A 68,595-nucleotide genomic window follows, 5' to 3' on the forward strand; every position below is an offset into this window, starting at 1 on the left:
AAATCACACCATTTAGCATAAGAAAAAAAACAAGGCGAAGTGTCCTGATCGTCTGCGTCTCCATATGGAGTGGCTTCAGCCAGATGTTGTGGAGCAGGTTGTGTTTGCTTGTCTTGCTCACTGTTTCCATCTCTGGTTTCTCCTGGTGTCCAAAACGTGGATTTTACTGTGGCTTAATGTGTCGAGTTTGACCCCGTTTTTCTTTTTTTTTTTTTTTTTTCTTCCTTCACCCTGTTTATGTTCACCTACTTACACTCACCCCTCTCTCTCTCTCTCTCCCTTTCTTGTTTACAGGGAATTTAAAGAATGTGGTTTAAGGAGTCGGCAGCCTCGGCCTCCTCCGCTCACACACACACACTCTCAACACACACACACACACACACACACACACACACACAAGGCATGTGTCCAAACCAGGTCGACTCTCGCCGGCTGTAATGAAGACAATATGCAGCGGACCCCTTCGGCCCAGAGGCATGGAGCGAATGAGGGAGGGGAAAAAAGAGAAGAAGAGAGGGGTTTGGAAAACATTAGCCGAGTGTTTCCAGGGGAAAACAGTTTAATAAGTGGAGGGGAGGGAAAGAAAGGGGGGTGGCTGATGTGGTTTGCTCTACAATGTTCACTGTTTTTAATTCTTTCTGGAAAAGGTATGCGTGTTTACGTGAGCGGGAGAGTTGACGGTATGTTCAGCGCGGTTATGTAAAAAAAAAAAAAAAAAAAAGTGTTTCGCTGTCGAGGGATGCGTGTTAAAGCCGAATGGAAAAAGCAGATTTTTCTGGAGTCCGGTTTCACCGTCACCCCCCCCCACCCCGAGGACAGATAAGCACTAAAACAGACAGGCGTCCCTCAAAGGGCGCTGCTGAGACCTTGAGTTTTTCTGGACATGTCCGGAGAGTCGTGAAAAGTATGTCGAAAGTTTGGGAAATAAGCCGGTTACACCATTTTTTTTAAATCCCTGTTTTCGGGCCCTGGGCAAAGTCCGCAAATTAAACATCTGGACGGAGTTTGGAAATGCAAATGGAAAATATGCCGGGAGAAGTTTCAAAAGGTTTTTTTATTTTTTCTGTAGAGAGACAATAACGGCGATTACATGACTTTTAAGGGAGATTGGAATAGAAACAGCAGGTCTGAACTGGTTTGGAGGAGCTGAAGAGTTCAGAAAAATACGTTTGAAGCACCTAAAACTCAAACACAGAACGTTTGGCCTGCATGTGTCGTCACGTTTAACCTCAGTCTCCACCCATGTTTGACTACTTTATGTATATCTTGATGTGTTTTTTTTTAACGTGTGTTTTTTTTTTTTATATTAAACATTTAAAAGATTTGATTTCTCTTGTGAAAAACTGAAAATAAAGTTTTATTGTCATTCATAGCGGGAAATGTTAATGTCATGTTTCACTCATAACTTGACTTGATTTTTTTTGTGGCACCGACCTGACTTTATCTTACGGCAAGAAAAACTTGGTAGAATGCAGAAACGTTGGTCCAACCTGACTAACAATCACATTTCATTCCTCTGAAAATGGACAAGTTGAATAAACGCTTATTTTTATTGGGATTAAAATAGAAAAAGTGGCATTTTCCAACCATTTTTAAATAGTTTTCACACTAATGTCATCCATTAATAGTTCTGTCCTATGTTAAATGGTTATTTTTGGATATTTCCCTCCTGGAAACACTTCCTCCTGCAGTTTAATGACAACTGGAAAAGTGATTTTACTGAATAATTACATGAGTGTTGGCATTTTGCATTACTGTTTCCATAATCCATCCACATACGTGTGTCTACGCTGTGTTCCCATGTATTTGCTGTATTACTGTGATCACCTGACTAAGGGTATTGTTAAAAAAAGTTCTAAAAATACAGAAAAAAAGAACATCGTTTGCTGAAATCTGGTTTAATCCCTGCGGCTGTGGTGTCTGCGATGTGACCGTTCCGCTGTGCACAGCTTTAACCGCCGCTGCGTGACAGAAATCCTCAAATCCTCCTAATGAAGCAGAGGATTTTCACGGCGGAAAAACACGCCGCGGCTCGGTTTGGAGACGAATAGACGTCCCATTAAGAAATTAGGCCCTCGACCGGTTCATTCACAGAAACGTTTCCGGCAGTTTCAAACCGTGTAAAGAAAACTGACGCTTAGATGAGGATCCATTCATGAATTTTGTTGATTATCAAACTTTTTGACCTTCTTATTGACCTGATGAGAACTGTTGTAAAGCCATCCAGCGCTCCACTAACCAGGAGTTAACTAACCACATCACCACTGGACTAATAAGAACCGACCACAGCCACCCAGTTACAAAGTCGTTACATTTTTAGTATTCCAAACCCCCCAAAAAAAACATTTCTGAGCATCAACCCATGTCAAAACATTCAAAATTAACTCTTAAAATAGTTTTTTTCTGGACCACACAAATTGTATTTTTCCAAACGAGCTCCAGATGGAGGTTTGAAGACTTTTTTAGGATCCGTCTTCTCAAGAAACCCTCATCACCCTTGAATACACGTTAGCAAATCCATCCATTTTGGGCTTTTTTTAAACACTTTTAAAAGGTGAAGTAATCTTTTATAGCTCTCATTTAATTAAGAATTGCAAATATAAATCCAACATTTCTTTCCACGCAGTCTTTTTTATTTATTTTTATTTTTTTCTCATTAAAGCTGTGTACAAACACGCCACAGCAGGCGTTTGCGTGGTGTTGTTGTCGTGCGTCCCGCTCGCCGGTTCCAGGCGGTGATTTACGCAGTGCGTGCTGCTTAATAGAGGCTTTAATGGAGGGCGTTTGAAAGAGGAACCACAAACGTCGGGCAGTTTCCTTTAGAAGTGATCTTCCCCCCCCCTAAATTAATGACCTGGAAATTCACACCAAATGTAAGGAGTCACCAGCCAGAGAGGCGGGCATGTGCTGAGCAGAAGTGAAGCCCTGAATAATGTGTGTGTGTGTATGTGTGTGTGTGTTTTTGAGAGGATTCCCTGTGATCTTTATGAACACTGCTGCGGTCACCGCGGTGGTTTGAGCCCCACGTAGCCGAAGCAAATGAAACTCATTACACCGTTTACGAGTTCGGAAAAGGAGAGACGATTGAAATTCTATCTCATAAACTGGGAGGGGGGAGTTGGGGGGGCCGGGGGGTTTGGGGGGGGCAATGGGGTTTACACGGTACCGGGCTGGGCCTGTAAACATGACAGACATGAGAGGTTTGTGTGTGTGTGTGTGTGTTTTGGTGCTCCACAGAGTCAAATTAGAAAAAGTCTGGGGCCCTCGGGAGGATTCGTTTCACCGCTGGAATTCCTGGATTTCATTTTAGGCAAAAAAAAAAAAAAAAACATAGTTTAGGTTCTTATTTTAGAAAACAAAAATAAAAGGGGGACATTTTTGGGATGTTTACGACTGTAAACGTGGCCAAGCACAACTAAAACACAACACCCAAGCGAGAATCCTCTTGGGTCCAAGTGTTGTGTGTGTCCTACAAAAACAAAAACTTTCCCATGTCGTCAGTGTCGCCACGGATTTAAAAACCCAAGATTCTGGCCTTGGGCGCTCTCTGACTTAATAGTTAAGCTTGTGCTTCTAACTGCTGTAAAAAGTGAACAAGGAGCTGAAAGTCCAGGAGGATTGTCCATCCCTGAGCAGACACAAACACACACACACACACACCCCGGACTCACCTGCATCCAGACGAGACGCACTGACGCTGAGCGAATGCCGTCAAGCTCTCCCAGGAGGTCACAGAAGCAAATCGCTGTTTGATTCATTTGCAGATTTCTCTGCTGGTTTCCCACAAATCTGTTTAACATGCAAATGATCAAATACGCCAACTCCTTTGGAAAACATCATTTTTCTTCTTTTTGCTTCATGAGGTGATTGCTGTCAGATTCCGGCATGTCTCCTGACCACTAAAAGCCCGATGCAGTCCATGAATGGAATAGCTGGAATTGTTGGATTGTCATTTTCCTACCCGCCCTCTTCAATGTTGACTTTGGAAAGGTGGTTTTAGACAATCTGACAGGTGTTTCTTGAGCAAAATATTCACTGAAACAAATAGAAAGTTCAGTCCGATTACCTTTTTCATACATCTCTGTTGTCATTCATGAGTTGATTGCTGTCAAATTAATCTTTCGTGCCACAGAAATGTGACTGTTCACACTGACTGGTATTTCTTCTCACCGCAAAAAGAAAACTCAGTCGGTGCAGTAAACGTTGCATAACCTTCCTCCGCTTGAAGCTCGAAACTTAAATTACCTCAGCCCTCGACCGTGGAGATCGTCATTTTCTAAATCCCACATAATCAGGCCGTGTGATGCAACATCTCCAAGTGAAGGAAGTTTTTCTCCGCCAGTATTCATTCCTAATTCAGCTCTGGCTCCGAAAGGTTTCCCCTGGACGTACGTGGATTTATTTTTTCCGATATGAAAGTGGAAGGAATAAAGTGAGTAAGGCTTTTTGGACGGAGTCCCGTCCCATCTGAAGGTGGCGGAGTTTCAGTCTCTGCCTGAAGAAAAGGTCACGGCTTCAGCCGAACAGGTGATCTCAATGATCTCGGTTACGAGATTTTTTTTTCCTTTTTTTTTTTTTCCTGCTCTGGTTTGCATTGAACGCACCTCGAACACAACACTTTCCCAACGACTTGCATGCAAATCAGAGCCGGGGCCCCGCCGCAGCCCGGCCAGCGCTTTGAATAGAGTATCATTTAACACGAGTGGAAAGTGTAGATAAAACCGAAGGCCTGTCCTTCCTCTTCTTCAGTTTCTCTGCGGCTTCTGTTGGTTTCAAGGTTTGCCAGTTGTGTTCAACATTTGCATGAACCCTGCGAATCCCAACTGTTTATTTTCTTTTTTTACCTTTTAAAGTCTTTGGAGGTCAGTGACGGTGTTTGATGGTGAAATTTTGGACTGAAAAGCTTCGTAGACTTCCGTTAAACCTGGGATGGAAGTCCACTGAGACTCTTAACTGAAATCTATCACCCTTGGCTGCATGAATCCAGAACCCGCTCTGGCAGTTTGACCAACACGCTTTAATTGTTTGTCTGCTAAAAGAAGGAAATCACAAACGGTTTGTTTGATTTGCATAACGTCTCCTCCCCCGGCGGGGACAAAGCGGCGGCGCAGGGCCTCTGTCTGTAAGTCCTCCCTCCTTCTCATCAACATGTGAAGTGTCCGCGGTCAATGGCGGAGGGGATTTACCCGCACAATAAAGACAGATGCCACCTTTTATCTGCTTAACGGAAGAGGGGGCCGAGCGCGTGGCACTTGACCGCGCTGACTGCACGCCGCCGCCGCCGCTACCGCCGCGTAATGACGTCCTCCCGCCACAAATCCATTGAGATGAATGGAGGTGAATGGTGAATGCGGACTGGACTTGTGCTTTTTTTTTTTTTTTTTTAGCAAGGCGTGGGGGAGGGACGGAGGGTTTCTTTATGTTTTTTTTGGGGGGGGACCAAGGAGGTTTTCCCAAGACACTTTCAGTGATTTTTCGTCTCCACCTTTGTTGTCTCTTATGAATAAAAAAAAAAAAAGGGGGGGGGGTGAAGAAAATCTGTGGTGATCTGGAGTTTTTCTCCCAGCTGTAAAGCTTTAAACAGCGTAGCCGAAGTTCACCGTGACCCAAGACGATCGGCTGTAACGTCATCAGTATATTTTATTCAGAATGCTCCTACAGCTGTGGAGCATCATGAACCAATCAATCACTAAAAAAAAAACATTAAAACCAAAAACCACAAGGGTGTTAAAATTACATTTGCACATGTCGAAAGAAAGATATATATCAGTTCAGTTTCAGTCTTTAAGGCCTTTGTGTTTTTGTGGGGATGAGTGTGTCTGCCAGAATCTGATTTACCAGACAAACACAAAGACACAAGTTACGTGAATGTGACTGGCTTTTGGAGCTGCAGCTTAAAAATGAGTGGAAAATGTACTCGGTATTGGATTTTTTAATGCTTTTCATAGTCTTTACCTTGATTTGCTGCTGAAAAAGTGAATTATTAATGCAAAAATGCATTTCACTAAAGAGTTTCCTGGAAAAATGGCAAAAAATAAAGATGCAGTTTTTGTGTCATGGTGCTTCCTGCCTCAGATATTGCCGTGGAATGATGTAAAAAAGGAAAAAAACTGCTTTGTTTTGATTAGAAAAAGGGAAAATGCTCTGCAAACATTAAGCGTTTGATTTTTAAAAGCTTCTCTGTGTTTTCCCTGCACATCCGCCGCACTCCTCAAAGTTGTTCTTTATAGTGTGTTGTGTATGTTTTATGACACAATAAAGCCAAACTTATATGGCCAAAATTTCCCTCCAATATAAAAAAAACGACAGTAAAACGACGTCGCTCAGCATTTCCCAGATGCCACTTCCTATTTAAAAGCTGCTAAATTTACCAGTAACGAGAAAATCTTCAAAGCCGCGCAAAAAAAAAACTGTTGAATCTCATCAAATATGGCAAATGTTTCTCCTCCCTGCTGCACCAGCCCGCCTCAGACCATTTGGCACTTATTCATCAGTGTCTCTAATCACAGGAGGACATCTCCAGAGAGAACATGTAGTTATGCAAATGAGCCACAGACCACCAAGGTCTCCCCCCCCTCCAGCCCTCTCTCCCTCTCTTTCTCTCTCTCTCTCTCTCTCTCTCTTTGGATGAGTGATATGGACAAAGACTGAGGGGTCCTGAAATGGTCCATTTTCCTCCTGATGGGGTTCAGAATGAGCAACATCTGCCCTGCAGAGAGGCAGATCCCAAAACCCGGATGACGGATCACAGCAGATACGGAGCCGGACTGAATTCTTGCTTCCTTTCTTTTTTTTTTTTCAACTTTGGAAAATGTAGATATTATTAATCACTTGGTTGCATCATCAGATCAAGACATTTCGAATGGAAATGCATATTTTTTTGCATATTTATTTCAGAATAGTTTAACAGTTACACGACGATGAACTTTCGGTGGTTCTGAGCATCATTGTCTGCAACGAAAAATTTTCTGTTGTCGCTTGAAAAGTTTGGTGTTAACGGGGACTCATTGTCACCAATAAGTCCACACGCCTGTTTTAGATTGTAGAAGGAGGAAAACCGTGCACAAAAACTCACAAATCACCAATTAATCAATTAATTAATTTGTAGAGTGCTGACCACCACCACCACCACCACCAATAATCATAATAAAAAGAAGAAGAAGAAGAAGAAGAAAATATACTATAAATAAATGTACTAATAAATGTATTTAGAAGAAAAATGTGAATGTATTAGGAAAACATGCATGTCATGTGATACACTGACTTGAAAACATTTCCAATGTTTTTGGGTAAATCCGGATCCAGAGGTGATCCAGTCCCTGGTTTGTGGACCGCAGCAGGTCCGGACCCCCAGACGCTGAGGACAGAGAGAGAGAGAGAGAGAAAGAGAGAGAGAGAGAGAGAGAGAGCTCAAAATGCATTTTTACCCGGTAACGAGCTCATTGAGGAGCTGACAGACCCTCCGGATCCTCAGCAGACCATCAGCCAGTGCGCCACTTTCCTCCCTCTCCTGAAATAACCACCGGCTGCACTTCTCTGGACGCTCCGGCCGCACAAATCTGACTTTATTCCACTTTTTTTTTTTTTTTTTTTCCTTTTTGTTTATTTGTTTTTTACTCCTGCGGCTCCAGGCTGCGCCGGACTTTTCTCACAGGTCAGTCAACTTTCCTCGCTGCGTGTGCGCGTTGTGTTTAGCGCGCGATGACAGCAGCTGTCAGTGCGTGTTTTGTCACGCAAACCTTCACGTCTGCTGAGAATATTTCTTTTCTTTAACGAGATCTTTCTCTCCTTCGAATGTTTACATAACATTTTAAAGGAGGTCAGAGACAGGAGAGAGCAGCCAAGTTCATTATATTTCAAAATAATGGCGACCACGAGTTTTTTTTTTTATTTAAGAAATCTTAATTTGGTGTGTTTTTAACTTTTATTGAGAAAAAAGTCAATATTAAAGAATGCATATGATACTTATTTTGAGTTTCCTTCAATTTAATAAAAGAAAAATGCACGTGCTTATCTTTAACTTGACATTTTCCTCAATCGTCCAGTTACAGCACGCGGTGAATGCATTTTCTCGGGCAGCATATGGCGCGTGTGAGAGAGTGAAAGAGGCGCGCGCACTGACGTTTCAATTTGCTCGTCAGGCTTTAATTGTGTAATTGAAACCCCTGGTGTTGCTGCTGCTGCTGCTGTCTTGGTGCGTGCGTGCGTGCGTGCGTGAATGCGTGCGTGCGCGCGCTTATTCACACGCTGCCAGCACAAATCACAACACTGACACAGTTTTCTCACTGCGTGTCATTTCACTTGACATTCCAGGCATATTCAGGTTTTCTTTTTTTTCTGATCGTCTGTTAATAACCTCACCTGCAGCTGTTCCAAATGCCAAGAATCGTGAAGATTTACAACTGAATTTAAAGCATTTTTTTGTGTTAAAGCAAGCCTTTGTTTGTCTGCAAGTGAGTCTTATTAAGTGAAATGTTGATTTTTACTTCTAATTAATTTTAAAAAATGAATTCTGTGAAGTTCACCTAAACTTAAAAATTTGTTTTGGTAATTAATGAAGCGAAAACTTGTAGAAATTCTGTTTTTCTTTCAGCATTTGGGGTGATTTATTGGCCTCAGGTTCTAATGATCAATCTTCATTGTTTATGGCCATTTTAAAGTTTCAGGCCCTCATCCTCTGCGACTAATCCGGCCGGCAGAGCAGACTTTCATAGCCCGTAATTAAAACAAATGCAGACCAGTCCGCAGCCAAGACAGCAGCCTAGACTGCTAATGAAATAATTTACAGGAGGGGGGTGGTGGGGGGGGTGAGTCGGGGCCTATTTCACAATCTCATAAAAGTGTTGGAAGAACACAATGAGCCGGGGTCAGCTGTGAACAGGAAAAAACACTGGCGCTCCTCCAGCAGTTTTTCTCACAGCATCCTTCCTAAACTCCGCTGAGCTGTCCTCCTCTCTGCCCAGCAGGAGGAGGAGGAGGAGGAGGAACTCTGCCTCGTCCTCGCCTCACACAAAAACAGTCGGCCTAGGGTTATTATGAGTTCCAGCGACACTTGAGCCTCAGTCTCATTTCTCCCCCGTGCTCAAATAAACGGTTATGTAAAGGCCGCCATTCACAACTGGAACACTTGGACAAGCAAATAAAACTGCGGGGATTAAACCGCAGAGAGATGTGTGATAATGAAAGTTTCCAGTATGTGCTGTTGGGAACTTAAAATCTCCAATCACATCCACTCAACAACAACAAAAATAGCAGCTTCTCTTCTTTTTCTATTGTTTTTTTTTCTCCTCCGTTGCACACAGTGGCCTCCAGTAGGCAGCAGCCTAAATACCCATAATTCCTAATGTGTGACATCAGTAAACCCTGAGGTCTGCTTATGGTTTAAACCAAAGGAGACTCTTAAGGAAACAGTTTGGATTCCACTAATAAAGAAGCTTTAAACCGAAATCAAATACTCAAAGTTAAACTTGCTCTCATGGTCTAACAGGAGTTATGGCTTAAATGATTTATGGGGAAAAAAGCAATGTATTTTTTTATATTAATATTTCTTCGAGCAATGTTTATATTTATTTATTGGACACATGTAGCGATTGTAGCTCAGATTGAGCATCTGTAATGCATCTACTCTCAGCTGAGTTACTTGTTTAGTTGTTCATTACCGACTAATTAAGAATTAAATAAATGAAGAGCCCACGATCTTATGTTGAGCTGCTTTTGGCTGTAACTCTCAAACATCGATTGCAGCTTGTCACTAGCAGATCCGAGTGTGTTGCTGGAGTAATTCGGTCCCTGACGTGTCAACAGCCTCGACCATGTGGAGGAGAAATCCAGCGAGTGGCTGCAGTGGTATAAAGTCGTCGGTGCAGACTTAAAGTGCGCGGCGAGAGGTGTGAAGTGGCTGTAAGTGTACGGAATTAACTCAACTTGGTGGCAAATAAATGCTTATTGCACCTGTTGTCATAAAATATTACCACCCAGCTGAAAAGTCCAAGAAATTTGCCCTGAATCCAGCATTTTCCTTAAACATTGAGGATATTGAATTACAAATAAATAATCCAGATGCATTAATGATATCGCTCAGCAGCTGCACTTGATACTGCAGTTAAGAAACTGTTCAGCAGCATGGATACATGGCGTTCTGCTCTTCATATCTATAGAACAGCTGTGGAAATCTCTGACCTCGTTTCCTTCGGACTGAAAGCAATTTTTTTTTCCCAAATATGGCTCAGCATGTAACCTCTTGATATGTTCTCCACCGTTGAGATCCGCTGACGCGAGTCGCCGCCTTTCATCATGGGCTCTGAAACAGTAAAAAAAAAAAAAAAAAAAAAAAAGTAGCTTGACTCACAAATAACTGACCCCAGACTGTGGAGGACATTATCCTTGAAGATCTGATTGCTAATCAATCGGAAAAAAAGAGGAGAGTTGCACAGCAGAGATGTTCTCATGGACCGTTTCCTTACATTTCCTTGATTTTTTCCAAACTGATGACAAGCCTGCTGGAGATACCCAGACTGCCTTGTGCCAGCTGGACCTTGGCTAACCTTTGCTAGCCCTTCACTGTCTGGATGCTTAAACTGGCTGCATCTAGTTTGAAGGCATGGAAGTTTTGTGATTAATCCTGATGTCTCCTCTGTAAACAGCACAAAGACGGCCTTGCTGCAGCTTGATCCTGCTGCAGATCTGGGCCCGAGTTGGTGTGCTGTTTTTCTTCTTCTTCTTCTTCTTCTTCTTCTTCTTTCTTTCTTTTCTTTTTTGTTTTTGCATCTCCTGGACTCATGTTGTGGAAAGCTGTTGAACAGAGACACCATGTGCAGCCTGGCCCTGACAGTAATCAGTCAATGAATAATGAACGTGCGCGCACACACACACACACACAGACAGCCCTGCCATTGACAGCTGTTTGGTATCTTTGTGTGTGTTAACTCTATCAGTCGAGTGCAGCTGCATGCCTGCCTGTAGCAATTATGTTCTCCCTAAATAAGAACTAGTGCTGGGAAGAGGAGGAGGAGGAGGAGGAGGAGGAGGGAGTATGTGTGCATGCATGTGCAAATCAGCACATATATACTATTAGGCGATTAACTTACTCAAAGGATAGCTGCGTCGTGTGTGTTTGTAGATCAGACACACATGCTGTTTGAACTGTGTGTGTAATATAAACCAGCTCGGAGGCTTCAACATGAGCCTCGCGGAGTCCTTCTGCACACACACATGCTGCGTTTCACTTGCCCCTTTTACCTCTGTGCAACGCGGTGACACTTTCTTGGTTCTCACACACACACACACATACACACACACACACACACAGACTCAGACATATGGTCTGTTCTCAGGGTCCACATGTATTTATCCTCCCATGTGACCCAATCACTCTTTGAGATCCTCAAAGGCTCTGTTGTATTGCGTTCTCTCTCTACACACACACACACACGCACACACACACATATGCACAGACCCTATAAACACCCACTAACCCCGTTGGCACCCACGGGCCTTCTCCCCACAGGCTTTTCATGGTTAATTTGCTGCTCAATAGGTCAGGAGGAAAAGCAGACATCAAGCGAGCTCACACACACAAAATCGGCTTCAAACGCAGCGAGTCATGCGGCCGTTCAGGCACCGGGGTCTCCCCGTTGTGCCTTTTTTTCTTTTTTTCTTTCCCAGACACATCTGACTTTCAGAGACTCGCCGGGTCATAAGAACATGAGTAAAGCTGCTGTTAAGTCAACAACGCCCGTGTTGTTGCGGCTTGAAGCAGCCGCGTGTTTTTCAGGAAACGCTAATGAATGACCGCTTGAGAGATTTGTCTTCCCTTCTCTCAGTCATCAGATGTTTCACTCATGCCAACAAGTGGTCTAGTTTTTGTTTCTGAAAAAGTTGCGTGGTAACATGTGCACATGTGGGGGTTTGGCTGTAGTTTTTGAAACTTTCAAACACAAAAAAAGAGGCCGTTTTGGGGTTAATTAGCTGCCTGCTTGCTTCCAGTTTGATTTGATTATGTGTGAGAGATCATTTCTTCTCTAAGAAATATTCTCTCTTCGTGTGTGACTGCAAAATACTGTAAATAAAGTTCATTTGTTGAAAAGTTAAGCGTTAACTGGAGTATAAACACAACCGAGCCGTAAAAACCATGTTTATGGCACGCTGTTGACGGAGGAGTCGGTCATCTCATTTGTCTTTTTAAAACACGCAAAAAGGCTCAAAAAACAAGAAGTGGGAACTTGACAGACACATTTTTTACCTTGGAGATTAAAGATTGACTCTGTTTAACCCGTGCAGCTTGTTTTAGGTATTTAGCCTATTAAAGAAACAGTGATGCTGATGTTTTTAAAGATAAGCATCTGATTTTAGCCAGTAGTCACATGCAGTGAATGAAGGAAAGTCCCTGCCACCAGAAAACAAACAGAAAACAGACACTTTGCCATCCTACTCCTTTCTCTAATGTGATAAATGAGTTTTCAGAAGACAGTCGAGCAGAAGAGATACATGCGCAAGCAAGAAAGTAAAAAGGGCAAGCATTGATTCACACCTGTGTGTGAGTGATTCTCTCTGGAGCCGCTCTTCACCAGATGAAAGGACAACTGAGGACCAAGAGGCTCTTAAAACCAACACTAAAATTTAACGGCCGGCACCAAATAAAGAGGAAATACAGCTTAAATACGCCACACAGATAGAGCTGCTGTTTCAGCCATGCACACGGGGAGCGGGTTTTTGGGGTATTTTGTATGGAACGCACTCAAAACACCAAATTAAAGCAGCGTCTTATCATTTATGAACAAATGACTCCAAGTCTCAGAGATGTTAACCTCGTCAGAAGTGTTTCATCCGCTAATTCGATCGTTATCATGACACTCTGTCAGATATTCACGGGTTCTTCTGATACTGTTCAACACTGTTTCACAGCAGTGGTTTGAGCGGATCATGTACGAACTTCAAACACTTGAATGAAATAGTAGCATTGTGGGTTCTGGGACCAGATGACTTCAGTGGCGATTGATGCCTGCCTGGAAAAGTTGTTCAAAGTTGGCTCAAAAACTTGGAACGTTTGGTAGAAATGACCTTCCAAGGGCTTCTTTTTTTCTTGACGTTTTGTAATTTCAGTTTGTGTACTTTTCGATTATAAAGGTAGTAACAGTAGTTTTCAGCTCAGTAGTCACTTCTAGCCTCGATGATGCCCGAGAAGCTGAGTTTGTTGACGAGTTCCTAACGTCTTGCCTCTCTTCCCGGTTTCTCGTCCTCTCGCCAGGCTCGGGGTTTTCCCGGTGATGACCTCACTGCTGCTCCCTGGCAAAGCCCACGCTGCGATGAAGGACCTCTCCTCCTCCTCCTCCCCTCTCACCTCGCTTCTCCACTACCCGTCCTCCAAGACCGCCGCCGTGCCCTTCTCCCCGTCGGCCGGCCCGGCCCCGTCGCCCGGCTCGTCGCTGTCGTCGTCGCTGTCGTCGTCGTCGTCGTCGGCGCCGCTCTCCAAGCCGCAGCCGTTCTGCCTGCAGACGGGGCCGCACCTCATCGCCAGCATGCAGCTGCAGAAGCTCAACTCGCACTACCAGAACCTCGCCGGCGCCTCCGCCGGACACGCGGCGCCCGGCGGCGCCCAGAGGGGCTTCGGCGCCGCGCAGCTGGGAGCGGGGAGCCAGCTCCTGGGGCCGCCCGGCGGCGGGATGGGCGTGGGGATCGGCATGGGGAGCCAGGGCTCCGGCGCCGGTGGACTTATCGACTTTGACCCCGTGGACGAGGAGGTGCTGATGTCCCTGGTGGTGGAGCTGGGTTTGGACCGGGCCAACGAGCTGCCCGAGCTGTGGCTGGGACAGAACGAGTTCGACTTCATGTCAGACGTGCCGGCCGGGTGCTGACGGTGGAAACGCAACCGGACGGCGTAGAAGCAACCGACGGAGACAGAGGAGACGTCTCTCAGCGTTTGGTTTTACTCTTTCGTTCGCTTTTTGGGTGATTAAAACAAGGAAACCGAAAAGCCCGAGTGACAAAGTGATAGATTGCTCCCGTTTCTGTTTTGCTTTCTCACTCGCTCCGTGCGGACAACACAAAGAAAAAGCTGGCTTTTGATTTATTTTATTTTCGTCTTGGAGGCGGTTTCCGTAAAACACTGCGTTTTTCCAAAACAGCGGCGGCCCCCGCCCTGTGATTTATATTTTTCCCTCTCATTTAAATGCTTTAGCAGAAACGGGGAGTGAGAGGCTTTCCTCCGGTTCTGGCTTAATGAAAAGAAGTTGACTGACATGAGAAGAGCTGACGGAGACATTTGAGACGATCTCTTGAACGAACGAGTAAGACACACCTGTTGGGCTTCTTTGTTTTTTCTTTTTTTTTTTTTTTTTTTTGAGCTGTTCTCTCTTGATCAAGTCAGCACTGAAAGAAAATGAACTTTATGGGAAATTCGCAAAGGATGGCAAACACTACGCTTCCTGTTTTCTTTATAGACGATATTAGACTCTGGTCTCACGGGAAAGAGACTCCTGTCTCTTGGCTTCACAAAGAAACTGATTGTCTGAGAACTGGTTATCTCCATGTGCTTCTGTTTCTTTTTCTTTTTTTTTTTTTTTGTGTTTGAATTTAGTTCAACCAGTTGTATTCACAGAACATGTTATTTAAGACAGTAGCTGATACCCATCAGGAATCCTGGACAAGGAGTGCTTCTGTACGCGCGTCTGAAGTCGGGCCCTACCTTTCTCAACGTAATGAATTAGATCAAGAAATGTGGAATCTGCCGGAGCATCGGACATGAATGGAGTAAATTGTGTCTGGCTCTGGAACACGGCTGCATTTAAACAACTGAGGGCTTGTCGATCGGTTGGTCGGTTGGTCACGCAACTCACGACTGCATGTTCTTGGTTTTCTCTCCTACAGGGTAATAAACACGGGCCTCGTCACACAGGTGTCGCTCATCAAAATGGCATTGCTCATATGTTTTGTCAGCATTTTCGGTTATAAACCTTCGATTTTTCTTTTGTTTCCTGCTCTGTCACTTTGATACTAGTTGCAAGATTGTTCGGTTCGGCCCCACGGGGCCTGAATGTCACGAGAGCTTCATGTTTCCGATAAGAAACGCTTCAGCCTGGAGACTGCTCTTTGCACACCTTTGACCTAAACACACACTGGGGGTCGGTTTTAGTGTGTTCAGACCAAAAATGAGATTTCTGACCTGTTCTGTTGAATAAACCGATCACTGTTTGTACAGAATCTGTCTCTGTTGAAGTTGCAGAATTTCAGAGGGTTGACCGACAGTAATGGAAAATAATAAACCTCTAAGTTGAGACTGGTGTAAGATCACTTTAAAATGGTGATTAGTGTATTTTTTTTTCCATGAGATCAAGGTTTTACAAACCAGCACTGTCTCCTTTCAGAGGGCGTTTTGTGGCAGCCATAGGTCCTCTTTGAAGAAAAAGGTTTTCGGCTGATTGTAATCTGCAATCTCACTGCTTGATGCCATTTGAATTAAAACACAATTTGCCTTTAATTGCTGCAGGTTTTCTGTCATGTAAAGGCAGATACGGCACATAGAGCCTCTCGGTTCAACTCGTTTCGCTGGCCAACACTACAAATCCCAGAAAATCTCATGTTGTCTCAAGTCAGCTGTTCTCCGACGTGAATCCCGAAAAGCAAATCCCAGCTCAAAGTCGGCCTAGTGTGACACAGAAATGAACTTTGCAGCTCGACTTTGAAGAAGTCCTGAAGAAGTGTTAGTTTACGATGTGATGTCTGCCGAGCTGCCGTGTCCAATCCAGGTCCGTGCCATGTGATATGGTTGAAATCTGCGGCTGGAAAACAGCCGATGGGTCAATCTTAAGGTGGTGGCTTTCAAATTATGAGTTTAAGAGTCCAAAGCCACTTTTGCTTCAATTCTATCTGAAAATGAAAGTTTCAAAAAGATGTAAAGCATACCCCAGCTTTAAGAAAGACATCTACAAAACTCACATTCAGACCGATGTCTAACGCTTTGCTTCTTTTAAGATAAGATGTATTTTCCAAAGGTAAACATAGCCTTAAGCAGAGGCTCATAGGTGTCTGCTTTAATATCTAAAAAATGCTGGAAAAACTCTGAAAAAAGTTTTTTCAGAGTTTTTCCAGCATTTTTAGATAACCAAAAAAAAAAAAAGCTTGTAAAAACCCATATTTCTTAAGTAAATTATGGTTGCCTGTACATTTCCATAAATTGTATGTAGATTCTAATTGGAGAGACGACGTGAAACAACATTTCAACGAACTGCAATTCCATTGCAACTCAAAAGCGAGTTTTCCTAACTTGATTTCCAGAAATCAAAACTCACTGGATTATAATGAAACTGTGGAAAAACCCTGACCGTATAATGAAATTACACATTGTGTTTCTTTATTTTCAGTACTGACAACACATCTGGGGAAAAAAAAAAAAAAAAAAAAAAAATGAAATGTCCTCAATTGTATCAACAACCAAAAACATGTGACGATGTGGGAAAAGTAAACATGCGTGATCACTTCCAGCTTTCCTCTTTCTTTGAAAAAAGACAGATGTCAATGACATGATGTTTCCAGATGTGTCTACCGGGTTGGTTCATCAGTAATCGCACTTAACTTGAACATTACTGGTTTTTAGACTTTAACTTTCCACCAGGTGCTTTTTTTCCCCTTCTTTTTTCTTGCTCCTACAGAGTTCTAGTGGCTGAAAACCAAAATCCTGGGGGGGCTTTAGAGTGACACCCGACCCCTCCTAGAGATGTTTTCCTGTATTGTGCTGCTTTGTGGATGGATGCCGTTGAGGCGAAGGGGGCTCTGACCTATATCTGTTGTGGTAAGAGGAGACGGGAGGGCATCAGGAACAAAGGCCTTTTCACCCTCAACCTGGCCTGTCTGTCATCCCCGGCATTGTGCGGTCTCATCCCAGACCCCACGAGCAACCAAAACCAGAACGCAGCGGTATACATCCAAGCACGTCCAGAAAAATACACACCTGCGTGTGCATTTGCATCCTTGCAAACACATGCAAGTGTACAAAAGCGTGGAAATGAAGACACAGCAGACAGAGGGGGAAAAAGCAAGTCAGGGATTTTATTACAGCGGCGAAATAGGACCTGCAGCCATGAAGCGGGCACTTGTTCGGTTACACACAGACTTTGCATGGTCTTATGGGCCTTGTGTGTGTGTTTGTGTGTGTGTGAGGGTACATGTGCATGTGAAATAGATAGGGATGGTGGTGAAAAAGAGGCAGGTCTGGATGCATGTCAGAAAACGCACTAATCTGTCCGCCAGTGAAAGAAAAACTCACGCCAAGCCTTGTTAATTTATTTAGACACAGACGGCTCAGCTTACACACACACACACACACTCACACATGCACACTGCCCATTTCCACGTTCTGATGTTGATAAAAGTCTTACTTTACAGCACTTTTCCTTCTTTCTTTTAATGAAAACGGGAGCAGGAGCCAATAATGAAAACCTGATGAAGGAGTAATTTGACAGAAAGCCTTTCCCCCCCTTTGACAGGCATTTCCTTTATAACCGGCGCTCCACTGACATGGCGAAAGAAATAAAGATGCTACTCATCGCGTCCAAATCCAGCAGACAGACGCGCTGATTCTTCCCTTCCTCTTGTCTGGTCGCCCTAAGTGGGTCAAAATAACATTCTTCAGATGGAAGCACAGCCTCTTGTTTGTTTCCCTCCGCTCCATCTCATGTGTGTGTTGTCCTGCGGTCCTCTTTAAAGCCCGGCTGAGTTGAGTGTGCTGTGCGGACCCCCACGCCCGATCTGCTTCCCTGAGAAGCTGCATGGTTGAGATGTTTGAATTGTCTGAGGGGCTTCATTTCCTCTTGACCCCCGTTATTGCAGATTAACCCCTGACAAGAACTTTTGAACCAAGATCTTCCTCGGTGTTTAGAAGCTTTTGTCCATACAAAATGCAAATGATGAAGATGGGGGTCCTTTCTTCATTTCTGCTTAAACAATATTGATTTTTTTTCCCCTATTTGACATCATATTTAAATGATCCTTTCAATGAACATCCAAATAGTCACATTTAGGCTACATTTTTATGCAAATAAGGCATGATCACGCCAGGATTCTGTTGTGTTATCTAATGTGGAAAACAGAAAATGTAACCTTGTACCTCTCTTCAAATACAAATTTTCCATTATGAAAAATAAATGAAGATTAAAGTCATTAAAAAGGTATCTATTAAAAGTCATATTTTCAATTTTTTTTTTTTTTGTCATCATCTGAGTCACAGATTCGCACTGTTTAAGTGGAGGATTGATTTTTATTTTGGTGTCAAGGAAACCAAGCTGCAAATAAATGGATCCTGGCTGGTAAGATAGTGTCACATGTAAGGGGAACTCTCCTATCTGGCAAACCCAAAGATATTATCCACCTAACCATAATTTTGGGTGAGACATACACGTTTTGATATTTACTTAAAGGTCTTACGACAAAACTGACTTTTGACACTTTCCACTGCTGCTTGTCTGGACTTCAGAGTCAGGAAAAACATCCAAACACATTCCAGAAGAAGATGTCCACCAAAAAAAGCTGATTTATTAAAGGTCACATTTGTGAATCTTCTCGACTGAGATGTAAAAACCAACAGCTCCGGATGAGTCGTTGGAGTCGCCTGACACACGGCTGGATGAGGGTAGTTCCAGAAGTTTCTGTTGAGCCCGTGCACTGGGTAGACGTGGCTCGGATGAGGAAGAGCCCAGTTTGTGGGAGTGTAGGGGGTCGCTTGGACAGGGGCAAACATCCGCAGGTTCTCAGGCTTTTCAATGTGTTGAGATGCAGACACTGCAACATAAAGAAAAACATCCTTCTTAGAATGCTTGCTTTGCATTTCAAATGGTCCATGAGAGGAAACCACAGCAGATCATGTGATGAAAGATTTTCAGAAAGGTGACTTTAGCTTTGGCGGCTCTTTTCCTCGCTTTTCTTTTTCCCTGAAAACAGAAAATGTGTTTTTAGTTGAGCTGATGAAAAACTTTTTGCAGTTTTAGTGACGTCTTGTCAACATTTTGAGTTTGATTGAGTTCATACATAGTTGTCGAGGGTTGACCATCCTGGGTGCTGCTCTGGATGAAGCTGTGCTTCAACTCTGGCCTGCTGGGAATATTTGTTCTTCTCCTCATTTGATAACGCCATCCACTGTGAAGAGATGACAATACACTATCAGATACACACATAAAGACAAACCAGCTTCTGACATGAGTGTAAAAATCCAATTCCAATCATGGGAGCAACAGACACACTTACCCTCTTCCCCGCCTCGGCATTGATGACCGCACTCTCTCTCACACCGAGCTCAGCCACCAGAATGGGCCTCTGCTCCTTAGCAAAAAGCAAAAAGGCATTTGGCGGCTTTTTGATGTAAGGCCGGTCGTCCTGCTGGTCATCCTCACACTTCCGTTTTCTGCAGGCACAAAATACAAATGAATTAAAGCTCCAGGAAACAAGCTAAATGAAATATTTGTGGAGGTAAAAAAAACAAAAGCTTATTTAGAGCCAAAAAGAGACGGGTCAACTCACCGGGAATTGGAGGCGTTGACTGGAGGAGCAGCAGCAGGCTGAGCTGGATGAAACTGTTGTCCATTCCTGCACAGAGAAAGATACATACAAGCGCATGCATGATGAATTAGTGAAGAGCGATCGAGAACAAAGACAACTAAAGACGTATGTTTGTTAACTTACAGGACTCCCACAGGCTGTGGGTGATGGGAGACGCTGCTCCTGGGAGCCATGACATACTGGAGGCAAAAGAAAAGTAATAAATGCACAACCTGACACTTTTTCCAGACATTGATTGACCGTCATTGCTTTACATCTTTATAAACTTCTTAATGTCTGCAGTGACAGCTCTGCTTTCGTGAACGTCTCACCTGTCCATTGCTCAGAAGCTGGACCTGGCAGTATGGCTGGGCTGCCTGCCACCAGCCGGGAGCAGCCATTGGTGGAGCTTGCCACGCAACCATTTGAGGAGCGAATCCCATGTTCATCCCACCAACACTGCAGCCTCCACTCTGACCGTAGTTCTCCTGAGGGAGGGTGGCACGTGCAGCGGGATCCGGACCAGGTTCATCACAAGATGAAGGGTCGAAGGCACCTTCAGTCAGCTCAACTCCTTCCTCCTTGAGCATCTGAATGATGTCTGGCCATATTTTGTCATCCAGAAAACCATCCAGATCTGCATCAGGGCCCAGCCTAAACATCCAACATCCATCCTGGAAACTCAGAAACGGGCTCTCTCTCTCTCTCGGGACGTGTTCGCTCAGTGAAAACTGTGAAACGAATAGGGACTCGGTTCTTGACTGGACTCGCTGCTGAATTTACGTCTCGTTGTCATGACGACAACGTTATACTTGCGAATGTTCTGCACCTGCGTGCACACCAACTTTTATTTCCATCATGCAAAGGTTTGAAACATTTTTACTGCCAAAAAAAGCCTTAACGTGGGCTTAACATGCATGAACAAAAAAAATAAATAGATAAAATAACTGACGGCTTTCTGCGCAGTTGACGGAAGTGAAGCGTTCTTTTTTCAAAACAAAACTCTGCGGACAAACATTAATGCAAATATACACTTTCAAAATAAAAGTTTTTATTCTCTCTATCATATATCCATCTATATCTATAAAGATAAACATAATCAGAAATTCACTGTATTTGCTTAGTACATGACTGTTGCAAGCGTACTTGTTAGCAGCTCGGCTAACGGTAACGCTTCACTGTTAAGCAATAAAACATCTTTGACATTTACCTTCTTCCTTTCTCAAACGCCGTTCCTGGTGAATGAGACGATGATGGCCAGTCGCTAACGGCTTGATGGCGCTTTCATGGATCTTGAACTTTCTGACTTGTAGGCCCCAGAGGGTTAAGATTAACGATTGTGCATCAGATAAACTTATTGTGAACACTGGCTCTCCACAAGGTTGTATATTGAGTCCATTGCTGTATACTTTGTACACATATGACTGTGTTGCTTCACATTCTAATAATCTGATCATTAAGTATGCTGATGACACAACTGTCATTGGTCTCATTCATGCCAATGATGACTCAAATTACAGATCAGAGGTGGATAAAATTGTTTGTTGGAGTGAACAAAACAACCTGAAATTGAACACTTCCAAAACTTGTGAGCTTGTCATTGATTTTGGTAAAAATTCTTACAAGCCGATTTTTATCAATGATACTGAAGTGCAAATTGTGGAAAACTGTAAATTTTTGGGTGTGACTCTGTCAGATAATCTTAGCTGGCATTCAAACACAACAGCTATTGCTAAAAAATCTCACCAGCGTCTTTTCTTTTTACGTAAGTCGAAGGCTTTTACTCCTAACAGGCAGATTTTAACTAACTTTTATCGTTGCGCTATCGAGAGTGTCCTAACAGGTGCTATTACAGTGTGGTTTGGAAACGCCACAGCTAAAGAGAAGCGAGCGCTTCACATTGTGGTCCGCTCGGCCAGTAGGACTGTTGGTGTGGAGCTCCCGGCTCTGGAGGACATTTACAAAAAGAGACTTCTAACTCGGGCATTATCAATAATTAATGACCCGTCCAAACACCCGGCCAGTGACTTTTTTGAACTTCTTCCTTCTGGTCGGCGGTATCGTGCTGTTAAATGCACAACCTCACGTCACAGTAAGAGCTTCTTCCCACAGGCTGTGAAGTCCTTAAACAATGCTCTTTAATAAGGCAAAAGCACTTTTAGTACTGGCGGCACATTGCTCAAATTGATTATTGTTATTTATTATTATTATTCTCTGACTCTTGTGGTCTAATGTGGCTTGAGGTTTTATCATGCATTGTATGAATGGATGTCTGATGTGTATTGAGAGCTGCTTGCAACCCCATTCCAATGTGGTGTTTTTAATACTGCAAATGGCAAATAAACTGAACTGAACTGAACATAACTCACCGTGAAAAATAGACAGACAAAAACACTTTGCAAGTCCTCCATTGTTGTTTTGGTTTGAGCGGGAGCAGCGTCGTCCTCAGCGACATACGGTGACGCAATGACGTAGCTCCAACTCGGCTCCTCGTTGCCTGCAGCTGACTTGTATTATATTTTAATTCTTCTTGAACTCAGCCTGCCTTTGATACAGTGGACCATAATATCTTAATCAACAATCTGAAGAATCACACTGATGTGGCTCTTGAAAGGTTTAACTCATATTTATCAAACAGATGTCTCTGATGTGCGCTGTCAGGCTTGGCGAGCCCTTGTCTGCTTGTGCTGCTCTTTGTTTTGGGATCTCTTGGGTTTGTGGGGTTTGGGGCCTTTTTTTTTCCTTTATGTACCACCCCTAGGGAAAATGTTATGCTATCTCAATATTGACTTTCACTTTTAAAGAAGATCACACTCAGTTGTATGTTCCCAATCGCCTGCTTCCACAGATATTTCCTCTATAATTTGTTCTGCCATTACAAAATCAGGTATTGGACGGCCAAAAACTTCCTCCAGTGAATGAATGGACTCAAATCCGATATCATTTTGATTACCCCCAGTAGACCCAGTTCAGCCTCTCCTCCAGTCTTAGAAACTTATCCAACAATGTTTGTAAAAAGCCATGCAACTTGAGAAGGAAAGGTTATAGTCGATCTATCTTCCACGTTATCCAGATCGTTGACACAGGGCTTTGAAGCTCTCAAATGCATGTTTTTGGACTGTGGGAGGAAAATTGAGGAAGACACATTCAGGCACAGGGCTGATGCAAAGTTCCTGATTTTACTTTGCAGTTTGCACCATGGAGGATTGGTGTCTTGATGTTGCAGTTTCAACAAGAATGAAAAAAGATGGACCACAAGCGCAATAACTCTTGTTAATTTAATATTGGATACTGGCTCGTAAAGCCAGACGGGAATCTGTGAACCTGCTAAAATTAAATCAGGTAATATTTTGGTAAAAACAAACTGCCACAATATTTCTAGTGCTTTATTCAGTTTTGTTGGACATGGGCCAATCTGATCCTCTTATTGGAAAGAATTCAATCTGATTGGCAAAGAAGTGGCCTTGTAAATGTAAGTATTGTCACAGGTCAAAGCATCAGTTGTCTTCAGTTGTCATGGTGTGAATGCTCAACTCACACAAAACACAACAACAGTTTGAAAGTAACATTTTTACGTGAAAGTGCTTTTTTACAAGCTGCAAAAGTGTTTTCACTTGACCTATACTCATTCTATAACCCTCAGTCCAAAAAGTTTTTGCTCACACTGCCAACCTTTACACACTGTCAAGAAAAAACATGGCACTTATCAAAAACAGGTGATTCAGTAAGTGACAGTTCAATGATTTATTTTAATACTCTTTGCCGCTTCGGTTCTCTAGGATGGCTAACTTAATTGTTACTTATGATTACAATTCACATGAATCGTTGAAGAAATATCCTCCCTGTGTTTTACAGTTTCAGATGCAGACATATCGCTGAGGAAACCTTTCATTGTTCTCTTGTGCTCTGCCTCCACCTGCTGGTGGAAAATTGTAAATACATAAGATCTTGACAATCAAAGAATTTTTACAAAATTATCAAATAAAAACATTTTTTATAACCCTAAAAAGGAATTAGACACGTTGCATGTATGTTTTTTTAGGTGCCACAGCAAATCCCCTCAGTAGTAACTGAGTGTGTGATTATTAAAAAAAAAAAGAAAAGAAAAATGTGTGTGGTGTGATGATGTATTAAATCTCAATCAGTAAATGAATTTCAGGGTTCAGGATGCATTTCTGAAAGCTTTATTTTTCAATAATCTAATTACTTACAGTGTAATCCATCACCGCGGGACACTTTAAGCATGTTTTATTACCACATCGCGCGAGCGCATGTCCCGCGCTCTTTTCAGTAAAAACTACAAATCCCATCGGCTGCGCGTCCGTGACGCAGGTTTGTTCCAGGCAAGGAGTGAAAATCACCAACAGAAAAATAAAATCCTGTCTTTCAGTAAAAGTGGGTTGTAGTTTATTGTCATTGTTTTATGTCTGATGTGAGTTTTACATTCAAAATTTGTGTGATGAAGTTGTGGACGGCGTGACTTCCCGCTGCGCCTCTGCGCGCGCCTTTACGGTAGTGGTACTGATGCGGGATGAGTCAGGCTATATGATGCTGCTGCTCCTGCTGCCATTTCATCAGCGACGAAAACCTACAAACACTCAGCAAACACTGAAACGATAGCGCGGGGTTCCCCTCTGACACACACCGCCCCGTCAGCACCTGTGCTGGGAACAGAGAACTGAATCTTTTCCGCGTAAAAGCGCAAAGATCCCTGGTGTTTTTTTCCCCCCCACCTTGCCTCGTTTTCTCCGCACCTGCTCTGGATGCGTTTTTCTCTCCATCGGGCCTGGCATCACCAAGGAAAGCAGCCCTTCACTCCAAGGGGCCTTCGCTGCTGAACTTCTGCCGTCGAGCCTCGGCGTTCAGGAGACGAACGGGCGAGCGTCGCGCGGCTGCTTTGGTTCGTGCCGCTGCGCCTCCGTGAGCGTCGATCTTGCTCGGTGCCATGGAGCTCACGCCAGCCTGGTCCTGAGCAGCCTTCGCGGGAGCGACCATTCCGGCCTGAACAAGACTCCACTCCTGCTCCAAGTAGGCTCGTTTCTGCTGCTCACACTCTTTTCTGTTGTCATTTAACAAACCATTACGCGTCAGCGTGATCTCCAAACGCGGAACTGGCTGATTTTACAACAGTGATGCACGCCTCTAACTATAATAGTCACAGTAGCAGTACATGCAAGTAGTTTAAACTTCTAATATGCAAAAATCCTCATCACACTGACACTGCAAGTTGTCAAAGAAAACCCTCTTGGAGATATGTTTTCTTTATTTCTGTTCATATTCCGGCAGCATTTAAACCTCTGCAGACACTGAGCATGTAAAGCACGGCGGGTCGTGTCCGCCCGGTGTCAGAGCCCACCAGGCTGCTGTCCTCCGGGGATTCAGACACTCATGTTTGCATACCGACCGAGCTACGCAACCGGAGCGCACGGAGAGAGGCGCACGGAGAGGCGCGGGGGCTGATGGGAGCCCGCGTGCGTCTGGCTCGCTGCCCGCCCGCTTGATGGCCTGATCGGTAATAACTGTGTAGAGCAAAGATTATTATAGGAGGCAGGCTCTGGATGTATTGTTTGTCGTGTGTACAGAGCCGGGAAGCTCTCATTGAAGATGGATTTCTGTTGACATTGCAGGAGGAAGATGATTCTCCAATCAGCCCTGCTGTAATAACATCTTTCTCCATATCTGACATAATAATGTAATAGGTACTCCCAATCAACTTTCATCCTTGCCAATGATTGAGGGATGGTGATTATTATAAGACAATAAAATGCAAAAGGGATTTCTCCCCTCTGGTGTTGCCATAGTGGATCATGATGTTTGACGATTTATGACAGTATCAGTGGTGTTATTCGATATTGGAACCCTGATTATGTCTAAAGTTAACTGGTTTCACCTCTGGCCTGGATTAAGAGAGGATTTTCTGAACTGTGCAAACCATTTTGCTCAGTTAAATTAAATTAATAAAATAAATAAAAACTTCCAGACGACAAAATACACAAGATAGAATGTAAAAGTGATGCTAAAGAACCATTAAATAGAATTTAAAAGAAAAAATACAATAGATATTAAATAAATAGATATCAAGAAGACAACTTCAAGGTTCATTTTCTACATTTTTCTTGTGCTGTTTGTCCATTTTCCAGCATAGTAAAAACAACAACAACTGGGTTTCAATGTTTGTTGCAAGTCCGGTTGATGCCTTGTCATGAGGTAAAACTCTCAACTATTGTATTAAATGACACATTTTTATTGGAGAATTAATGTAAACCAGATGAAGACAATATTTAAAGATCTACAAGATAAACATCTCACCAGCAGCAACAGTAATATTCATTTTCTTCCTCTCTTATAATATCAATAGCATTTCTATTGTGATTAAATGGCAGAAAACTGGCAGCAGAGTCACCTGTCCATCCGTTTTATCCCGGTTATGGTAGGAACTGCAACAATCAGCAACTTGTCAAAGACTAATTCACAGTAAACGTACAAATTGCATTAAACCTAAATAAGCGGTCGGTTTAATGGTCTAAGTACTTGTGAAGTCACACGTTCAGATGGCAAAGCCTCGTCTCAAAAAAAGAGCATTAATCCACGGCCAGTACTCCGAGAAGCAGCCTTTTCACTGAAACATCAACTGATGCCATCAAGTGACCAGCGAGCGTAAGAGGATTTTCTCCTATAACTCGTGGTTATAATTGAATCACGCACCGGGCACAATGAGCGAGCCAGTTGTGTGCAGGCACATGTGTGGGCAAACGGCCATTTAGAGGGTTTACTTCAGCAACTGAGTTAAATTATAGCGGGGATTCGTGTTGCCTGAAAGCCACTTGGCCTTACAGCTGCAGTGTAGTCAGAACAATTGTGGATCTGAGAAATATCAGCGTCGATTTCCCCGAAAGGTATAGAGAAGTGAAACCAAGTGAATCATTTAAAAATGAAAAAAAGTCACACACACGTACGCCTTCCATCAATCTCGTCATTCAGTTTGGGATTTGGTGAAACCTAAACTGTCACAAGTCCATCAAAGGGCCAAACTTGTGTTTTTTTGGCTGAGGGAGAAGGCTGGAGAACCCAATAACCCATGAATGCCCAGGGAGGACATGCAAACCCCACACGGGACCAGCCATTCATAGCTTTTCAATGCACATTGAATCACTAGCCAAAATGACAACATGTGGGTGGAAACAGACCGGAGCTGATCACAGCTGACTTTCAGTTTAGATCAACCAGTTAGACAAAGCTTAATATGAAAGTAGAAACAGAAATACAGCTAACTTTAATTTAAAATCAGGTTACGACCTTCTTTTCATTCAGCTCTGAGTCAAACTGGAGTTTTTCTGTTATTGTTAAAAACAAATCTGCCATTACAGGTGAATATTCAGTCAGACGTGACCAGATCCCATCTGTAGTGAAGCACTGTAATGAAGCGAAAGTATCAGAGGGCTTGATGCTCTTTACCCACACAGGGAGCAGGAAGTGGCGGCATGAGGCGGGTTTGGGGGCAAAGATCAAACTCTCACCGCGGGTCTGGTTACTTATTGATTCAGTCCTGCTGAAGGCAAACGGAAAAAAAAAAAACCGAAAACAAAGCAGCCATTAAATAATATTCTGGTGTTTGTTTCTCTTTCTCTTCCTCTTTGTAGCTCAGCTGCAGTCAGTCAGGCAGACACACACACACACACACTCGTGTGCAGAGAGGCAGACAGGTAGCGGCCGAGTCATGGAGGCCATCTGGCTCTACCAGTTCCGGCTGATCGTCATCGGGGACTCCACGGTGGGCAAGTCGTGCCTGATCCGGCGGTTCACGGAGGGCCGCTTCGCCCAGGTGTCCGACCCCACCGTGGGCGTGGACTTCTTCTCCCGGCTGGTGGAGATCGAGCCGGGAAAGCGGATCAAGCTGCAGATCTGGGACACTGCGGGTCAGGAGCGCTTCAGGTGAGAGGTGTTGGTCCTCTTGTTTTGTGTGTGTGTGTGTGTGTGTGTGTGTGTGTGTGTGTGTGTGTGTGTGTGTTTGTGTGTGTTTATGTGTGTGTGACGGCACAGAAAGCAGCTAACAGGCTTGTTGTTTTGATCTTCTGCCGTTTCTTCACATGCTGGATGGTTTCTGATTCATCGCCGGTTCGTCTCACAGCTTAAAATGCATATTTTCTTCCCACGTGCGTGCACAACTCATCATCTCAACAGGAGGGTCGGGTCTCACCTGTCAGCATGATGAGTGTCTCCATGGCAACTGCAGCCGGTCCCCTCTGAGACCGAAGGACGAGTCAGATCTTCTTCTTCTTCTATTTTTTTTTTTTTTTTTACAGCCAGTGCGCAAAACACCGAGAGGTCGCTCTGAGGAGCGAGAGAAGTAAAGCTACCGTCCAATTAATTGTCTCCACAAAGAGGAGAGATTTCTCTATTATGTCTATCTGAGAGTCAAGTTAAATAAATACTTAAAGTCCCTTGAACATGCAAACTCCTCTCAGAAAATCCCCCAAACTGACCCTGAGCTCGGATTTGTCTGTGAGGTGAGAGCGCTGACCATTACCCGCTGTAATAGGTTTGATGTTATTAATTTGCACAAGTGTTGGAGCACCAGCTGTGCCTAAGAAATACCAATAATCTCACTAAATGTGGATTAATCCACGGCTAAAAATAGTCGCCAAACAAATGGACTGCTCAGCCCGTTTGTGTGATATTGATGGAAAACTACTGAATTGAAGGTTATTTATTTCAGATGTGGTTGTGATTTAGTGGAACAAACGTGTTAAATTAAGCTCCCAGATCATCAGATCACAGCGGCCGTTTCAGAGGTTGATTAAAAAGTTTCCATTTGTAGAAAAGCATGAAAGGACGGCTCGCTGCCGGATATTTTGGGAAAACGTGACGCGGCGGTACGAACCCACCTCCTTTTGTTCACCTGACCGACGACGCTCATCTCATCTCGGTGCTGTTTCGTCTGCGCTCGCCCTGCTTCCATAAATATACATCAAGTGTGTGTGTGTCAAATCAAATGAATCACTCTCCTCCTCCTGCTGCTGCTCTCTTAATGTATCCTCTCAGTCCACCGATCCTCCCTTCTTCCCCTTTCCGCGTCCATCTCAACCCTGTAATTTTCCTCCCTGTTGTATTTATACTCTTGTTCGTGCATCATTCGGTGCGAACTGTGTCTTGTTGGCGTATAATCACTAATAAAAACTCCAGTGCGGCTCCAGATGATTTCGAACACAACATTACTGGACCTGGAGAGAGCAAAGCTTTACAGGTGAACCTGCGAGTCAAGACTGAGGGCAGAGTGGTCCTTATACGTCTTCGTCTCCTCCTGCAGGTCCATCACCAGAGCTTACTACCGCAACTCGGTGGGCGGGCTCCTCCTCTTCGACATCACCAACCGCCGCTCCTTCCAGAACGTCCACGACTGGCTGGAGGAGGCCCGGAGCCACGTCCAGCCGCACAGCATCGTCTTCCTGTTGGTCGGCCACAAGTGCGACCTCGAGGCGCAGCGCCAGGTGCGAGCGGGTTTTTACAGAAGCAGCCCTCGTGAGAGCGTGCCGAAGCGTTCCACCGCTGGAGGGGGAGGCGGTGTCTCTCCTTCTAGTGTTATGTAATATGTCATTTATCAGTGTTTGCAGTTTTAAAAATAGACCTGTGTCCACATTTAGATCAACACACATTTGGCTCAAAAGCTTTTTGATTCTCTCGGGGCAGCTGGGAGACGGAAAGGAAAAAAAAATCACGACTGAATTTGAGACGTTGCAGGATGATGCTGCAAAATCCGACGTGTCGTCGGAGTAGGATGAAAATCAGACGAACCGAGAAAGTACGCGTCAGACGAACCGAGAAAGTATGCGAGATCTTCTGCAAGTCGATTCATTCGGTTCTAAATCTGCTCGTTTCCGACAGTTAATGTTGCACGAGGAGGCCAGTTTACCAGCTGTTGGGACTGTGATGCTGAATGTTCATTATCAACGGGAGGTCATTTCAGCTCCATCAGCAGCTGTGGAAGCAACTCTGGCTTTTTGGATTGGATTTGTGCCGAGTATAGATAACCAAAACGTGTCATTAATTCCGGTTGAAAAGCACTGGTCCATGTCCAACAATGGAGGTATACTGACGATATATCTAAATTTATTTTAATTAATTCAGAGTTTTGCGTTAGAATGATCTCTGTCCGACAACTCCAGGGACTGTTGATGAAAGGTTTAAATATGAAGTAGTTCTTTACGTCTTGACCGTTGAGTAAAAAGTGTCATTGGATCTTCCAGGTTTCCCGCCAGGAAGCGGAGAAGCTGGCGTCGGCGTACGGGATGCGCTACGTGGAGACGTCGGCCCGCGACGCCATCAACGTGGAGCACGCCTTCACGGAGCTGACCAGAGATATCTTCGCCCTGGTGCGGTCCGGCGAGATCACCATCCAGGAGGGCTGGGAGGGCGTGAAGAGCGGGTTCGTCCCCAACGTAGTCCACTCGTCCGAGGAGGTGACCAAGAGCGACCGCCGCTGCCTCTGCTGATCTGGGACTGAGGGCTTGAAGAGGAGCGAGGGGTTCGGAGAGCGGACGACGGACTGAGCGGTCGGCCCTCTGGCTCGAACTGCTGGTGACCCTCTGATGATCTTTCTTCAGGTTGGATACAGAACGCGATACGTGAGGAAGGAGGTGGCGACAAACACCTTTGCCTAAAAGAGTTGGACCTAATTCTGCAAACGAAGGATCACAGATGTCCACTGACCTGCGAGAACTGCCATGATTCAATCCCCTCACTTTCGTTTACTGCATCCTGAACGTTGTTTGAAGGCCTTAGAAAGAGGATCCATTTTGGTTCATTGTCACGATGCGATGGCACTCCCAAATGGTTTCTTCTTTTCCCCCCCAACATCCCATCTTTCACCTTTCTTCCCATGTACCTTTTCCTCCCAATATGCAATTACATGACCACAGAGAGAGAGAGAGAGCGGTTTCTCTTCATGCATTCCTTCATTCCGAGTCTCATCTCTCGCTGACTTCTACGTCCACGGTCTTACCATAAAAGCTCAATGGAGGAGTCGCGGAGGTCTTAGATATAAGAAAGGAGGGATGACTTCCCTCCCAGACCGGAGACTTCGCTGCCACTTTTCGTCTCAGCGGAGCAGGTTTGGCCTCCGGTGAGCTCAATGACGTTGACGCCCTGCTGTAAACACAACACTACGAGAAAACACCGTCACCCGTCCATTTCCTAAAGCAGGAAGAGACACCGTGTACAGCATAAATGACCAACTCCTTGGACCAGCATCAGAAAAAAACAAAAACAACTCCTAATTATCTGCCTTTCACTGGATGCTCTTTGAGGCGGATTTAACGGGAACGCTGGAGCCAGACGGCACCGCGCCGACTTGCGGAGCCTCCTTCACGACGGCCGAATGGCGCAAACGTGCAGAACGGGGATATTTTATTTATCGGAGGCGGAACAGGCAGAGCAGCGACGAGAGGGGAAACTTGCCGAAACAGACTCAACGACGGAACCACATTACCCACAATGCACGCTGCCTATTTGTAATCAAGTGAAACAGTCAGTCCACCCAACAAGATGCAGGCACAGGAAACAGTCCGAGGCTGAAGTGTGTCTGGAGCCTTTTTAAGCGTGCACACGTCTACATTTTTGTTGTTGTTTTGTCGTGTACGTTGCTACAGGATTTTTTTTTTCTTCATGTTAACACTAGTGTCATTCAGCTTTCCTTAACATAAACCCAGTCTGAGATTTTATTTGGTTTAGGGGGTTCGTTGCAGTGGTCGTAAAATTTGCTTTGTGAGATGATTACTGATTTAAGATTCCATACTTAGAATGTTAATAAGATGAGTGGGAGTTCATAAACACAATAGATACAACTACTCATTCACACAACACTAATATCAGTAAAATTCATAAATACGGTATAATGTAAGTTAAGATTTCAGGCTGATTTAAGGCTGAAAATAAACTGCATCACAGTGGTGTGGTTCGCCAAAGCGAAGCTGCCAGTTATTGATTCAATTTAGTGCACATTTTCCTGTTAGTGTGACGTGGAAAATGCGATCAAGTAATAAGTGGGTTTATCTACCGGTGCATCTTATGCTGCAATAATAAAATGTGAAAACTTAATGAGACCAGTAATTTATGTTTTTAACTGAAGCAAAGTCATCAAATTTACTAAAAGAGAACAGATCTAAGACTACCAGGCCAACTAATTAAAACGTTTTGACGAAAGGATTGATTTTAAACAACAGAATTATTCAACACTTGGTGGGGAAAAGCCATTTAAAGACAGAAAACTGATGAAAATAGACTTGGTTTCGTTGTTTTTCAGAATATGTGCATATGTGTGTTCACAATTTCCGATTACGGCGTTTTTCATTTTCTTTAATCTGATCTCCGTTTCCACTCAGATCCATTAATTTTATGTTCAGTAACAAATAATCCCAGCAGCTCTGTGTAGGCCAGCCAGGATCCTGTACATGCATCACTGGATGCCTTCTTCTTACATGTGTCCAAAGAGTTATGTGTCTTTTTTTTTTTTTTTTTTTTCTGTATGTATCAGCAGGGGGAGAAGGTGAGATTTTACACCAAGCTGTCACAGAGGAAGTGTGAATGTGAACGTGTGAATGAGAGATATTTCCAGTCAGGGTAAAAAGCCTTTGCTCCCGATGCTTTGACGAGGGTGATCTTCATGATTTTGCTCCATTTTCATTATAACGCTGTATTTCCTTCCACGCTCTTTTCTTTTGTTCCACTTGAGTGTCAGTCTCGCTGCTGTCTCTTCATGGTGCATTGAGGTTACGGAGGACCAGGAATGCCCTTCAATGTGAAAACTAGCCAAGTCTGCAGTGCAATCGCAATAAGTTGCTGTGGTGATTTCTCTTAAAAAAAAAAGGGAGCAACTGAATAGAACTTAAGTCTTTATGCTAATATTCAGAGCAACCGAGGTTCAGGGAACCCAGATGACATTTCAGACCGAACCTTGGTCTATCTGCATAACCCTCACCAGTCCTTCACCTTGAAAAAGAATAAGACGATAGAAAAGCGACATATACTACCAGGGTTAGTTTGAAAACGATGGTTTTTCTGCTTGCTTTGCCTTTGATAACAATACGTCTGCTCGGTGCTCCAATCCTCTCTGAGCTGCGGCGTCTGAAAAAGTGTGATACGCAGCAAGAACTGCTGATTCCTGTAAAACTCGCGTCCGACTCTGGATGAAATAAGCAGCTGCAGGCAATTAAACACTACAGCGCCCATCGGAGAGGCCTCTTCCTCTCCTCGAAGCCCCGTCAGCTGCTAACAGCCTGAAAGTGGCTCATAAAGCCTTTATTTGAACTGCAGTGAGTGTGAGTAAAGTAAGTTACTTTCCTTCCTTCCTAACTCCACTGCAGCGTCTCCAGTCGGTCACATGACGTCACCCTGAGACACGCTTTGTGGCTGAACTGGCGGCTCCCACTGATGCGGCAGGGCTGACGGACGTGTGACGGGACTGAAGAAACAAATCCTCTGAAGGGAGTCAGTCAGTCAAATGACGGAAAGCAGTTGTGACAGATGAGCAGTTTTTCTTTTTGTTTTTTTGGCTCATCTGGAAAGAGATCTTAACTTCCTGGCAGTCTGAACCGTCCTCTGCCAGCACGCTTGGCAGGGTCCGCTTTCCACTCAGGATGCATTCACACACAGAATACCAACACCTTTTGGCTGGTTTGAGGCTGAGGGGAGGAACGCTGTGCGAGTTACTGAAGATTTGTGCTTGATTACTGCTTAAACTACCCGCACCTCGCACTACTTTCAAAAGTCTCCCTTATTCGGCCTGTTTTAATATTCACAACGCTGCGTGTCAGATGGAGGAAGATGCTCCTGATTAATGCCCAGATGTTGTGTTCAATACCTGGGAATTACAAAATATCCCTTTTTCTTTGAAAACTAGGCTAAGAATTAAGCATCCTCGGTGGTTTTCTGTCAGGTAATTCCCTTAAGAGTCAGCTGTGTACTCATAAAGCATGTGATCTCCTGGGTGACGACAGCCGCTTCCTGCCCTCGGTGCGACCTCCCCCCCACCCCCCACCCCACTTCTTCTCATGGTAAAACCCAAAAAGACGTTTCACTTCTCTGTCATCCCTCTGAGCTGTACGGGGAAAAAACTGTATATCACTGTCCTGAATCCTGCTGGGTCGAAGCAGAAAGTTTCTCGTCCTCTGCTCTACTTATCTATCAACAAACTGAAATGTACTTCAAAAAAAATAAAAATAAAACGTGACTGGAAAAACTAGCGTGTCTGCCGGTTTGTACTGAAAGATGATCTCACTGCGTTTTCTGTTCTTACCTGAGGACAATGACACACACACCGTGTTTCCTCCTCCACTCAATTTAATGGAATTGTTTTGGGTTGATCTGCATTTTTAAACTTGTATTAGCTTTTAGGTGTTTTTGTGCACAGGATATAAAAGGAAAGGAACAAAAAGGGAGGAAAACAAGAGGGAAGAGAGCTGTTGGAGGACGTGCAACAATTAAGCAAATACATTTATTGTAAGGAAATTTTAATTAAGAGCCAATTTATGAATAGCATTCTTACAATTTCCTATTTTTATTTTCTTGATACATATAATAAAAGATGCTCTTTACAGTCTGACACTGGCTACAACAACACAACTGTTTGTTGCAATCGTGTACAGTCTATTGTCTCCTCGCACATGACTGATTTTATGTTCTATAATGGTATAAAGTCGGGCCTTCAGCTGTTCATCTGCTTTACGTCCCTCTCAGATCAATAAAAAAAACACACAGAGCTCCAGGTCAGGCTGTTCTCTCTTTGCCCAAATGTTCGTCTTTTACTTCATTCATTGTTTAATGAGTACAGTGAGAGACAAATAAATACAGACGGGACAGCAGCGAAGAGGAGGAGGAGGAGGAAGAAGAAAAGGAGGCAGAGGACATGACTGGAGTGCACAGCGGAGGGACGGAGGAAGAGGAGACGCACGTTTGGAGGACAGCTCCTCCCTGAAATGAACAAAATCTGAGGCCTGACTAGTTTTGATTCGCTGTTTTTCTCTTCCGACGTTATCATCGTCCTACTTACTCAGTACAACAGCGAGTGTGTTTTACAATAAGCCAACCCAAAGTGCCGCAAGGTGAACAGAGGAAAAGGCAGGAGCGTGACGTCGAGTGAGGAAGGAGTGAGTCGGAAAAAGACGATGCGGGAAAAGCCCCTCCGAAAGAAAAACCCTAAAATCAACAGACATAGTCATACCATTAAAAAGAATACAAAAAACTGTCGTTGCCTTGTTTTGTTTTTACTTGAAAAAATACTTAAAAAAGTAACAACAGAAAACAATCGTGGTGGGAGAGCGAGCTCAGCTCCATAGAGAGAACGCTGAAAGTCAAACAGAGGTGCGGGGCGCGTTTGATTTCCCCATCCTCAAACGGAGCACAGCCACTGCAAAAAAACACATCCAACACGCCCTCTACGCGCCGAGCTGCGGGGACAACATACACATGATCGGAGGGGTCGTTTATTTCATTTAGAACTGACTAAGGGGGTGGGGGGGGGGTCGTTAGCAGAAAGGGGGGCGTGGACACCGTGCCGTCGGTATTAAGACTTCTCCGCAGACTTCAGGAGGTTTTCTTTGCTCCTTCTCTTCACGTCCCAGTTGTAGACTCGCGCCATGTCTGAGGAGGACGAGGAGTCAAGGAACGACCGAGGCAAAACGCACCGTTCACTCATACCTGCAGCTCCGGCTTCTTATGGATGGAGACAAACCGAAGGACACGGAGCCTGCATCGTTTAGCGTGCAGACTGCTCGATAGAAGGATACTGACTTCGGTGGTGGTGAACTGGTCTCGCAGGAAATCCAGGTCCTCCTCCAGCGTCTCCAGGTTGCGAGACGCCGTGGACAGGTTCTTCTCGAGGAGCGCCTGGGCTTCGTCGATGTCGTACTCTAACATGACGTTGGCCTACGAGGTGAAACGACGCTGTGAGAAGCTTTGATCGCCTCAATAAAACTCACTTTTATACAAACAACGCGTTTCCCAACTGGAGTTTAAAATTAGAGCCAAAAGAAGTGGTTCTGATCATCACTTTTCACTTTCTCGTAATGGAAATGAAGCTTTTTTTTTTCCTGCCGAAGTTCCAGAAAATAGAAAGAGAGAGAATCGATTGCCGCTTACCCCTAACCATAGGCAGACTTTGTTGGTGGGTGGCACTGAGGCCTTGCAGTAAACGTTGTCGGCCAATAAGAAGTGTGTTTCCATGGGTTCTGTTGTTTCCTGAGAGAAAAGAAACATAGAAGTAAACTTCGCTTACCAGCTTTTCTTTACTTGAGCAGCTAAAGTGCAAACACTGTTCAAAATTTATGCCAAATCATCAAGTGAGTTAATAATCGAGAAAACAAATTAAACAGCTGCATCAGTAAGAGGATTAAAATGTACAGTAATGACACAAAAAAGAAATATATTTGAACTTATTGGAAAAAGAAAACATTTCATGTCTTTAGTGGTAGATAAACACAAACAAACTAATAATTTAACGCACCTTTTTCTTCTGCATGTGTCGTAAGATTTCTAACGTTTGTGTGATTTGTGGGATCTGGTTTTTCAACCTGGAAAAAAAAAAAACATGAAAAACGTCATTTTGATACGCTGGCAGTGAAATTGACGGAAACAAAAGTAGTACTGACGCAATCAAGACTTTATTCTTGATCAAGTAATCAAACAATGTTTTTCCCTACACCATTTTGTTTTGTTTACTTCAGTAAACGCTGCATAATTCAGACACTGACTGGCACTGGCAAACGTTACCGGAGTTTCTTTTGGGATAAGTTGAGCTCCATGTATTTATATTTCTGGTACTGTTCGTCCAGCTTCCTTAGTGCCGAGTCTGCCGTCTCGTTGCCAGGCTGCTTCATGAAAGAGTCGACATCCTCCTGCAGGGGGAACAAAACACAGAGCCAGGGTAAGACATGGAATACTAAAGTGAAGAACAAAAATAAAAAGCATCAGATATTTTGTAGGGAGATAGAAATTCTCATAATGAAGGTTTTGGAAAAACAGCGGAATTTGCAAGAGAAAAATATCGGAAAAAATACTGCTTAATCTAAATCACGGTAGTGGAGGCCAAAGCTGATTGCGTCTGAATGTTGATAAATGCAGGGTTCACCCTGGACAGGCCGGCTGACCCTCACAGGTCAAACAGAAACTATCATTAGTGCCTACAGCAATTCATATATTTTTGGACACGATTCCTCAAGAAAACTCATACCTACACAGGGAGAACATGCAAACAGCTCCATGCCACTCAAGGAACTGTATCAATAATCAGTCATCAATAATCCTGATGACTGCACTTTTTGCTGAAGCCTTAAAAACAGGCTAATGGTTTTAATTTATCTAAACTTGCGTTGTCCAGGCTTTCTCTACCAACCATATGGGGTTGTCATTCTCATCACAGATGTAAAAAGAACAATGCACGTATAAATAGTTTAGGTAATACAGAAACATTTGGGGTTTTTATGCATGCACGTTCTGGGACGACAGGAGAACAGAATTTAACAGAAGTTACAAGCACTGAAATGGGAGATTAACACGATCTGCAGATCAGAGTGTTCAAAAAGATTCATAAAGTGAAACAACGCTAATTTGAATATCTAATTGGCTGCTGAATGATAAGAAACGTGATACTTTTAGCCCACATTGTTACTGGTGTATATTAAAGATTACAATGCGGGAACTTTAATGCTGTGACGACCGCTTAATGTCACCAACACATTAGCAGTCGGATCAAACCGACACTAATGTCTTATAAATCATTAATATGTTGAAGACACACACTGATGTCCATAGATGGAAGCAAGCAGCCGCCCAGCACAGCAGGATTAACCGTTAGCTTCCAAGCTAGCTTAGCATGCGAGCTCCACCCGGGCGTGACTGCGCCGCAAAGCCACACACGCGCCTTCAGCCAGCGCGTGTCGGCAGGGAAGGGCCGTCGCGGTAAGAAACGTCGCAGTTCACCCACCACAAACACCGCCGCGGGGATGCCGAGGTGCTTCTTCTTGTTCGCCTGCACAGCATTGCTGTTGTCTATGGTCGCCGCCATCTTCAGAGAGGCTGCACCTTCCTTCATGACGTTCAAGCAACGCGCAAGAGACGTCAAGCGGAGAGACGCTGCTCCTAGTGGCCAAAGTATGATACTGCAACCAAGGAGATGCTGCTCCCCCTACTGGTGAAAGTGGGACACTGCAAACAAAGGCACTCTGCTTTCCCTAGTGGCCGCCATCTGCAACTGCAGCCTTTTTATTTAATATAAAAACATACGCGGGTTCAGGCAGTGATAAAGTTGTTTACAAATTGTTTACAGTTGTTTTCAAATCCACATTTTATTTTTTAACCATACAACATTACACAATTGATGAATTTCAAACACATTTTTGTTCAGGGGCCACATGCAGCCCATTTTCATCTTCAGTGGGCCAGACCACTTTTTTTTAATGATCCCTTCGGTGAAAGGTTAAAAAAAAAAAAAAATCTCCTAAAACTTCTTGTCTCATCTTCTGTTGTGTTGTGTCGACTCCTCTTCAGAATTGTGTTCTTTTGAAAAAAGCTGAACATTTTCTTTAAAAGTTTTACAATTGAAGACTCTCACGAACCCGTTTTGGCCAACGGGCCTTATGTTTGACATCCCTGATCTGTACAAACACCTTGACTGAACCTTCTTGCAGTTATTTTACTTCTCTTAGAAAAAAAGTGTCCTTTAAAAATGTGAACCTATAGGTTTTTCTATGCAAACAGTGAAACAATAAATATTTAACATAAAAGGAAATAAAAACACATACATACATTAACAAAATGCAAAGATGTGTTAAAAGTCAAGTCAGTTTTCTTTATCACTGCGCTGTGCCTGTTGCCATGAGGTGCAGCTGTGTTTGTCATTCCGAATTTGAACAATTCTCAGTATTTATTTCATTGTTTGATAAATGAAAAGACAGAATTTCTATAAATGGGTCTGAAATCCCCTTCCTAGAACAACCGACACGTGTCCCTGTCATATCATTGGTGTATCCTTCAAAATAAATTGCTCTTGGCACACATATGGTGACCCCCTCCCACATCCATCATGGTTGTAAACTCTTAACAGGGAGTAAAGGGATTCTTACTTTGTCAGTGTTCTGTCAACATGTCAAAAGATAAAACTAAAAACAGACAAAACATAAAAAACCACCGAGGTTTAAAACTCAATTGCACCTATAACTCAACAAAGCATTCTTTAACATATTAAATAAACATAATTCACTTCAGTTTTATATTTTAATTTAAAATTACACCACTTTCATGAAAAAATAAAATAAAATTAAAATAATCTTAATATGTCTGTAATATTTACTGAAGTCAAATAAATAGATTTTTGTTTTTTGACTCCTGAAATGACTTACTGGTATAATTTTTCAAAACTATGTAAATTATATTTATTTTCTTCAGGATGATTATTATCATATATATAATAATAATTATTATTGTAATATATATAATCATAGCATAAAGGAAGCAGCTGGTCTTTCTTTAAGGTTTTGTGACTGTTTTTCCTCTTATCAGGAAAGTTTGATCAGCTCTGTGAACTTAGTCTGTAGCAAACCACGAAGCTTTGAAGGCAGTACTTTAATGTAAAATCTCAAACACCTGCAAAGTTGAAAACATCTCAAATCTGTCCCCCATGAGGAAATACCACTTCAACACAAAAAAAGAGTTAAAATCTGGAGATTTATCGTAAAACAATGGTGATTCCTAACGAATACGAGATGAGCTCGTTAGGATGAAACTTCCCAGACAGCACCAGACTGAAATTCAATAATCATGCTTGAGTTTATGTCTCCGGGTTCACATCAGTGATGATGAGGGGCTTCGTGTTCTTCCCGTCATCGCAAACCCCGGGGCTGAAGAACGGGAAGATCCTCTCGGAAAACAGGCACTCGGTGAAGGTGTACATGTGAGATCTGGCCTCCATGTCGAAGAAGGAGGCCACCCCTGCCTCGTAGTCCACAAACACTCCCACCGTCTGCGGCTTCTGCTTCAGCGGGAGAAGGACTGAGGGGGAGTCCAGAGCTCGGTACTCGTTGCCGTTCCTCAAACGCACCGTCCAGAAGCCGTTCTCTGGCTTCGAAGTGATCATGCCCTTCCTGTTGATCGACTCCTTCACCACACCCAAATCCCAGAAGGTCTTTTCTCCTACTGTCACCTGAGTGGCGAACAGAGAGTGAAAATTAATGACAAAATTACCGAAACTGGCTCTACCTCATATGGCTTATACGATTTAAAGTTATTCACCTGGAAGTAGATCCTCCCAGACTGGAAGCCCTTCTTGCCGATCACGCAGATGACGGGGTCGAAGCGTTGAGGGATGTCAGGGACGACGTGCAGCAGCTCGCCGCGGCCCGCCCGCTTCCCGTCCGCCGACAGGACAATGTTTGGGTGTGCAGTGTCAGGGTCTAACACCACGTCAACTGGGAGATAAAGTCAAAAAAGAGTTCTTTAATGGAATCACAAACTACATAAAATAACTCCCAGGCTTTAAACATGCCTTATTTATATGGTATCTTCCATATTAGCAACAGCAGCTGAGCACGATTTAGCAGTTTTTAGAAAATAGGAACCGTGAAAGTGAATTTAATCTGATGAACAAGACAACAGCTGAAGACATACCTGCATACTTCTGCATTCTCTTCATTTCTGCCAAACAAAAGAGAAGTTGAGTTAGTGTTGACAAGAGTCTTAAAACATGAAGCAGCACAAACATATCAGAATTCACTGCATATTAAAATCATGTCTCTAGAAGTCCCATTTCCTTTCACATTGCCCCTTATCCATGTCCAATCTGCCACCATGTGGCCGTCACACTGGTGTATCATATTGTCACATGTCGCTTCGTAATATCGCGATGTAGCGGTCCTGTTCAAATCTGGATGAAATGACAATTTCTTCTGCTGCAGCTCTACAAGGTTGCCATCTTTTTTTGGAATCAAATTACCTGAATTAACTCCTTCACAATCTGTCAACTAGTTTGTTTGTTGTGCCGGCATGGTTGGTGAGTAGCTGTAATTGGTAGCTGTGCGGCGCAGTGACTCAGCCGTCACGGAACTGATGACGCTGTCCAGAAATCACGGTGCGTCAGCCATCTGCGATCTGGTCTCACTGCACCGCACAGGTTTCAAACCACAAAAACAGATGTGATTGGCTGAACTCGCAGAGTTTACAGCTGCTCCTGGGTTTTATTGAACCTCTACAAATGAATTCCAATCATGCTGTCGAGCTGTTGGCATGTTTATTCAATCATATAACTTTTATGATATTAAGCATATGGAAGCGTAATAGGTGCTGGCACTTCCATTTGTTCAGGATTCTGCTCTCAGTGACAGCTGCAGTACTACCGTGTCATCTGTGGTGACCAGCAAAACCAGCAGCTTTGCATCACTCTGTGTGTGTCCAGTCATCGTAATAATTATAATAACAACAGGCACTGCACCACTTCATGCTCACCTTCTTTCTTCAGACTGTCCAGCTCTTTCTTCAGGGTGGTGTCCAGTTTTGACAGAGCCGTCCTCACTGTCCCCACACAGAGTTCAGGGTGCACGCCGATCTCCGACCACTCTCTGGTGACTGGAGGTGATGTGACTGAGTTGAAGCTCTGTGGAAGGGAAACACAACACATCAGTTCAGGTGTAAAACCATCAAAAGGTCGTCTTCATTTTGCCGTGTTGAATGCTGACTTGTAGAAGGTGCAGGTGGTCCTCAGTGTTCCCCAGCTTCTCCAGCTCAGCGTTTCTCCTCTGCAGCTCAGTGATTTCTTGCTGCAGCTCTCTGATGAGCTCCTCCGCCCTCCTCTCAGCCGCCCTCTGCTTCTCCTTGATCTCCACCTTGACTTCTTTTTGCCTCTCCTCAATGGAGCGAATCAGAGAGGCGAACAGGTGGTCGCTCTCCGTCAGCTCCTTGTCTGCACTCACCTGGACAATCATCGTCATTTTTAAGACAGCTGAAGTCGACATCGCAGCTCCAGCAAAAAACTGGATTTCAACTGCTTTTAATCTCACAATGAGCTCTCTTATTCTTCAGCAGAACATTTGTTACTGGGACATTAATATGAAATATAAGATTGCGTTCAGTTTGCCAGCTCTGCTTTATATAATCCAATCTAACTGCAAGACGGAAATGAACATTTCCTCCTTACTGTGCTGAGCTTCAGGCAGTTTCCAATCTCCTCCACTTTCTTCAGCCTCTCCTGGATCATCTGTTGAAAGTCTGCCTCTGTCTTTTTCATCTGGACCTGAAAAATCACACAGTAATATGAAGGACCAGAAAACTCTTGGTTTGTACAGTATGAGTATCGAAGAGACAAAATGATTAATTTTCAGTTCCAAGGCTTTCAGTTTGAATGAGAGCGAACGTGTCCACCAGCTTCATTCGATCAATGCTGCATGCTGGAGTAGCACTCCCTCCTAACATTGAGAATGAGATAGGTTCAAATGGCGGCCAGACCTCGGCCAAACCTGTAGGTTCGCTCGCTCTCTCTCTGTGTCTCTGTGTGTTCTCTGCATCCAGATTTGTTTTGGATCACTTTTAAAGAGACCAGGTTCAATTTTCATTATCTGGGTGTAGCTGAAAGAATATAAGCCCAGGTATATTTGAAAGTGTCCTGTGATTTAATTCGGCTTTCAGAGTCCGCTCTGGATTAAAGAGCATTTTTTATTCTTGTATTGAAAAGTGTTTTCTACAGTGTGCCTAGAGGGGCCAATGTGGAAAACGCAGCAGCAAATGTAACAACACAACAGCAAAAAGTCACAACACAACGGCTAAAAGTCACAATGGAAATGCATAGAAGTCAGAGAACAAGCTGTGTTTCCAGGGGACTTTATTTTGTGACGGAACCAAATTCGGAACCAAGCATATGAACCAAATGACTGACAGCCATTGACGGGGTAGCACATATGTCACGTTATGCCAAATTCAACACGGTGACCAACGTTGCTGATTTCTGAAAACACATTAATCACAGTCATCAAGTTGAATTTTTTTACTTACGTTTCATTAAACTCTCCCTCAATCAAAATAGTCCCGCTTTGTTTCCAGGGGACAATATTTTCTGATGGAAAGTCCGTCACAAAGTATCGTCCCCCGGAAATAAGGTGTTTCCAATCAGCGCTCACTTCCGTCGACGGATTTTACTAATCTGTTGTGACTTTTTGCTGTTGTATTTCATTACAGTTTTTCTCCAGAGCCACTGTAGTTTGACTGTATTTTTTATTTTTTATTTGAGAAAATCACTTTTCCATTGCTTTTTGTCTCACGTGTTAAAGGATGAAGGGGAAAGGTATTTGCATCCTTTTCTCAGTAAGTACGAAAGGCTAATTTAATCATTGTGCCAAATTCCATGAATTCATATTTATGTACAATTCAAACGAATGCATTTCGTCAAAACAACCCCCACGAATGTGTCTAGTTTCAATGGAAACTGACGATTTGATTTAAAATGATCAATTTTGAATAATTGTTTCATCTATTATAATACAAACGATGAGATACCTTTCTTTCTTTGCTCTCCTCCTCTATCCTGACAGCCTGGTGGCCTTTGTGCTCGGTCTCGGTGCAGAACTGACAAATGCACTTCTGCTCGTTCCTGCAGAACATCTCCAGCAGCCTCTCGTGCCTCTTGCACATCCGCTCCTGCAGATTCGTCACCGGGTCGATCAGCTTGTGCATCTTCAGGGTGGCGACCCCCTGGTGGGGCTCCAGGTGGGCTTCGCAGTACGACGTCAGACACACCAGGCAGGACTTCAGGGCCCTGACCTGCAGGGACGTGGCGGCGCAGACGTCGCACGCCACCTCGCCCGGCTTGGCCGCGCAGAGAGGGGAGGCAGACGAGCAGCCTATCATCTGCCTGAAGGTATCTGCCAGCTCTTTGAAAGCAACATTGATGCTGATTTCAGGCCGGGTGAGGAAGGACTTGTTGCAGGTGGGGCACTGGTAGACGTTGCTGCTGTCCCACACGCTTTGGATGCAGGCCTGGCAGAAGTTGTGTCCGCAGGGGGTCGTCACCGGATCGGTGAAAACCTCCTGACAGATGGTGCATTGGAACTGCTTTTCTGACAGCCTGTTCCCAGTGGAGGCCATTATCTGCCGCAGAAATATAAACACAGATAAGGAAGTCAGATGAAGGAGATATCTTACCCAAAGCAAAAGTCACAGTTATATACAAGTTATATACAAGAGTTTAACATAAACTAGATTATACCCTTGACTGTTCAACAATAGATTTAACTTTTCGTAGCTTCTGCTTGTGTTCACCAGGTGCAAATGTAGGAAAGTATGAGCTACTTGAAATTCAGGAATCACACGCCCAACGCTTTGACTGACTCTCTCATGTGTTAGTCATTGTTTTCTCTTCTTACACACACACACACACACACACTAGACACACCCGCTCTTTTCAGGGATTATCACAGTAACAGCGGTGGATGAACACCACCAATCCAGACTCTCCAAGTGTAATATTAAAGACAACAGAGAAATCCTCCCTCAATTTACAGCTGCTGCACTCAGAGTGCAGCAGTCGTGATTTATAAATCAAAGTAGAGATTTGTGAGAACAAATCAACACACACAAAAGTTAAATAAATGAAAACCAAGCGATAAAACGTTGAAGATTGTAGTTAATCTAGGTTCTTTTGTCCTCAGAGGTTTCATGTACTTTGAAATCAGTTAGTTTAACCATGCTAATCTCATTAATGCTACAAAGTTAGTCTCACCTTACACGCTTCAAGTTATTGCCATGCAATCAGTTAAATACTCACAATTTGCATTTATTTGCATTTAAAGTTAGACAAATCTATCACATATTTAATACTCAATCTCAACAGATGTTGTTTAGAGCATAGGAAGAGGATATTCAGGAGACATCTTTATTTATCTCTGTATTTTTAAGTTTTTTAGTTACATGTCAGTTTCCATGTATCTTGAATGACGGCATAGTTTCCTGGCTTCTTTGAGAAACATCAAAATACTACAGAAATGTATTTAATTCACCTTAAAGATAACTTTTCTTTAATTTGCACAAACATCTACACTAAAGTGTCTGTATAAATCAATATGTGCCAAGTATTCTTTTTTAATAAGGGCAGTAATTTTATATTGTCATGCTAAGACATATTCATATGGCATATTTACTTCCAGGTGCAGCCTTATTATATGCATGCAGATTGCATTGAATTCAATTTCTCATGAAATGATTAGACAAGCTGAAGCTGGAGTTGAAGATCACAGTGTTCACAAGCCAGTGTAGGCTGCTCTGATTCAGCTGTTGAGGCCTTTTAACAAGCACAGAGTCATTCATCAGCAGCAAACCAAGCAGCATGTGCTGTTTTTACTGTGTGACCTGTCACTTTATGCAGCTTGAAGCAAACTCAATCAGCAGCGACTGTCAGAAGAGGTTAAGCAACATTTAAATCAGGTTTCACAGGGTAACAGGATTTAGCCACACTGCAGTTTGAATGTGAGCGCAAACATTAAAAAAATGCTTGTTTTAACAAAGGAAACACTTAAACATGAATTTCTTTATTTCCACAAGACGATCGTAAAGATTTGATACGTCTTCACAGTCTGTGAAATAAATGAGAAGCGTTTAACATTCTTAAAGCTGCTTAAGAAAAAGGCTCCAGTCATATTTCTAACATTTATTCTAAGTATTTTTCCACAATGTTACACAAATCATTTTACAACACAGCAGGTCATATGCTCCCAACTGCCTTATCTCCACCGAGCAGCTGCTGTTGAGATGTTTGTGTCAGAGCTATTTGAACTGTTAAAAATCCCTTTGGCTTCCTCTGTCAGTTCATTTCACAACCCTCCAGATTCCTCGCTCCTACCTGTCAGGGCTGAAGCTGAGCGGTCACTCTTGCGTCCTCGCCGGCGTCGGTGCAGGCGACTCCCGCTCTATATGAATGAAGCGCCTCACAGGAACAAGTGAGAAGCAGGAAAACGTCAACAGTTATTCATCACCCGGGCCCTCCCTCCGCTGCGCCGGTCCCTCTCTTCACTTGACTAATCCTACAATAGCTGCATTCACAGCACAACCTCACTATTACGGCCTCAGCGCTGACGAGCTGGAATCAGACAGCTCCAACTATGAGTGCACGAGCGTGCGCATATGTGATCATGGGAATACTTAATAGCAGCTCTCTCTCACATGAGGGAGGAAAGAGTGTGTTTGCCACATTGGGTGTGGTGGTGCGAGTCCAATGGTTAACATTTTCCAGTTGTGACACACCTGAGGTGCACGCAGGCCACACGGAAGAATGCTGCACCGCTGTGCACGGTTAAAGGAGGCTGAGCGCTTCCTCATTTTACGCCTGCACAGAGGCCAAGAGGAAGGACACGTCGGGGCACGGCGGAGGCTTAGCATAAGCGTTTTAATGGAGCGACCACGCTTTGTGTTTTTGTCAGATAATGTCTGGAACCGAACCAGTGATCCTGAAGTTCGAAGCTCATTTTCAGATTACGGGTCATGTGACAGGTGTGTGACCTGGCCGCTCACCAGCACTGGAGCTGTTTGCGCCAAACTCCCCCACAAATTTAAAATGCTTTTGTCACACTTGAACATGAAGTTTGGCCTGGGGCAAAAGTCAGGTGTAGTGTTCAGGTCAAAAAGGGCAATGGCTGGATTCTAGTGAAAAGTGGTGGATTTGCATTCACGTTAAACCTGCACGCTGAAAAGGAGAAGTGATGGGCTTTTGTCAACAGCAGTCTGAAGGGAAAATACAGATATAATTTCAGCAGATTTGTTGTATGAAGCTCAAACTGCTGTGTGTTACTGCAAATTGGATGCAGCAAATACAGACAATGTGAACTGCAACATGGGCAACACAACTTTGTGGCAAAATTTTGTGTGCAAAATTGAACTTGTTTCTCTTAAAAATGTCAGCTTTTTGTTCTCCAAATTTTGTCTCTAATATACACGGGAACCTTTTTTTCTTTTTTTTGATAATATAATAGTATCCCTTTGCACAAAAAATAAAAAATAAAAATTAAACACTATGTGTTCTCCTCATTTGTAGTCATCATGCTGTAATATCAGCCAGTGTGGGCCCGATACTGCAATTATTCAACAGTAAAAAGTTCAATATTATGTGCACAGCATTACTAAGTTTTTTTTTTTACATTTGTGTTTTTTTAGAGAAACAAACAGTCATCTCATGTTAGTTTTCTACTTGGAAACTTTACATCTGCTTTACATACAGGATCTGAATACACATCTGACCCAGCTCGATAACGCCGCACAGTTAGGTAGAGGAAAACATGACGTTCCCGTTTCAAGGTTTGAGAATATACAGACAGCAATTGTTTGATACACGTCTTTTGCATGTGACAGAAAATAAGATATAAATAATAGAGACACACAAAAATAAACTGGGGTTCTTCTTGAGGTGAGGTGAAAGTGCGAACCACTACACCACCTCTAAAATCTGTAATTTCCTTTCATGCTATTTTGTTATTTTCATTTTCGGGCCAGACTTGGTTTTCTTGCATGTTAGGGTCTCGGGAGCATTGACGTCAGCTGATTTTTTGGGGTGTTTTGCATATCGGGCACATTAAAAGTGAGGAGAAAACAAGGCACGAAGGAGAAGAGGGTGAAGGAGAGAAAGACACAGAACTGCAGCAAAAAAGTGAAGGAGTTTGGAGATGCCACCTCATCCAGGTAAGAATTATCAGGAAAACTATTTCTGATCAGTTGATAACCTGCAGTGGGCGTCAAAAGGGACTGATGAATGCTTGTTCTTCACAGATATCAGATGGACTCTCCTGTGTTTTGTCCTTGTGTCAGGTCAGTCTGCCGCTGTTTCTTTTAACTGCCGAGATGTGATGAGTTCACTTTTGCCTTTTTTTAGGAATAAAATTGGTGCTAATGAAAGAAAAGGGAAGGGTCTCTCATCTGTCCATCTCAAGAAGCTGGACTAACATATGGTTCATTTGTCATCTGTAGCCAGCAAACGGACGTTGAAGTCAAACTTGATCAATCAGTCAAACTTTATTGATAAGGCACTTTTCATATTAAAAAAAACGACAAAGCGCATTACAGTAATAATGACGAAAAACAGTTTATAAAAAAAAAAATCACGTATAATTACACCTTCACCATAATCACGTGGACACACACAAACACACACAAATATGTACTCTCACGTTTGCCACTTAAGTAGAGAGACATGGCACGGTACTGAGCAACATGGGAAACACCAACAGTGGGGCTCACACTGGGAGAAGTCATGGGCCAGGATAGCTGTGGCACCCCCACAACAAAAGGTAGAGCTCCCCCAGCCAGCCAGGATGGGAGCGTCATCTATAATCTAGCCATGAAAGACTTTGAGTTTTGTGAAGTTTGCATGATGCTTCAACCTCTTCATTGAATTTGATGATATTTAGTGCAGGTTTTTGAATTTGTTCCAAGACCTAATGGCTGCTGTTGTATTTAAAATTTGGATATTCAGCAGGGAATAACACCATCACAGTAGTTTTTCTGAATGACATCATCAGAATTTATTTTCTTACAATAAACACATTAATTGTTTTACATGAGTTAAAAAATAATGCAGATGTGTGTAATATGTTGAAAAAGAAAAAGTTCAAACCAAGCCAAGACATTCATGCCAGCCTCTGAAAATGCAACTTTTATGATGGTTAATGATGGTTTCCCATGAATAGTAATATAATAGTAATAGTAATAGTAACATCTCTCTCCATGCAGAGATCTGCTCATGTCTCCATCATTACTACTTCATTGAGGAGGAAAAGACTTGGTTGGAAGCCAAGAAGCACTGTGAGCAGAACGACGCTGTCCTGGCCACCGTGAACAACCAGCAAAATGTGACGCAGCTGCTTGAAACTGTTGGCGACGGCTTTGAGGGAAATGTGTGGATTGGCCTAAATGTTACATTTACGGAGTGGAGGTGGTCTCTGAATAATGGAAGTGCAACCTTCACACACTGGGGAACAGGAGAACCAAATAACTACAATGGTCCTGAGTTATGTGTGTCTACTTACCATGGTTTGTGGAATGATTACCCATGCAGCATAAAGAATTTCTTTCTCTGCTACGACAATTCAAACAAAATAGGTGCGTAAAGTGTTTTCCTTATTTTCTACACTAATGATATTAAGCAAATTAGAAGACAATGTTAAATATTTGTGGCATTTGACCTCTGTCTGATAAATCTGGTTCTTTCAGGTGGAACAAACATTTCACCTGACAGATATTTGTATGTGTCAGAGTCACTGTCATGGCACGAGGCTCAGGCGTACTGCAGGAAGCACCACACAGACTTGGCCAGTATTCAGAGTGAAGAAGAGTATGAAGTGGTTAAAAATAAGGTTCCTTCAGGACATGTGCTTGCAATCGGCCTGCACAGAGAACTCTCGGACAACTGGTCAGATGGCGTGCAACGCAAATTCAGAAACTGGCTACCAGGACATCCTTCACTTAAATCTGGGAGCTGTGTCACGACCTTGATCAACCGGGAAAATCCTGGAAAGTGGATTGAAAACTCCTGCAACAAAAAATTCCCCTTCATCTGCAGGAAGGGTGAGTAGTTTTGAACTGGTTACTTTGCACAAACTCTTCAGATCTGATGGTGATATATTGTCTGTATCTCCTGCAGATGAAAAGCAGGTGCGACTTCACCTCAAGCTTCAGCTCAAGTCCACGGCTGACCTGAATGATCCTGCTGTGAAGGACGGCCTTCTGCGTCTGGTAAATGTGTGACCAAAGCAGCCTTGTAATATGAAATGGAGCAAATATATAATGAGAAACAATTTCTGTTCCGAAGAAGTAAATCATTTTTTGTAAAGAGCTAACTCACTACTCACTGCACATATTTTTTGTATCATTCCATTGTGAATAATCTTTTCTCTGAATGGATTATCTCTGGTTCTTTCCATTAGGGGTTATATAAGTAAAAAGACGCAGCAAAATGTTCAAGATCATGTTAAATCAAGTTGTCACACTTTGTTTTTCAGATGGAGGAGAAACTGAATTTAAACTTAAACACCACAGGCATCAAAATCGCCTGGATGAAAAAGCATGATCATGAAATTTCCCACAAAGAAGAGAAAACTGACAAAAACTCCGGAGGCTCTGAAAGGACGTGCAATAAACAACCCAACAAATGGAAGGGAGGATAAATGTGCTCATTATAACCAGATTATATTGGATATGGAGCCGTTATATATCACCACCTGTGTGCTGTAAATGTAGAATATATCATAGTTTTACTTTGCTTTTTTTTTCTTTGTTCTGGTGTAAATTTATAGCCATACTCCAGTCTCATCACTGAGATCAGCCAATCAGATGGTTCTTGAAGTTCTTAGATCCAGACTCAGTAATAGATGACTGTGCTTTTTCCGTGGCTGCATCCAGACTGTGGAACTGTGTGTTCTTGTGACACCATGATATCTGGGATTGTTTCAATCTGATACACTTTTACTCTGTAGTGTTTCTCTGTATATTTATTCTCAGATTATATTCTGCTTTTCTCTTTCTACCTATTTGAACTGTGAAGCATTTTGGTCATTCATAGGACAGTTTGGAAACTTTTCTCCGTCCATGATGTCAGCCGGTAATAAAAATGTAAACACATGCAAAAAACTGTCTCGTGCAGACTGTATGTTAAACATTTTCATCCTCGCTTGAGTGCATAAACCCATAAAGTCAAATGAGAGATGATCCAAGCAAATGTTCCTTAATGTGACGCTGCATGATTCTGTAAAGTCATCAGGTTTTGCTCCAATTCAAGCACAGAATAACCTTTATACCCATAACTTCATGTATTTGTTGTGTTTTTTGTCATCCTGAAGTGGTGCTGCATGAGTTATCGATAGCTCCACTGGAGGGCAGTAAAGTCTAGAAAGATCAGACAGTTTTCTGTGAAGGGCCACAAGACATAATTCATGCTGGCCCTCTCACATGCATATATTTTCTCTCACACACATAAATTGTGTTTTTACACACATACATTCTTCTTAGTATCCAAACATCTGAATCATGTTAAGATTAACATAATGAACGACAATTTTTTTTCACCCTACTCTATTTTTTTTTTTTTTTTTTTTTTTACATTTTATAATATTTCAGTTAGTTTATGTACAGTTTTGCTGTCTACCTCCCATGGATAGTAATTCACAGGCAATAACTGCCCTCCTAAAAACAATATTTGGATCATTTATCTCAAGAAAATCAAAGCAGTCACAGGGTCAACATACAATCTCCACAGGATGGCACTATCAACAGGCTGGAAACCTCAAACTGCAGTGAGGTAACAATACTAACCACTGCACACCCTGCCACCCCAAATCAGAAAGAAAATTGAAAAACAAAAAGCTAACTTTGAAGGTTGTGATTGTAAAATCATCTCTCTCCACGCAGAGATCTGCTCATGTCTCCATCATTACTACTTCATTGAGGAGGAAAAGACTTGGTTGGAAGCCAAGAGGCACTGTGAGCAGAACGACTCTGTCCTGGCCACCGTGAACAACCAGCAAAATGTGGTGCAGCTGCTTGAAACTGTTGGCGATGGCTTTGAGGGAAATGTGTGGATTGGCCTAAATGTTACATTTACGGAGTGGAGGTGGTCTCTGAATAATGGAAGTGCAACCTTCACACACTGGGAAGAAGAACAACCACAAAACTTAACTCATGAGTTATGTGTGCATACTCTCAATGGCTTCTGGCAGGATTACACATGTAGCAAAAGGTTTTCCTTTCTCTGTTACAATGATTCAAAAATAATTGGTACGTAAAGTGTTTTGCTTATTTTCAACACCAGTAAAATCAAGCAAATTAGAAGACAATGTTAAATATTTGCTGCATTTGACGTCTGTCTGATAAATCTGGTTCTTTCAGGTGGAACAAACATTTCACCTGACAGATATTTCTATGTGAGAAAGTCACTGTCGTGGCACGAGGCTCAGGCGTACTGCAGGAAGCACCACACGGACTTGGCCAGTGTTCAGAGCGAAGAAGAGTATGAAGTGGTTAAAAATAAGGTTCCTTCAGAAGATTTAGTTGCAATCGGCCTGCACAGAGACCTCTCAGACAACTGGTCAGATGGCGTGCAACGCAAATTCAGAAACTGGCTACCAGGACATCCTTCAGTTCCATCTGGGAGCTGTGTCACGACCTTGATCAACCTGAAAAATCCGGGAAAGTGGATTGAAAACTCCTGCGGCGAAAACTTCCCCTTCATCTGCAGGAAGGGTGAGTAGCTTTGAACTGGTTACTTTGCACAAACTCTTCAGATCTGATGGTGATATATTGTCTGTATCTCCTGCAGATGAAACGCAGGTGCGACTTCGCCTCAAGCTTCACCTCAAGTCCACGGCTGACCTGAATGATCCTGCTGTGAAGGACGGCCTTCTGCGTCTGGTAAATGTGTGACCAAAACAGCCTTGTAATATGAAATGGAGCAAAAACACAATGAGAACCAATTTCTTTTAGTAAGAAGTAAATCATGTTTTGTAAAGAGCTAACTCACTACTCACTGTTTTTGTGTCATTCCATTGTGAATAATCCTTTCTCTGAATGGATTATCTGTGGTTCCATCCACAAAGAGACACACTCTAAAAAGAAATGTCTAGACTCAAAAGAAAAAAATCAACGCAACAGTTTGCATTAGTCTTTTTAAGTTATGGCAACCTCAGAAATTACATTGAATCAACAAACTATATTGCTTTGAGTGAATTCATTTTTTGTCTTCAGTCAAAGATCATGTTAAGTACTGCTTACTTAATAAATGCAAGATTGTTAAGTTCATAACTCAAATAAGTTGGCTGCCCACTTTTAAGTTGTTAAAATGGCCAGTTTCTGTTGAAGCTTGATGTTGTGAGCATTTGGGAATACATTGCTGTCATGGGCACTATAGATCGATTCTGCACAGGCAGTGTTGGGCTATTAATAAGCCCAGAGGCAATTGGGAACTGCTCTGTTGAACTCTGCAAGTTCTTGTGTAGTAGCAGGGACAGATTAAATGCTCAGTACTTCTCATTCCAGATTTGACACAAAAAGTAATTAAACTATTTAGATTAAATGAACAAGAACACAACCAAACACAACTACCAATAACACTATTAACATCAGAACATCGAAATAAATAATGAAATCAATGTTTAAATCTTGAATATCTCATCCCAAACTCCCATGATGCATTGCGGCACTACCATCATCATTGTTAAATTCTTCAAAGAGCCTGTTTCCTTTATGCTGTGACCAACGCTTACCATGCCGATGTGTCCTGACCCTACTAAAAATGAATTTTAGTCACCATGAAATATTGCTTTTATCAAGGTTTTTCATCCTGCTAACCCACTCTCGAACTGGTCCAGGCATGTTGTGTGGTGAGAGGGAACTTAAAATTTTGAAGTCAACGTTGACAAAATCAAATTATCAAGCCAAGTTTGTTCAGTTATAACAACTTGAATTTTGTTTTAAACCCATGAACAATGAATTTTGAGTTCAAACTGCAAGCAAAATTAAGTTAATGTAATTAAGAACATAACAACTTTTTCATAACTTGGAAAAAAATAGGTTTGGAACTTAGAAAGTTTATCAAAATCAACTAATTACAATTTTTTACTTGGATCCATGTATTAAATCAAGTGGTGTTAGAAGCTCCTCTGAATTACTTTTTAGAGTGCAGAAATCAGTAAAAAGAGGCAGCAAAATGTTCAAGATCATGTTAAATCAAGTTGTCTCACTTTGTTTTTCAGATGGAGGAGAAACTGAATTTAAACTTAAACACCACAGGCATCAAAATCGCCTGGATGAAGAAGCATGGCCATGAAATTTCCCACAAAGAAGAGAAAACTGATGAAAACCACGGAGGCTCTGAAGGGACGTGCAATAAACAACCCAACAAATGGAAGGGAGGATAAATGTGATCATTATGACCACATTATATTGAATAAGAAGCCGGTTATGTATCACCACCTGTGCTGTAAATGTAGAATATATCACAATGGGTAAATGTATAGTCATAATCCGGCTTCACTCCAGTTTCATCGCAGACATCAGCCAATCAGATGGTTCTTGAAGTTCTTAGATCTAGACTCAGTAATTGATGACTGTGCTTTTTCCGTGGCTGCATCCTGACTGTGGAACTGTGTGCTCTTGTTCTTGTCCTGTGTACATGATATGTAGGATTGTTCAGTCTAACACACTTTTACTCTGTATATTTATTCACAAATTGTGTTGTGTTTTTCTCTTTCCACCTATTTGAACTGTGAAGCACTCTGGTCATTCATGGGACAGTTTGGAAACTTTTTTCCCTCCATGATGTCAGGAGGTAATAAAAATGTAAACACATGCAAAAAACTGTCTCGTGCAGACTGTATGTTAAACATTTTCATCCTCGCTTGAGTGCATCAACCCATAAAGTCAAATGAGAGATGATCCAAGCAAATGTTCCTTAATGTGACGCTGCACGATTCTGTAAAGTCATCAAGTTTTGCTCCAATTCAAGCACAGAATAACCTTTATACCCATAACTTCATGTATTTATTCTGCTTTTTGTCATCCTGAAGTGGTGCTGCATGAGTTATTGATAGCTCCACTGGAGGGCAGTAAAGTCTAGAAAGACCAGACATGTTTCTGTGAAGGGCCACAAGACATAATTCATTCTGGCCCTCTCACATGCATATATTTTCTCTCTCACACACATATATTGTCTTTTTACACACATAAAGTCTTCTTGTGCACATATACATATATTGTCAGTCTTACATATATTCTATTTCACAAACACATATTTTCATTTTCACGCACACATACTTTATCCTCTCACATGCATGCATTCTATTAAATAAATACGTATATATGCATAAGTACAAAGGAAATATATGCACGTAAGAGAAGTACGTATGTAAGAGAATATATGTGTGCGCCGAAAGTATCGTGTAAAAGCAGTTCCTCATGTGCTGATTGGCTGAGAAGCTCAAGCATGTGGGGCCTGTTCTGATCACTCAGCATGGAAGGTGTAGTGGAGCCTGAGTGCTGCTGCAAGCCATTGGGGGATTAAGAAATATTTTATCATCCCCACAAATGCGTCCAGATCCGTGTCCTCGTCGCTTGAGCGGCAGGTGACAGGTTCATCTGCACCAAACTGGACTCACGGCATGGTGGAAATTGAGAAACTCTTCAGATCTGCCAACTTCCAAGTGGCTTCAGCAGGACAAGCAGCTAACGCGAATACGACACAAGGCCCAACTGGAGGATTAGGACAGTGCTTTTCAACCACTGCCATCATATAAAGGGTGAATTATGCTATCTGTATGGAAATGCCGTCTTATGACATTAAATTAAAAAAAAAAAAAAATTCTGTGAACTTGATGCTAACATCAATGGAAAAATCCATTGACATGCTAACAGTTAGCACAACAGTCGCGGAACTTTCTGGAACAAATTAAACTGAACATTTGTCTTAGTCAATGCAAAGCACAAACTAATTATTTCAAGAATAATAGGTATATATTATCCTCACTCATGAAAGCATGAACAGTGATACAGTGATGAAAAACTGTAAATTCTGGATGAATTTGTGATTTGCGTTTTGAACCTCTCGGGCTTCCATAGCTATTTGCTGTGTGTTTTGTCAGAATGCTTGATTATTCGTCCATGTTTTTCTGAGTGAGGAATATATATGCCAGTTATTAAAAAAAAAGGTATATATATATATATATATATATATATATATATATATATATATATATTTATTTATTTATTTATTAGTGCTGTCAGTTTTAATCGCATCGATCGCAATTAATCGTGATTAATTCATGGAGAACTGTCAACAATTAACTTTTTTAAAGTTGAGATTAATAAATAAATAAGTCCCATAAATCAGTCCCAATGTCAGGAAAAAGACTATTATCCTCTAGTTCTTTTCTTTGACCCAATTGGCAGACCTCAATGGATTAATCGCGATTAAAACTGACAGCACTAATATGTGTGTATATATATATATACACACACACACACACACACATATATGTATATATATATATATATATATATATATATATATATATATATATATATATATATATATATATATATATATATATACACTGCACTATGAAATATTAATGCAAAATTACGAGATTGAGTTGTTTATGCGAAGATTGCTAAGACGGAACTACTTACTAAACATGGCGTCTGGGTGTAGTGATTTCAAAAGAAAAAGTAGTTCCCAGTATTTGCTTCAGTGTCGTAGCCACAATATTATTTGTTGGTGTTCCACAGGAATTGCGCTAAATGGGCCAATTTGCCAAAATGTTGAAGTATCCCTTTTACAATCCAAAACATGATGCGAGATACTGCGATTATTCAGCAGCACAATGTTTAGTATTATTTAGCAGGATTTGCAGGATGTCAGCTGATATTTTACAGTGTTTTGCATATCGGGCACATTAAAAGCAAGGAGGGAAACAAGACGCAAAGGAGAAGAGGGTGAAGGAGAGAAAGACACACAGCTGCAGCGATAAAGGGAAGGATTTTGGAGATGCCACCTCATCCAGGTAAGAATTATCAGGAAAACTATTTCTGATCAGTTGATAACCTACAGTGGCCGTCAAAAGGGACTGATGAATGCTTGTTCTCCACAGATGTCAGATGGACTCTCCTGTATTTTGTCCTTTTGTCAGGTCAGTCTGCCAGTGTTTGTTTTAACAATAAAGATGTGATAAGTTCACTTTTGCCTTTTTTTTAGGAATAAAATTGGTGCCAATTAAACAGAAGTAAGGGCCTCATTCATCTGTCCAGCTCAAGAAGCTGCACTAAAATATGGTTCATTTGTTATCTATCGCCAGCAAACTGATGTTTAAGTCATGAAAGAGTTTGATTTTGTGAAGTTCGCATGATGGTTCAACCACTTCATTCCATTTGATGATATTCAGTGCAGGTTTTTTCATTTGTTCCAACACCTAATGGCTGCTGTTGTGTTTGTGTTGGATATTCAGCAGGGAATAACATCATCACAATAGTTTTTCTTTCGATAAACATTTTATTAATTGTTTTATATTTGTAAAAACAAAACGCAGATTTGTAAAATACTGATAAAGGAAAATCGCATTAAGTAGCTCATTATTTGAAACCAAGCCAAGACATTCATGCCAGTTTCTGAAAATGCAACTTTTATGATGGTTAATGATGGTTTCCCATGAATTCAGAGGCAATAACTGCCCTCCTAAAAAAATATTTGGATCATTTATGTCAAGAAAATCTATGCAGTCACAGGGTCAACACGCAACCTCCACACAGGATGGCACTATCAACAGGCTGTCCAACTCAAACTAGGGACTTTCCTACAGTGAGGTGACAATACTAACCACTGCACACCCTGCCACCCCAAATCAGAAAGAAAATTAAAAAAAAAAAAAAAAAAAAAAAAAAAAAAAAAAATGCTGACCTTGAAGGTTGTGATTGTAAAATCATCTCTCTCCTTCCAGAGATCTGCTCATGTCTCCATCATTACTACTTCATTGAGGAGGAAAAGACTTGGTTGGAAGCCAAGAGGCACTGTGAGCAGAACGACTCTGTCCTGGCCACCGTGAACAACCAGCAAAATGTGGTGCAGCTGCTTGCAGCTGTTGCCAATGGCTTTAAGGGAAATGTGTGGATTGGCCTACATATTGAATTAACAGAGTGGAGGTGGTCTCTGAATAATGGAAGTGCAACCTTTACACGCTGGAAAGCAGGACAACAATATACCAGAAGAAGTGGTCCTGAGTTATGTGTGTATACTCAAAATGGTTTGTGGTATGATTACATATGCAGCTCAAAGCATTTCTTTCTCTGCTACAATGATTCAAACAAAATTGGTATGTAAAATGTTTTTTTTTTCTACATTAATAAAATCAAGCAAATTAGAAGACAATGTTAAATGTTTGTGGCATTTGACGTCTGTCTGATAAATCTGGTTCTTTCAGGTGGAACAAACATTTCACCTGACAGATATTTCTATGTGAGAAAGTCACTGTCGTGGCACGAGGCTCAGGCGTACTGCAGGAAGCACCACACGGACTTGGCCAGTGTTCAGAGCGAAGAAGAGTATGAAGTGGTTAAAACTAAAGTGCCTTTAGAGGATAGGGTTGCAATCGGCCTGCACAGAGAACTCTGGGAGAATTGGTCAGATGGCGTTCAACGCGAATTCAGAAACTGGCTACCAGAAAATTTTTCAGTTACATCTGGGAGCTGTGTCACGAGTTTGACCAGCCAGGAAATTCCTGGAAAGTGGATTGAAAACTCCTGCAACGAAAACTTCCCCTTCATCTGCAGGAAGGGTGAGTAGTTTTGAACTGGTTACTTTGCACAAACTCTTCAGATCTGATGGTGAAATATTGTCTGTATCTCCTGCAGATGAAAAGCAGGTGCGACTTCGCCTCAAGCTTCACCTCAAGTCCACGGCTGACCTGAATGATCCTGCTGTGAAGGACGGCCTTCTGCGTCTGGTAAATGTGTGACCAAAGCAGCCTTGTAATATGAAATGGAGCAAAAACACAATGAGAACCAATTTCTTTTAGTAAGACGTAAATCATTTTTTGTAAAGAGCTAACTCACTACTCACTTTTTTTGTGTCATTCCATTGTGAATAATCTTTTCTCTGAATGGATTATCTCTGGTTCTATCCACAAAGAGACAGAAATCAGTAAAAAGACGCAGCAAAATGTTCAAGATCATGTTAAATCAAGTTGTCTCACTTTGTATTTCAGATGGAGGAGAAGCTGAATTTAAACTTTAACACCACAGGCATCAAAATCGCCTGGATGAAAAAGCATGATCATGAAATTTCCCACAAAGAAGAGAAAACTGACAAAAACCACGGAGGCTCTGAAGGGACGTGCAACAAACAACCCAACAAATGGAAGGGAGGATAAATGTGATCATTATAACCACATTATATTGGATATGGAGCCGGTTATACATCACCACCTGTGTGCTGTAAATGTAGAATATATCACATTTTTACTTTGTTTTTTTATTCTGGGGTAAATTTATAGCCGTACTCCAGTTTCATCGCAGAGATCAGCCAATCAGATCTTGAAGTTCTTAGATCCAGAGTCAGTAATAGATGACTGTGCTTTTTCTGTGGCTGCATCCAGACTGTGGAACTGTGTGTTCTTGTGACACCATGATATCCAGGATTGTTTCAGTCTGATACACTTTTACTCTGTAGTGTTTCTCTGTATATTTATTCACAGATTATGTTCTGCTTTTCTCTTTCTACCTATTTGAACTGTGAAGCATTTTGGTCATTCATAGGACAGTTTGGAAACTTGTTTCTCTCCATGATGACAGCCGGTAATAAAAATGTAAACACATGCAAAAAAACTGTCTCGTGCAGACCGTATGTTAAACATTTTCATCCTCGCTTGAGTGCATAAACCCATAAAGTCAAATGAGAGATGATCCAAGCAAATGTTCCTTATTTTAATGCTGCATGAGTCTATAAAATCATCAAGTTTTGCTCCAATTCAAGCACAGAAAAACCTTTATACCCATAACTTCATGTATTATTCTGCTTTTTGTCATCCTGAAGTGGTGCTGCATGACTTAGTGATAGCTCCACTGGAGAGCAGTAAAGTCTGGAAAGACCAGACATGTTTCTGCATCGCAGGAGAGAAAATAACCTGTCTGTAATTAAATATGTTCATGCACACGTCAACAATTCTCCTTTTTTTATCTAGAAGTCAGTCATGGAAAGCAATATATTCTATTTTGATCCAATGAGAAATAAGATATTTGCAATGCACAAAGTTGTAATTCCATCATGTGAGAGGTTGTTTTCATTATCAATGCAACAATCAATGGTCACCAAAATCCAGAAAACAGGATTATATGTAATAATGCAGCGACCTTCAATGATTTCTTGCATTGTTTATTACAAAAAGCAATTTCACATTGAGATTCATGCTTTAATAAAGAAATTATTTGAATACCAAACCCCAGGTAAGGGCCTGTGAACATCAGAGTATGTTGGGTTGAAACAGCAACAAAACATTATCCGTCCTCAAATCAACTGCCGTCATGAATCTTTATTCAACATGGTGTGAAGTATGCGATTTTGAGTATGCGAGAAGAGTATGCGCCAGACAGAGCTTGCGCCGCCTGGCGGCCGGCGGGTGTGGTCGGGGGGTGGGGGGTGGGGGGGGGGGGGGGGGGGGCGGGGGGGGGTGTTGGGGGCTGGCCCCGCGATCTGGGTCCGGCCCCAGAGGGTGTGAGAAACTCTGAGCTCGCCGGCGGGCCGCCGCTGGGGTGCCGTGCCGCACCGGGGGGCCCGGGGGTCCGCCACCGGACCTCCGGAACCGACTCGGTGCGACGCCCGGGGCGGGCCCGCTCCATAGGACCGCTGGGTGAGACCGCGCGTCTCAGTCCCGCTGCCGAGCGGGTCGGCGGGGAGCCGCTCGGAGTGGCGGGGGCGGCCGGCGGCGTGATCCATGGTTGCCCGCCACCAAAGCCCGACCGGGCCTGGAGGCTGGGCCGCCGGGTCGGGGGACCCGACTGCCACGGCCACGGCGCCGAGCGCCGTGCCGGGCGGGGGCCCCCGTGGAGGGTCCGGGGTTTGTGTGTGCTCTGCTTCTCTCCTGCTTCCCTGCTTCTCTGACTCCCCCTGCTGGAGCCGCCCACCGCGGCTGGCTCACATTTCGCCGAATTCGTCCGAACAAAATCATAAACGGCTGGTATTTGGGCAAATAAACGACACACTCGGGCTCTAAACGACCACTTTGTCGCCTAATTTAAAAAAAAATCTTGATGAAGTTATACATTTGGAGAGTTTAGAGCTCAAGTGAAATCAGCTTTAGCAGGTCGATTTCGGCTCGGGGAGGAGTGCAATGCATTATGTAGTATGCTGTAGTGTAAACGCTTTGCATACTGTCTGATGGACTGAGTAAGCAGGATGCAGGAGGGATAGTATGAGTATGGAAGGATGTAGCAGACAGTATGCGGTTTTGAACACAGCCATAGTTCTGTCCTCTCTTGGGCTGTGTTCGAAACCGCATACTGTCTACTACATCCTTACATACTCATACTATCCATCCTGCATCCTGCTTACTCAGTCCATCAAACAGTATGCGAAGCGTTTACACTACAGAATACTACATAATAACCCACAATGCATTGCACTTCTTCCATGAGCAGAAATCGATCTGCTAAAGCTGATTTCACTTTAGCTCTAAACTCGTCAAATGTATAACTTCATCGAGATTTTTTTTTAAATTAGGCGACAAAGTGGTGGTTTAGAGCTCGAGTGTGTCGTTTATTTGTCCGAATATCAGCCGTTTAGGATTTTGTTCGGACGAATTCAGCAAAATTCACACACGATGTATACTCAACATTTCTGGCGAATGCAGTATGCATCCGGGAACTTCTCGCATACTCAAAATCGCATACTGCCAGTGTAAACACACTGCATACTCAATAAGTTAGTATGAGTAGTACGTAAGTATGCGGTTTCGAACACAGCCACGGTTTTTCTGCTTCTAATTAGCCCTGATTGTTATCTGGTGTGTCTCATCGAGCCTCCCGGTTTATTGAAGCCCTCGTCAGTCTTCCCCTGAGTCTTCTGGGTCCGTCTGTGTTCTTCTGTGTAGATGTTTGAATCAATGTTCGCTTTGATTTGAAGTGGCCGTGAGTTCAGACCCTCCATCAAAATACTCTTGAACATAAATTTCAAGCTTCATTAAAACAAATGCTTTCATCGCTTCTCATTGCTTTCATCAACAATCCATCACGCATCGAAGCATCCCCCTTCTGCTGGAGTGGACAACAATGAGAACAGACACGACATGCAGAATTGCAACATTAGTGAATCTAAATCTTTTTTTTTTACCATTTTTGACACAAACTTATTTTTACTCCACCGTTTTGACTGTTTTGATGATTACATCAATGAATCATTTTTATAAAATAACTCTGGCTATTGTGCTTTCTTTCAAAAAAAATGGATTGATTTTCATTCATTCTTGTCTTCTTGGTTTAATATCTGGGTGGAATAACTTTATATTCCTAAAACATAATGGTAAACTAATGTGCACAATAATTTTTTTAGTGCAAAGTATTTCTTTTCTTCTGTGCACATCCTCCATTTCCAAATCACTTCAGCTTTGGTGCCACTGAGACCTGCAGGCGTCCAATCTGCCGGCTGCCCACTGAAGGTGTTGATGACATTATATTCTAGCATGGGGGCGCCTTTTCAACCGATGTGCCTCTATTTAACGCAGTTATACAGCGAGCTCTCTCTGGTCTTGCAGGTGAAGTGGTTAAAGGTGCCAAAAGCATCTTTGCGTTCCTCGTTTGACACCACTCTGGGGTCACAGCATTGAGCTCTCACTCAGCTTTGTCGGGAACTGTGTGAATGTATACAGAGTTTATTGCATGGTGAGTGACAGCCACACACTCAGGCGCTTGTGAAAGACGTCACAAAACACACCGGACAAAACATGAACCCTGACAATGAGTGTGAAAATGGTTATTAAAAATACGAGCCCTGTTATTAAAGAAAGTAACAACACAGCTTGATTTTGGTCATTTTGTTGACCAAACAATTAAAAAGTCAAGACGATGATGAAATTAATGCCACAAGAAGTCTAACGGAGGAGGTCGGGGTGGAGGGTCGGGCATGTGTCTGATGTTGAATTGGACCGTTCTTTTATTTTATAATTTAACTTCAGAACATTTGAAGACCATTTGAGGCACTCTTCGCCAGAAAAAAAAAAGAAGTGCCATAATCTCAAATCTTCCACTGTTAGATTGAAAAGTAGTCGGAGATTAATTTAATTCCAAAAAACAGAACTTGAAGAGTGAGGAATTGAAGAACCTATGAAAGCTAGAGAGTCGCAGATGTGATTTTCTTGGAATTCCCTTTTAATTGTCAGATTCATGGAAAAGCCACACAGTGGCAACAAAACAAGAGAAAAGCTACACATGTGTCTGTTGTACAAAACAAAAGTGATGGCACATGTCATGGAAGAAAAATGCCTCTTTATCTCCGCCGGATTCCTTCTCGAGGAAGTATTTGTTGTTGACAGAAATGGACTTGAGACTTACAGTAACTGAAGATAAAAGTGAAACCATAAGAGCAGAACTTGAATTACCTGTTTGAGTCTTGCAGTGTAGGAGGAGTCTTCATATTTTACATAATGTGTGAGACTTTCATTATGATATTTGCATTCGAGGCATCTCTTCAGGATCATCTGTCTGCCTGCGCACACAGGTAAAATATTATTCATGAGGAACAAATAACGATTCAAGAAAGACATGTAAGATTTAGAGATTTGACATGATCGAGTCAGCCGAAATGGAAACGCAGTAAAACTTCTTAAAAATAACTTTCGGATCAGATGAATGGAACCAACCATTTAAATGAAATTTACATAAAATGTGATGTTTGAGGTAGAGTTTGTGCATCAGTGAAGCTGCACTGCAGCAGCGTTTATTCTTTGACTGCTGTGTTTACAGCTGCAACTCTCAGACACACCTTTCGAACAACTGTTCTGTCAACATGAGTTCAGATGCAGGGCTTTGTAACTTTTAGGGGAAAGAAATAGTTTGTTTTTAAAAATGGCTGTTGAAATGTGAAGTTGGGGATTGTCTATATTTTAGGATTTCTCATATTTTCTTCATATTCATATTATTTCAGTGAGCACAGAATTCCAAAATATGTGGTAGATGCGTTCAAAGGTGTATTCTTAGAAAACAAACACATATTGAGTTAAAACCCTGTATAATTTCCACTAGTTTTTTTTTCATTTTTTTATATATATTTAGATATTGTTTATTCAAGTTATAGCAGAGGGTATTCATTTATTTGGAAGTTAACTTTAAATCTTTAACATGACTGACACAAAGAATGTATTTATCTATGCTTGTTAATCAATTGCTTAATTATAACTCTTACAGATTATGAAATTACCAATAAATGTTTGGTAACATTTTGTTGTGTCAGTAAAACCAAGTCTTGTCTTTCAGAAAAATGGCCTCTCCGTTTTCTGAGGAGCAGTTTCGGTGCACCATCTGCCTGGATCTGTTCAATGACCCCGTCTCCATCCCCTGCGGGCACAATTTCTGCAAGGACTGCATCCATCACCACTGGATGCAGAAACACAAGACCGACTGTCCGATTTGCAAAGAAGTCTTCTTCAGACGTCCGGATCTCAGAGTCAACGTAGCCCTGAAGGAGATCACCGAGCACTTCAAAATGTCTGTTGATCTTATTAGTTACACAATATTCCTACATACTGCAGTTTAATGTTTTTATTTATTTATTTTTTTCTCATTATAAAGACTTCTGAAGCCAAAACCACCACAAAAGCCAGTCCCACCGAAGAGGACTTTATCAAAGGCTGCTCAACCGGCGCCCGACCAAGTCACCTGCGACACCTGCCGAGGAGACAAGCAGCCGGCGGTCAAGTCATGCCTCTCCTGTCAGGAGTCGTACTGCCAAGCTCACCTGACCCCCCACCTGAAGGATCCGGGGATGATGAGGCACCAGCTGGCAGCTCCGGTGGCCTCCGTGCCCGGACGCCTCTGCAGGAACCACAACAGCCGCCTGGACTTGTTCTGCAAGAGAGACCTGATGCCCGTTTGCTCCAAATGCACAGAGCATAAACTCCACGAGGTGGTGCACATCGAAACAGAGAGCAAACGCGTCAAGGCAAGGAAAATGTTTTCCTGTTCATGCTTTTTTTTTCCCCATCTTAGATATATAACCACCTACAAGATCATTGATTTTTCATAATAAGATATCAACAAAGTTGAAGGATTGGAACGATGTCACCAAAGTAAAAAGTGTGGCTGTGCTAAAATCAGAAAATTACAAGGTGGGAAAGTCCCACTCAATAACAGACAAGGCATCCAGCTGGGCTGGGGATTATAATCATGAAGGGCAAAACAACAGGCGCCATCAAAGAACCGGGATAGACTGAAGCGCAAGAAGTCGTCAAAGTCATTAAAGGACAGAGCAAGTCAAGATGTAAAAGAAAGCAGCAGGGCTTTAAGACAAAACAGTTTCCATTTTCACTGTCTGACAGCTTGTTTCACGTTTTCCCTGCTCTCTGGAGTTGACTCGATCAGTCACTTTGTAACACACTGTAATCCTTTACAGACTCAAGTGAAGAAGACCCAGGCAGATTTTCAACAAATGATTCAGTCCAGGATGAAAAAGATGGAGGAGATCAAGAAATCATTGGAAATGAACAAAGTAAGGTTTTTGTTTGTTTGTTTTTTCATGTTGTACCTACGAAGTTTGTGTGGATACAGAAACACAGTCCCCACAGGTACAGTAAGAAAAGTGAATTGGAATCACCCACTCCTCCCAACAGTGTCTGCATTAATCATGCTGTATTATTCACCCGTGCACTAATTTTACTGTCATCTCACCTGCAGTTAAGCAGAGATCGGGAGCTGCAGGCGAGCGCCCGGGTGTTCTCCATGGTGAGCGGCGCCCTGGAGAGGAACCAGGCCCTGCTGGTCGACGAGATCGAACGGGAGCACGAGGACGTGGAGAAGAGAGCCGAGGGGCATCTGAACGAGCTGAAGCAGGAGCTCAGGGAGCTGCAGAGGAGGCGCAAAGAGCTGCAGCAGCTGGAAAACACAGAGGACGCTCTCCTGCTCCTGCAGGTCAGAGGCTGCTGGACCGTCACGTCACTTTATATGGGACAGTTGCAGAGCTGCTGTCTCTCTCTGTCCTGGATTCCTGACGGAAGAGCTTCTGATTAACACTAAACTCAAGTTTATATTATTAAACCAAGGCAGACCACGTAAAGCAAGTTCAAGTTCTAAGTTTGATCACTTTCATTGTTCCAGAGCTTCCCAAGTGTGAGCACGCCGCTGCCGACCAGAGACTGGACGGCGGTGACAGCGAGCTGCAACACTTACGTCGGGAACATCAGGAGGTCTTTGACCAAGCTGCTGAACGTCTGCAGCGACATTGAGAGGGAGCTGTCTGCAGAGGGTCAGCATTACGTTTTATCAATATCATAAACTCCTTTTTAATCTCAAAATACTTTAAATTGCCTTTAACATGTTGACTGTATTTTATTTATGGTGCAGTTTTTCATGTTTTTCGTGATCTAATGACATAATATTTGTGCATTTTTCTTTACAGAATTCAGTAAAACGAGTAAATATGCAGGTATGTGAGTATAAGTCTAATAATGCTTCATATTTATGAAGGTTGTGACTGTCGGGAATAAGAAGGGAAATATACAGGTTCTCTACATTAACTTAAATAAACCAAAATGTGACAGAATCCAAAGATCATCTTCTGGCACAAGTTGATGAAACCACGGGAAAAAGTCTTTAAATAGTCTTCAGTTTGAATTGAAATATCATTCATGCTTCTATGGAAAAAAAATGGTCCTGATTAAATCTATTTATTATTTTTTTTAATTCTTATAATTATTTCTTAATAAATTCAGATTTTTCGCTCTGTCTTCAGTGGACGTGACTCTTGACGACGGGACAGCTGCTTGCTGGCTGGATGTGTCTCCGGATGGCAAACAGGTAAATTCTAACACACATCAACAACAGCTGGTCCAGGCTGATCCAGCAGATCAGGCTTCAGGAGATGAGCTGGAAATAAAGCTGAAAACTAAGCGTTTTGACGTCATTTGTGATCGTGATCCACAGGTGTGCCTCAGCTCTCAGCCGAAGAGAGTGCCGGACGACCCGCGCCGGTTTGACGCCTGCGTCTCCGTCCTGGGGCGGCAACGCTTCACCGGTGGGAGACAATACTGGGTCGTCCAGGTACGAGGACGGGCATAACTAAAAGCACTGTCAGGATGACTTTGCTTCGTGTCACCATTGGAAAATTAAACCCGAATTTACAGAAAAATACAGTTTGAATCCATCATTATTTCTTGGGTTTCCTTGTGTTTTAGGTGGGAGACAAAACCGACTGGGACCTCGGCGTGGCCCGAGAGTCCATCAACAGGAAGGGCGCCATCACGGTCCGTCCCGACAACGGCTACTGGGCGATCTGCAGGAGGAAGGGCGGCGGCCTGCACGCCTGCGCCGGCCCTTCCGTCGCCCTCGCGCTCAGCGAGACCCCCAGGAGAGTCAGCGTGTTCCTGGACTACGAGGGGGGGCAGGTGTCCTTCTACAACACCGAGACCAAGACGCACATCTACACGTACCGGGGCTGCTCCTTCACCGAGCCGCTGTATCCGTACTTCAACCCCTGTCTGCACGACAACGGGAGGAACACGGCGCCGCTCGTCATCTGTCCTGTCAGCATCAGGCTATCGGAGGAGGCGATAGTGTTCTAGATAGATTTTTTTTTACATTTTTTTAAACAGGAAGTAGGGAATTTTATGTGCCTAGAGTCATCCTTATTCCACATTTTGTAAGTGGCACGCTACAACAATTCAAGTGTTTATAATATATTATAATATTATAGTACTATAGTATTCATAATGAAGCACTTTGTCAATAATCAGCGGTTGAGGAACGTCTAAATTTAAAAAAAAACTGTGTATTGGTGCGAAAGAACATAAAAAAAAGTTTTCTTTGTAAATATTGTGGCTTTTAACTCTACTTTAAAAGTGAACTGCTGAATTCACCATGTGAATAAATGTGACTGCATTTAATTCTGTCATCATATCCCAAACTGCATTCTTCCAATACCGTCTGAAAGACACTAATAATAGATTTATTTTTAGTGCATCCTGCCAGTTGGACGTCTTTTGGTCTCAGCCACAGTTGTACTGCAGCTTATGTTCGTTCATCATCCAGCAGGATGCAATCTGTTTTCCTCCTTCACATTTCGTCTTGTGTTCTCGCCGTTCAGCCGCCTGAATGGAAATACCTGCATGACACCCGACTCCCCCCTGTGGGAGTCACTCTGAATATAAAAGACTCTGGAGGTTGCAGGAATTCACACCAGTTGTGACAAATTTGGACAGAGGATGGCTGCGTGAGGGGGAGCATCTTGAAGTGGGACAGGCCTCGTGAGACCCTGATGCACAGATTGCATCCTGACTGGTTGGAATGAGCGTCCAAACTGGCGTCTCTTAAGAGCAAATTGTTATGTAAAATATTTTTTTGGTTTGTTTGGGGTTTTTTTTTTTGCAATGCAAAGCACAAATACAGTGCAGAGCTATTTAAAGGTTTCTATTTGTGGCCATGCTGTTGACTCAGGGCATCGGGCAGTTTGGGACACAGTGAATGGAACCTGAACCACTTCACTTCCAAATGGGCGAATTCTAGAAATACTTGGTAACTCTGAAAGACACTCATTGAATACTGAGAAAATGTGGTTCCAAATGAGGGAAATCGAGCATTTCAGAGGGTTTTGTGTATTTTAAAACCATCAATCCAGGCCAAACACTAAAGCACAATGTGTCAGACAATCAAAAATAACAAGTCAATCCAGAAAAAAACAACATAATTAACGTTTATAGGAAGGACAAACGGGAAGAATAGCATTAGTCGCACATCTTTGTTGGTCTGTGTTTGGTCATCGTTCGATATTTAGTTGCTGCTCGTGAACGTAGATGGAGAACACGTGTGACCTTTCACAGGATGCACTGTAAAAAGTGCTACATCCACAATGTAGATCTAGTATATTTCAAATGCTTGTGACTTACCTTATTTTATTTGTTTTGTCATAAAGGGTATCAAAGTACTTTGCCTCTACTTAAAATGCAAAATTTTATATATATAAGAATTTATTGTAAGTACTACTGACACATTATATTTGAGTAATTTTGTCCATCTGACTGTTGTGTACATGAAACATTATAAATTTGAGTTTACATGAAAAATTCATAGTAGCCCTTAAATGAAAAAATTGAGTTGAGGTCGTTGACTACCAGTGAAGCGGCGGCAGCAGAGGAGGCCGGCTGCAGACAATGTACAGCCGATGGTATCCTCCTTACAGCGCTCACTTCCTTCATGGACAAAAAAAACCCCTGGTAAGTTCAGCAAATATATAAGTGATTAGTACTGCTAAACCAATTATTGTGACTTGCAGGGTTTCTTTTAGAGGTCCCGTTTTTCAGTAAACATTAGCTAATCACGCTTTCGCTAGCT

General features: G+C 42.7%; 7 protein-coding genes and 2 long non-coding RNA genes across 15 annotated transcripts in view; 7 read left to right on the forward strand and 2 right to left on the reverse strand.

Moving 5' to 3' along the window:
* Positions 1-7,175, forward strand: part of hdac8 (histone deacetylase 8) — a 23,717-nt gene extending 16,542 nt beyond the window's left edge. Inside the window, exons 11-12 of one of the 2 annotated variants that reach the window (XR_003931202.1) lie at positions 295-557; positions 7,164-7,175. Coding sequence is in view for 1 of the 2 variants with exons in the window: in XM_030087964.1 (XP_029943824.1) it covers positions 295-317 (23 nt within the window). In the remaining variant the exon portion in view is untranslated. Of the gene's footprint in view, positions 1-294; positions 946-7,163 lie in introns of those variants that run through there. The other variant, XM_030087964.1, reaches the window with a different exon arrangement.
* On the forward strand, positions 4,425-15,195 carry cited1 (Cbp/p300-interacting transactivator, with Glu/Asp-rich carboxy-terminal domain, 1). Of its 2 annotated transcripts, none has more exons than XM_030087966.1 (2): positions 4,425-4,527; positions 13,247-15,195. In XM_030087966.1, the coding sequence occupies exon 2, from the start codon at positions 13,266-13,268 to the stop codon at positions 13,851-13,853; it is 588 nt and encodes a 195-aa protein (XP_029943826.1). In that variant the 5' UTR covers positions 4,425-4,527; positions 13,247-13,265; the 3' UTR covers positions 13,854-15,195. The 2 variants fall into 2 exon arrangements, with proteins under 2 accessions (XP_029943826.1, XP_029943825.1); XM_030087965.1 differs by lacking the exon at positions 4,425-4,527 and adding an exon at positions 7,459-7,654.
* Positions 15,196-24,055: 8,860 nt separating this feature from the next.
* LOC115383849 (ras-related protein Rab-39B) lies at positions 24,056-30,790 on the forward strand. The gene is made up of 4 exons (XM_030086044.1): positions 24,056-24,552; positions 27,165-27,456; positions 28,832-29,012; positions 29,769-30,790. Exons 2-4 carry the CDS (start codon positions 27,242-27,244, stop codon positions 30,012-30,014), a joined length of 642 nt encoding a protein of 213 aa, XP_029941904.1. The 5' UTR covers positions 24,056-24,552; positions 27,165-27,241; the 3' UTR covers positions 30,015-30,790.
* A 3,488-nt stretch (positions 30,791-34,278) lies between these two features.
* vbp1 (von Hippel-Lindau binding protein 1) lies at positions 34,279-37,612 on the reverse strand. The gene is made up of 6 exons (XM_030086057.1): positions 37,499-37,612; positions 36,286-36,410; positions 36,020-36,086; positions 35,656-35,754; positions 35,304-35,442; positions 34,279-35,157 (listed from the first exon to the last, which is right to left on the reverse strand). The coding sequence occupies exons 1-6, from the start codon at positions 37,604-37,606 to the stop codon at positions 35,081-35,083; spliced, it is 615 nt and encodes a 204-aa protein (XP_029941917.1). The 5' UTR covers positions 37,607-37,612; the 3' UTR covers positions 34,279-35,080.
* Positions 37,613-37,869: 257 nt separating this feature from the next.
* On the reverse strand, positions 37,870-45,459 carry LOC115383839 (E3 ubiquitin-protein ligase TRIM39-like). The gene is made up of 8 exons (XM_030086033.1): positions 45,389-45,459; positions 43,051-43,641; positions 41,699-41,794; positions 41,241-41,474; positions 41,011-41,158; positions 40,177-40,203; positions 39,802-39,977; positions 37,870-39,712 (listed from the first exon to the last, which is right to left on the reverse strand). Exons 2-8 carry the CDS (start codon positions 43,636-43,638, stop codon positions 39,341-39,343), a joined length of 1,641 nt encoding a protein of 546 aa, XP_029941893.1. The 5' UTR covers positions 43,639-43,641; positions 45,389-45,459; the 3' UTR covers positions 37,870-39,340.
* A 1,475-nt stretch (positions 45,460-46,934) lies between these two features.
* On the forward strand, positions 46,935-58,542 carry LOC115386291 (macrophage mannose receptor 1-like). 5 transcript variants are annotated; one of them, XM_030088549.1, is made up of 6 exons: positions 46,935-47,217; positions 47,305-47,343; positions 48,265-48,633; positions 51,415-51,768; positions 51,845-51,936; positions 53,277-53,828. In XM_030088549.1, exons 1-6 carry the CDS (start codon positions 47,202-47,204, stop codon positions 53,439-53,441), a joined length of 1,035 nt encoding a protein of 344 aa, XP_029944409.1. In that variant the 5' UTR covers positions 46,935-47,201; the 3' UTR covers positions 53,442-53,828. The 5 variants fall into 5 exon arrangements, with proteins under 5 accessions (XP_029944409.1, XP_029944411.1, XP_029944408.1 ...); XM_030088551.1 differs by lacking the exons at positions 51,845-51,936; positions 53,277-53,828 and adding exons at positions 57,922-58,013; positions 58,275-58,542 and having other exon boundaries at positions 46,936-47,217; XM_030088548.1 differs by lacking the exon at positions 51,415-51,768 and adding an exon at positions 48,745-49,098 and having other exon boundaries at positions 46,953-47,217; positions 53,277-53,476.
* LOC115386292 (uncharacterized) lies at positions 54,366-57,725 on the forward strand. The gene is made up of 4 exons (XR_003931283.1): positions 54,366-54,375; positions 55,748-55,749; positions 57,283-57,383; positions 57,492-57,725. It is a non-coding gene; the product is annotated as an uncharacterized LOC115386292 (long non-coding RNA).
* Positions 55,863-57,266, forward strand: LOC115386293 (uncharacterized). The gene is made up of 3 exons (XR_003931284.1): positions 55,863-56,081; positions 56,169-56,207; positions 57,012-57,266. It is a non-coding gene; the product is annotated as an uncharacterized LOC115386293 (long non-coding RNA).
* Positions 58,543-62,733: 4,191 nt separating the features above from the next.
* On the forward strand, positions 62,734-67,153 carry LOC115385740 (nuclear factor 7, brain-like). The gene is made up of 10 exons (XM_030087809.1): positions 62,734-62,776; positions 63,532-63,762; positions 63,847-64,216; positions 64,667-64,762; positions 64,948-65,181; positions 65,368-65,515; positions 65,669-65,695; positions 66,002-66,066; positions 66,193-66,309; positions 66,444-67,153. The coding sequence occupies exons 2-10, from the start codon at positions 63,536-63,538 to the stop codon at positions 66,828-66,830; spliced, it is 1,671 nt and encodes a 556-aa protein (XP_029943669.1). The 5' UTR covers positions 62,734-62,776; positions 63,532-63,535; the 3' UTR covers positions 66,831-67,153.
* The last annotated feature ends 1,442 nt before the right edge of the window (positions 67,154-68,595 follow it).

Source organism: Salarias fasciatus, chromosome 3 (genome assembly GCF_902148845.1).
Source record: "Salarias fasciatus chromosome 3, fSalaFa1.1, whole genome shotgun sequence".
NCBI lineage: Eukaryota > Metazoa > Chordata > Actinopteri > Blenniiformes > Blenniidae > Salarias > Salarias fasciatus.

Excerpts from the sequence above, each read along its gene's own strand:
- vbp1 (XM_030086057.1), bottom strand. The coding sequence starts at position 37,606 with ATGAAGGAAGGTGCAGCCTCTCTGAAGATGGCGGCGACCATAGACAAC. Across the intron at positions 36,087-36,285 it reads TTATCCCAAAAGAAACTCCG|GTTGAAAAACCAGATCCCAC; the intron begins GTAACGTTTGCC and ends TTTTTTTTCCAG. Across the intron at positions 35,755-36,019 it reads GACACATGCAGAAGAAAAAG|GAAACAACAGAACCCATGGA; the intron begins GTGCGTTAAATT and ends CTTTTCTCTCAG.
- LOC115383849 (XM_030086044.1), top strand. The coding sequence starts at position 27,242 with ATGGAGGCCATCTGGCTCTACCAGTTCCGGCTGATCGTCATCGGGGAC. Across the intron at positions 27,457-28,831 it reads GCGGGTCAGGAGCGCTTCAG|GTCCATCACCAGAGCTTACT; the intron begins GTGAGAGGTGTT and ends CTCCTCCTGCAG. Across the intron at positions 29,013-29,768 it reads ACCTCGAGGCGCAGCGCCAG|GTTTCCCGCCAGGAAGCGGA; the intron begins GTGCGAGCGGGT and ends TGGATCTTCCAG.
- LOC115385740 (XM_030087809.1), top strand. The coding sequence starts at position 63,536 with ATGGCCTCTCCGTTTTCTGAGGAGCAGTTTCGGTGCACCATCTGCCTG. Across the intron at positions 65,516-65,668 it reads GAGGGAGCTGTCTGCAGAGG|AATTCAGTAAAACGAGTAAA; the intron begins GTCAGCATTACG and ends TTTTCTTTACAG. Across the intron at positions 65,696-66,001 it reads TAAAACGAGTAAATATGCAG|TGGACGTGACTCTTGACGAC; the intron begins GTATGTGAGTAT and ends CTCTGTCTTCAG.
- LOC115386291 (XM_030088549.1), top strand. Across the intron at positions 51,769-51,844 it reads CCCCTTCATCTGCAGGAAGG|ATGAAACGCAGGTGCGACTT; the intron begins GTGAGTAGCTTT and ends TATCTCCTGCAG. Across the intron at positions 51,937-53,276 it reads AGGACGGCCTTCTGCGTCTG|ATGGAGGAGAAACTGAATTT; the intron begins GTAAATGTGTGA and ends TTTGTTTTTCAG.
- cited1 (XM_030087966.1), top strand. The coding sequence starts at position 13,266 with ATGACCTCACTGCTGCTCCCTGGCAAAGCCCACGCTGCGATGAAGGAC.
- LOC115383839 (XM_030086033.1), bottom strand. The coding sequence starts at position 43,638 with ATGGCCTCCACTGGGAACAGGCTGTCAGAAAAGCAGTTCCAATGCACC. Across the intron at positions 41,159-41,240 it reads ACCACCTGCACCTTCTACAA|AGCTTCAACTCAGTCACATC; the intron begins GTCAGCATTCAA and ends TCCCTTCCACAG. Across the intron at positions 39,978-40,176 it reads GAGAATGCAGAAGTATGCAG|TTGACGTGGTGTTAGACCCT; the intron begins GTATGTCTTCAG and ends TTTATCTCCCAG.